The following is a 72,089-nucleotide window of genomic DNA, read 5'->3' as shown; positions in this document are numbered from 1 at the left end:
TTCAGACACGTGACGAGAGCCAGAAATCTCGTGACAGGAGCAAAATATCCCCCTAAAAACTAAAAATAACCTTCGGCTTTTATTTTATTTTTCGGGCTGTTGTTGTTGTTGTACGTAGTACGCCAGTACGTGTATATAAATAATATTTACAAACACGCAAACTAAAGAATATATCTAAGACGCTCTTATTTCTTATTCTGCCTTTTGGTATTATAATAATAACCGAAAAAAAGTTGCCACGTCGCCTTTTGGTCACCGCCAGGGCGTCCGAGCGGTGAACGCCCTGGCAAAAATGAGATAGGGCACGTAAGAGATGTGTGTCTACCTCCTCCGGGACTACACGCAGGTGGTGGTCCAGCACAGCCAGGAAATTTTAAAAAATTAAAAAGTGAAGCTGAACTTTCAAAGATGTTTTCCCTCCATTTTCTGATTTCAAAAAATCCAGCAGATGGTCCATGTCTTTACTGATGTCCCAATGAAGAAACACACACAAGTGACGTTTCTCCGAGGCTTTTCTTTCCGCCGATTCCGAAACAGTTTTACGACCGAGGACCCCCTTTTTAAGCTCAAGAGATTTATGGACTTTTTGGCTTCGTTTTTCTTTTTTTCCTTTTCTATTCTTCCAACATGGGCGACATTTTTGGGACATTTTCCTATTACCGAGCTTTTTTGGCGCAGTGTCTAGGAAATTGGAGCTTTAGCGTGCGGTTTACACAGTCGCAGCTCTAACACACTTTTCTTCCGCGCCTACACACAGTCACGACGGAGCCGAAGGAATGCAATGAGACTAGAGCAGCAGCGGCAGCAGTAAGTTGGCTTGGGATATGTTTTACCAGAGTAGTCGAGTTACTCTATACTTCATATTATATATATCTTTTGTGGTTGAGCCACTGAGGCGGAACTAAACAACACCGGAACTCCGGAACAAGAAGAACCGTTTTCTTTTTTTGGTTGTTGTTGTTGCATGTATGAATGTTGCGCTTGCGGCTCGTACGGTACTCGTACATATACGAAAACTATTGGTGCAACGACACTTGATTTGTCTTGTTGTTTGGTCTCTTTCCAATTTGCTGGATGCCGGACGTGTAGACGGACAAAACCGTCGAGTCGTATAGACTAAGAATACACGACCAACGAGGCATGTAAACGACACGTGCAAAGACATTCCCTTGATTTTTGTATATACGGCGCAAAAACGAAAAGAGACAATAGAATAGAATAGAATAGAATAGAATAGAATAGAATAGAAGAAGAAGAAGAAGAACCCGGACAACTGTCGAGAGAAAATCCAACCCCGGATCAACCCCCGTCATTTTCCGCTTCGCAACGATTGCCAAGCGGATTCTCGTGTCTTCATAGACCTTGTCCGAAACCATACGCATCGCATAGCATGTTGTACCGATCGGTATTTATCCGACCCACTTTGGCGCTCCGGCGTGGGCGAATTCTTCACAATAGTGTATAGCTGTAGCATGTAGCCCTGGTACATACAGGCCCTTGTGTGCTGGAAAAAGCAACAATGGAAATCCGTTGAGAAACGTCTCTTTTAAAAGAGAGATTTTTTCCAGGAGAAAATAATAATAAAAAGGAGAAGCTGTGAGCCGCACAGATCCTTCCGGCAGGATCAGAAAGCAATAGGCCAGGCAGAGGAATGAAGGCGGGACACACAAACTATCCGCAAAACCTCGGCCCAACAATGGGGTTTTTAGATATTTTAAATCTCTCGGCTTCTCTTGAATATCTATTAAAAATATACTCCAGAGAAGGTCCAGGAATAAAAGAAAATCTTCCTTTTCAATGGATTTCCACGTTCCGGTCCTACTGAGAATTCCGCAAGGTTTTTCTAACCTCTTTTGTGAAATAAAAAAGGGGGGCCCTTGGAAAATGGGAAAAGGTATCGGTAATCCTCCAAAACCTGTCGGATGAGAAGTTTCTCATAGACACCGAACCTGTGCTGTTCCAGGTGCCCTCCTAGAAACTCTTCTTCTTCTTCTTTTCAAGTCATCCTTTTAATTCCCGTAACTGATGCCAAAAACCGTTCCGCAACCAGAACCAATCAGCTTCTCTGAACTTTATGTATATCTCTCTGAGCTTCTCATCGCTTACGAAAAGAAATAAAATAAAATAAAAAAAAAAAAAATCCGACCGGATATGTCCCGATTTCTTCCGCATCAAGGTCTCTTTCTATATATTTCTTCGGGTCTCTTTTTTTTTCTTTTTAATTTTGTTTCTTTCCAGCCTGATTATCATTCGTATCATGGTTATCAAAATTATAATTATCATTATATATTTCTCGAGCTTTTTTTCTTCGGTTCCGTTGGATGCGGAGGAATTTGGCTCTCACAGTTAAAGGATAAAAAAGAAAATCTACAAGATATGTTTAGTTCCCCCCACCGAAAAAAAAAAAGAAGTGGGGAAATCGGCCGATTGATATAACGAGGCAAGCGCGGCTGATCAAAAATTCATAGTCGAGCGTATAAAAATGCCTGTGTTTTATATCGCTCGGATGCAAATTCTTGCCTTTTTCAACGCACACTAGACGCGCGTGGATATGAGCGCGAGCCGTTGGTAATGGCTTTCTCAGCACATGATTCTGATTGTCTTCTCATCGAAAACCCCATGTAAGGGGGGTGTTCGGGAACAAAACAAAAATTTCTGGAGGGGCCCACATCAGGCCCAGCCAAAAACCAACTGGTCGATCGCATCCAGGTGGGTGGGCAACATCGGAGAAAAAAAAAACATAAAAGATAATAGCCAAGATGGAAGGAGAGAACGTTTTCGGTTGAATAAAAGTCTAGTAATATTTAAGCACAACACCAAAAAATGGACAGACGGAACGGACTTTTTTGAATAGGTCAAACGGAAAAAGAAAAATCCGTTGACAGGTGGGGTTGGGGGATTTGATCGACTGTTTAGCAGAAAAACAAGCCGGGGCTTCTCTCTTTCATGGTTGGCAAACTCTACCGGGGAGAAAGAGAGAACATAAGAGAGTCCTTTGATGTTTAAGTAGATACAAAAAAAAAGATTTAAAGAAAAAAAAAGAATCATGATGCTATCTATCGGGTTAATGAAGAGAACATATCGTCATTATACGATTTACTCCCCCCCAACGCAGACAACAGCACGGGTGAGCGAGTTATCCATTCAACTCAATTTGATCAAATATATAGTAAATATAGAGGCGCATTATTGACACTAGAGTGGGCCCTGTTATCTCGCGGAGAAATTCCCCAATTTCCTACGAGTTTCAAACGTCGTCGTCGTCTGAGCAAATAAAAAGCGATAAGGAGATAAGTCGAAATAAACCGTATAATCAAAAGCAGGTGGGCGCGCGAAATATGTAAAAAGGTCGGCCAAAGGTTATCAGTTCTTATATACACACAATGACGCGGCTACATGTACACTGTGTGTGTTTACCCCGTTTCCCAAGAGATCAGCTTCAAACAAAACAGCTACAGGTCGAGGAAAATTTCTAATCAGACACACCAACCCACATTTTCTCGTATTTTTAATTCAATAACATGGCGGCGCTGGCGGCGGCGGCGGCGGCGGGACCTTTGGGTATATACGTACGTCGCCCGTCTGTATAGACATCGGCTGCCGTTCCGTCTATACTACGGACGGAATAATAATATATAAAGTTAGGCCGGCGCGCTACCTGTAGAAAATAAAGGAGAGAGACAGACAGACAGACACACGACGAAAATAGCGCCAAGATGGCGGGGGCACGTCATTTCCCCACTGTTTGGACAAACAACCGGCAGCAGCAGCCCCCTTGCCCACTCAAATAGCCGACTCTATTTCCAGCAGGAACCATGTGACTTCTTCTCTCCAATATAAATAGAGAGAAAAGAGAAAGACACCGGTGGATAATGGTTCAAAAATAAAAGACAATTGTCGTCAGTCTGATTCTTTTTTTTCCCCCGTCCGATAATTTCTTTCTAGCGTATCGAAAAGCTTTTAACAGAATCAAAAACGGAAACGAGCCCCCCTCTTCTCAATACGATAGACATTTAACGAAATGTTGCCAACTGCGTTATCGTCATGCTGTTAGACCTTGACGAAATCAAATATACCCAACAATATTATTTTTTTTCAAAATGGAAATGTGACGATGGGAAAGTTCAAAACTGCTCACAACTGGTGATGCCAAGCCGTCGAGATAATGAGGCTAAGCTTTCAGGCAGTTATAGACTGAAAAGGTCCCTCAAGCGACTCGAGCAAATAATAACATCAATACTTTTGATAAATAAAACGGAACATTTTTGTTTTGTTTTAATGATATTTTTTCCGCACTTTGATTAACCGAGTGACTTTGGATCGAATCCCGTCACGCTCTACAGAAAGTGAAACAACTTTTGTTAGATTAACTTCAGCCGGAAAACTTATTCTTTTTCGGGTGGAAAATTGAATCGATCGATTTCGTGTTTTCCCAGTTAGAAACATTGTACGACTGCTATAGGGGGGGGGGGGGGAATCAATTGGATTGGCGCGATAAGAAGAAGAAGAAACAACACCCACAACTAACGATGTAATCGTTGGCGATCGCGCGCGGCCCTGTCTCGTTTTTCACCGTGTGTGAGTGTGCCGGCGTGTGAAAATCAATCACTTTGGGCCCGCGTTCGGGAAATCGATCGATTTCCCCCCTTTCGGGACACCCAGTCATCAGTCCGCCCACTTTGACGGGCCGAAGAAAAAAGAAAAAAAAATTACGTCAGAGGTTTCGTATTACATTTTTCGTTCCTACTCCGCCCATTTTGATCTCATTTTCTAGCTAGCTCTTTTTTTTATTTTTTAAAATATTGGATATTGATTGATTGAATCACAGTGATGATATCTGCCAGTTTGCCGGCGCAAGTTTGGATTTTTAGAAAAAAAAAGGGTGGAAAACCTTTGAGCGTGTTCTTGAGTTTCAAGTTCGGAGCTATAGAATAAACGGCCCCAAACACACAACAACAACAACAACAACAGGAGGAATAACATTCAACGCTATGAAATGGCTTCCGGCAACGACGAGTTTAAAACCCCCCCAGAAGAGTGAGTGTGTCTATACAAAAAAATCTCCACGGCGGATTAACAAGTGCAGGTCCGTCGTATTTACATCACCAAAAGCGTCTGTTGGGTGTGGCCAATGAAAGAGACGAGGGGGGGGGGATATAGGTAAATTCGGCTTATTGAAGAAAAGTATATAGGACACACGAAGGGGCTATGAAAAAGGTCAAACAAACGAAGTTCAAATAGGACGGAGAAAATCGGGACCAACGGGTTGGAAAAAAGAACCGCAAGTTTGATGGGTTGAAACTTCATTGATTCCATAACGACGCCAAAATACCAAAAGGGTGTTACTGAGATGTGGTGACCCGGTGAACTTTGTGGAAAAATATTTTTTGTTTTCTTTCTCCTACCACTTGTTAATAAGTAGCTAACTAGCTTTCTTTCTTACTATTTTATCTAATGATTATTTTTTCTCCAAATACTTTTTGAGAAAATGGAAGAGAAATGAAAAATAAATGAAAAACTGGTTTCCATTTCGATATAACTTGAGGGGGGGGGGGAGAAGAATGAAAAGCCGCCGTGGGAAGTCGCTCAAGTCGAACCCTCATCCATCAACTTTCGAATTGGCTGCGGCGGAGCGCGGACCTTGCGGGAGGAAGACCGTTGAAATTGATGGCGATAGAGTCAACCGAAAAACCTCTCCTGTACAGAGTTCATCTGCTGGTAAACAAGGGAATATGTACAAGGTTGGGTTGCTGCCCTCATCCGCTGGCAAGTGGCAAACGAGACAAGACGAGAAAATACGGAAGACGTATTAGACTACGCCGGATCACTTCACGCAGTCTATAGTCTGTACACACACACACACACCACACACTCGCTGGCATAAAATGGAGACGGATCGGAATCGGCAGTGAGAGAGTCAAACACGGAGCCAAACAATCAAACGGAAGGGGAAAAACAAAAAACCAGAAGCCAACAAACAAGAAAAAGAGGAAACAGATTTTAATTTTTCTCTTGAGCTTATTAATTTTAAATTGAATTTAGATTTTTTTATTTTTAAGCCGACTGGTTTCAAGTCAAGTGTTCCGGCATGTTCTTTTGTTGTCTTGTCCGGCCATGACCGCCGGAATAAAAGCGACACACACACACTAGGGTGAGAGAAATATAAAGTGAATAAAAAATAAAAAAGTCGATGTCTTTCATGTCCAACCACCGCGGATGGCAGCAGATGCCGTGACGAAAGTCTTTTTTGTTCAGTGTTTCATCCTCTTCTATATATATTTATAGTTTCTATTGATTGTGAATGTCTCGTTCCATTGACAATCTTTTTCAAGTAAAAAAACGAACAAGTCGACAGCTCCACGCTCCAATAACTCTTCGGCAGTTTCAAACGGGCCCTCAGAGATAAAAGAAGAAAAAACTGAACCTTTTTTTTTCATTGCCATCGTGTTGGGGTTCCCAGAATGACTTTCACACAGGTGGGTTTTGTGTGTGTGTGTGTGTGTGTGTCTGCTGCGTTGTAGCAAAGTGGCCGGATTGCACGAGACACAACAGTCGGGTCTCTCCTCCCGGGGCTGAAAAGAGATGATTCATCCATCCAGCAGCAGCAGCAGCAGCCATCATCAAAAAAATTGTAATGACGTAACAGATGTGGCCATCCACACAAAAAAAAATCTGAAGAAATCCTCCTCTGCTTCTTCGTGTCCTTTTTTTCATCTTGTTACTCCGCATCGAGCGAGAGACGGACCAGGACGGACATTCACGACTGTCCCCACCAAAAAAGCCCGCGTCGACAGAGACAAAGTGTATCGATGACGGGAATACGTAATGACATCAACCCGCCCCATGAATTATTCATCCAGTCCCCCAATGTAGTATACGCAGTATAAAATGTGTATATACCGGTCTGCCTCGCCACCGAAGAGGAGTCTTGTATAGTATAAATAACCGAAAAGAGATAAGGAAAAGAAAATGGGAAATGATTTTAAAGTGACAGAGATGCGCATCCCCATGCTCGACGAGGAAAAAAGAAAAAAGAAAATAGATCGTTTAAAGAGTCGTCGGTCGGTCGGTCGGCTCCCGTCGACGACGACCCGACCCGAGATATATGCAAATGAGCTACGATGGATCATTGGGACAGGGATATAAGACGCGACCGGAATAGCTAAATATCTTCCAACTCGGGTCCGTCTCCACCATTGAAATCGAGGCCCGGGAAAAAAAAAGAAAAAGAAAAAACGGGACAGGTTTTTATGCGTTCATGATTCTCTCTGTTCGTGTCTCATCCCATTTACATATTCAATCAAAGCCTTGGCTATGTATTATTCCTATATATAGTATATATAGGTATATATACCTATATAGCGCCATACTAGGAAGGCGACACGAGAAAATAATAAAAGTCCCAACGTAAATAAATGTGTGACGTCAGTGTCGGGCAGCGATCGAGATAATACCGTTCGACGATCAGAGTTCTTTTCTCTCCGAGAAACTCACATTAACATCGAACGAAATTAGGCATTCAGTTCACAGGAATAGTAAAAAGTTGGAAAGATAAAAAATGAAGGATTTCAATCACGATTTGTTTCTCGCTCGATTGAAATTCAATTCACGGTCATTGGAAATGAAATTATTTCGGGTAAAGAAAAAAGAAGTCATCACTTGTTTACGGCGGTTTATAACAAGAAGAAACCCCGGGGGAATGAACAATAAAAAAAAAAACAAGTTCACCAGAAAATATTGAAAAAACCCACCCCCAAAGAAAACTCGTGATGAGTTTGTAAAAAATTTCAGTAGAAAAACCCAAATGCTAGGAAATTCAATAGTTGGTGTTGACGCAATATTAAGAGTTTTGACTTGCTGGATCGACCTGGCCGTTGGTTGCGTGTGTGTGTTTTTATTTTAATGGAAAAAATATGAAAGAATCGAGCCGAGACAAAAAAAAGCTAAAAAAGTGGGTGGATATCAAGAAAGGCGGAGTCAGCTTACCCAAGGTGATGGATCTCCTCGGATGGATGTCGTCCTGCCAACCGGCTCCAACTGGCGTCGTCCAACAACAGCTCACGGCCGCAATCAGGTAACAGAGAGGCAAGAAGCTCATCGACCGCCTATGGCAGGACCTTGTTGACGATGGCTGGCGCTGCTGCTGGCTCCTGGTGCATCTTCTTTCCATATGATGGGGTGGGGCCATTGTGTGTCGAAATGTTTTTCTTTGGGTTTTTAAAAAAGGAAGGATCGATCCTGGTTTCTTTCTCGTGAACGGCCAATTCAATGTCAAACGTAACAAGTGACGTCGATTATTTCGGTAGTTGTTTCACTGCACCATTGCCGCGATTGACCAAAGTGGAAGCCGATCCACGAAATTGAATCACATGAAACGAAGCAAGATAACAAACGAGCTGGCCGATGGAAATGTCCTTGGGTTCCTTAACCGGTTCGGTCCGAGTCTCGAGTTGGCTCCTGTCGGCGTCGACCCACTTGGCTCGCAGCAGAGAGAAGACCCTGCAATTTCCTGGAGGAGGAGCGGATGGGGATAAATAGCAAAAAAAGAAGAATCATGAGTTTTACCAGTATATTTAGCATGGCCGTACATGGTATTGCAATCAAGAGGCGTGTTCGGTAGGGGGGGACCCCAGAAGCTGAGGCGGGAGGGGCATTATCCAGTTCAAAATGGGTTAGATGCCGAGCTTTTTTACCCGCCGGCCTCTTTTCTCACTAACAAAATTGCTGCCGGACTGAACCCGTCAGAAAGAAACTAACATTCAACTTCGGCTTCCTATAGACCCCCACTCAGCATAGGCTATCTCCAGCAACTTTCTAACCCAACGGTAGTAGCTAGAGTGTATAGGATCCTTTCAATTTGCTTTTCCTTCTTCTTTCTACATCATTATTACATTTTAAACTCGACTTTTTTTCTGTGTGTAGCATTCTTCGATATGAAAACAAGATGCAAAAAAAAACATCTAGTGGCGTGAGACGATTTGACTGAGCAGCACAGACCACTGCGCTTACTATTTTTCCGCTTTCTCTCTCTCCAAGCTGTTATATAGACTCTCTATTTGAATTATTTTTGTTTCAACGCGCAAAACTAGTTTTTTTTTTCCTTTTTTTACTCTTGGCGGTCCTACTACGCCCTTTTCTCGGGATTGTCTCTCGTTACGCAGGTGTTGAATTGAAAAGAAAAAGCGAAAAGAACTCGTTATGATATATATACGTATACATGTATAAAAAAATTTCACAAAGTAAAAAATAAAAAGAGAGCAAAAAAATAAAATTCTATTCCATCATAATTTTTATGATTTTTTTGTTTTTTCCTGGTCAGATAAAAAAATACTGAAATTCGAGTTTTCAAGTGTCTGACCGACCGGACGACTCTCTTGAAGATGAGCCGGACAAGATAGATATATATAATCGTGACGGCTTTGATCTACTTCATCCTGGATGAGATGGAGACTCCGGATATTGGCTATTGCAGAAAAACCAACGGCTCTTCTATATTCGATCTCCCTCAGCAGAAAAATAAAAAAATTCTTTTAATCTATCCATCTCCATTTTCGTGCGAGCTTCTGGGGCGAGACAAGGGCCCTCTTCATCCTTGTGTGCGCAGGCAATCAAGTCCTATTTTCGAAACCGAGTCAAGAGCTTCTTCTTCTTCGTGACGTCAGTCTTCCTATTTATTATCCAACAGTCGGAATTGAATTTTTGTTTTGTTTTTTCCCCAAATTAAAAGAAAAAAGGGGATGCTGCAGTTGGAGGGGGTAGTGCTGGTAATGGCGTCGGCCCGATTCGTGTTAACACTATCATCAGTTTGGGGCCATTGTAATGACCTGCAGGGGTTCTATCTCTCTCTCTCCCGAATGTATAGACGTGTGTGTTCGTGTATGTATATACACTGGGCGCACCGTGAAACCATCTTTTCTCGAATTTCTGTATTTTTTGTGATTATTTCGGCCCCATCTCTCTTTTACGTTGATGATGCCGGTCGTTGTGTTGTTGTTGCCGTAATCATCATCTATTCAAATGCGCACGGCGCTCACCAAGTCCGTCATCATCATTACCGATACGGAACCCAGCCACAGTCTCTTTCCTCCCCCAGTTAAAGCAAGAGAGAGAGAAACATCCCAAAATGTTTTTCTTCTCTGAAACAGAGATAGAAATGAGGAGAAAATTTGACTGGGTTCTTCTTCGCTAACGGTGTTTGTAATGGCCGGGCCGCCGCCATGCCGACAGACGTGAAAATAAGAGAACGGACGAGAGAGATCACACAGGATATGGGTGGGTGGGTTGGTTGGCCAGGAGGTGGGGGGGGGGGGATAGGAAGGTGGGTTGAATATATACGCCGCACATCCTCCGTCAACGCCCCAATATCCAGGTCACCTGGGCCGATGCCAATATTCGTTCGTTTTTTTTTTATTCTAAGGCTTATTCAGATTATAGACGAGTGATTTTCTATACACCCCGATCGTAGTACCGATCCGGTTCCTGGTCCGTTCGGGGTCCCCGCCCTAATCAAACAACCTGAACTACAACAAGTCTGTGGCCTCCAGGTCGACCCAAAAGTCAATCCCACATTTTTACTGTTATTTGACTAAAAAAGTGAGGTCTAGAAAAAAATAAAAAATAAAATAAAAGTCGCATCCCTATAGACTTTTGAAATGAAATGAAAATAAAAATAAAATAAAAATAGCTGGAATTTTCGGAAGGCGAAGAAGAAAAGTAAGGCAATCTTGATACCACACAGAAATCTACCCGAAAAAATGTTTTCTACTTTTTGGAATTGTCAACCGAAAGATGTGGCGATTGAAATTTCCGGCCTTTGATCTTGTTACTAATTTTTGATTAGGACTACACACATTGACGTTGTCAAAAAAAATTTTGTTTTTCTGTCCAGTTCGCAGTTGTGTGTAAATCACGATTCCCGTTGGAATCTGTGGCTTTTTTTTTCAAAAGCGGAAGCGCGAAATATAAAAAAAAGAACAAAACGAACCCACACTCGACAAACATTGAAAAGAAGCGTCAGCGATTTTGGCGGGCAGAAAAGAACACACAATCATCACCGGGGCTATATAAGTTTTAACTATTTTGAGGGGGGGGGGGGTTACATTCTAAACCAACATGGCCGCGACTGACGAGACACGCCAAATTGAGGAAACGGTACGAAATTGCTGCTCTTGTTTGTGCCAAAATATCAAATCAAAAATAATTTCAACGCGCGATGGGTTATACCTTCTCAAAGTCGGGCGACGTCCGATGAATAATTATAATCCAGTGAATAATCAAAGAGAGTTGTACGATGTGAATCACACTGACCAGAGTATTGGCTAATACGAGCAAAATACACACGGCGTGAATATTAAAAAAAAAAATCAAAAGTCTTTTTTTGTATTTTTTTTCGGAAACTCAACGGAGCGACGAGCAGCACGAACCTGTTAGTACAAATGGTTAAACCGAACTGATCCCAAGCCACCCAAAACCGCTTCACCAGTTGTGTCCAGGGGACGCCGTTGCGCTTCGGCTTGGTATACTCTCCCAACTGTCTTATTGACGTTTGGCGCGTAGTATACTTTTACGTTTTTTTTTTACTACGGGCCTGGGTTTACTATGTAAACGTGCGTAGTGACTAGTGAGAGACCGGGGGTATACGTGTCTATCGTAGGGGACTAGAAGATAAGGGGGGAGTGTGCTGCTGCTGCTGGCAGCGCCGCCAAATGGAAGTTGAAGCCGGGGGGACCTTTGGAGCTTGATGGGGGTCTACTAGCTGTCTCCTCGGGTTGACCATCTTCTTCTTTTCTATTTTCTTTTTCTTTAAATTGTTTAAATCTATTTAATCCCCGCCGGGCGATGGCTTTTTTCTTTTTTAACCCGATGGAACTTACTACTAGGGAGAGAGACGGAAGATATACACACAGATGTATAAACAACGAGTCAAAAGAAGAAGAACCCAGCCAAGATTTGGGATTCTATTTTATTTCGAACAATCTTTCTTCTTCTTCTTCTTCTTGCCCTGGACATGTATACAACTAGGACTACTGCCAGAGAGACTTTGTTTTCCTATTCTTTTATTTGTCATTTGAATTGAACAAGAACGAAGATAGACGGTCAACATCAAACACCGGACCCAATGGGTGATGATGGGGTTTTTTCTCAAAAAGTCGTCGAGCTTATATGTAGTGATGAGGCCGTTAAAGTCTTCTACGTTTCAGCCAGAGCTATCGCATAATATATATATATATATAGGCTGAAATGTGTCTGTACACAAATGTCTTTTTCTTTTTTGTTCGGACATCCAGCTTTTTATTATTTTCCCCTTGTGATGGCTATCATCGGAGCGATCGTGAAAGTATATAAAAAAGACTCGATCCGAGCCATTTCGAAAGGTTTTTTATTCGCCGGACTGTGTGTACGAAATATATACATCCTGAGTAGAATACTGAATTCATTTGGCATTGGATTGGGTCAGATTATTGGGTTTGCCATTCGCTCGACTGCGCACACAGCGCTGGCAACACAAGTGGATTGTGCTGCTGCAGCTATAGAAACCAGTCGACTTGAGTAGTAGAGTAGTAGCGTTAAGTTTCACTCGCCAGCAGAGAGAAAACGATGGCAGTTAAAATATCAAACGGCAGATAGTCGATGTATAGCTTATAGAAGCGTTAGCGGATGGACGACGAAACGCATCAGGCATCGGTGTTTATAGTGCACTAGAGGAATAGTCGTTAGCGGATACTGCGTATATACGTATATATACCCACCGAGGGGATTTTCAGCGGAATCGGATGATTTCTTTTTCTCCCCTCCGGATTTTTGTATTTTATTTTTTTACCTTTCCAAGATTTTGGTCGAGAAACACCTGGCGGTAGCCAGAGGCGAAACGAGGCCAGGGCGCGCACTCCTCCATGTCTCCCCTTCTTCTTTGTTGTGTCCCAAGAAGAAGAAGAAGAAGAAGAAGAAGAAGAAGCAGAAAGAAGAAGAGGAGGAACGAACCCACTTGCCCCCGAGTCATCAAAGCGATCAGACAGGATAGACTGGGGGGAAAAGAAGAAGAAGAAGACTCCTACCGGGGTCAGGGAGGGTTTCTGGTGTATACGGCATCAGCAATAAGGTAAGGTAAAGATATGGTGAGAGAGGGGGGGAAGAAGAAGTAGAAGAAGAAGAAGAGGAGGAAAAAGAACCGAAACAAAAGAGCGACAATGAATCCAAACAACCGTTGGGAGAAATGAAACAAAAAAGGCAAAGACCAAAATTTTCCTTTTAAAAAACAAAAATCAAAAAAAGATATAGCGAGAAGGAAAGAAAAGAAAGAAAGAAGAATCGAAAAGAAAAAACAGGCTCACAAAGGAGCATCCAGGTGAGAGAGAATATCTTTTATAAGCGCAACGCACTAAAGTGTATATCCAGTCGAAACATAACATTGTCTTCAACTTCTTCCCTTTTCCCGATTGTTGTATAACTAAAAGCTATCCCCCCAAAAGAGATGGACCGTGCAGGTCGCTCGTCGTCGCTTGTCCTTATATATCCGTCCATCCGTCCGTCCGTCGTATCGATTCCGTGTTAGATGGCACGGAGAGTGAATAGGGGGGAAGAGAGAGAGAAAAGAGCCTTTTAAAAATTGGTTGATATCATAAAAGCAGATAGAAGAGTCGAAAAAAAAGGACCCGTTTTCTATTGTCCACTCCTGCTGGCTTTACTCCCTCTCCCACCAATCAAAATCTATCAAAATGATAACACGACACGCAACAACTCAAAATCAAGAAAACCCCTCAAAAACGAATTATTAATCCGGTTGTGCATGTATACACGCACGATGAACATTTGAAATGGTTAATGACTATATAGAAAAACCCCAAAACAAAAAAACAAAAAGAAAATCTAAAACAAAAACGAAAAAAAAAAATGAACGAAATGGAATCAAATCGAATAAACGAAGGCAAATGCATCAAAACAAGAAGTTGATGAGGGACTACTACTACTGCCAGGAGAGAAATCTGCTGGAATTGGCTTCGAGGGTTTTAATTTTTTTTTGTTTTCGGACTGTACACAGCGGAATAACCCCATAAAAAACCCAACCCCGTGCCTATAGATTACTACTATACAGCGTATAATGCGAGTAATGAATGAGCTCTCTGGCAACGAGTTAGAAAAGTGCACGCAGTCACCACACACATCCCGCGTGACTCGGCAGGACTTGGGAAAATTTAAATAAAAATAAATATACAAGGGGGGAACCTGTTCCCGCGCGAGAGAGATATATATACGAATTGTCTAATCTATACCTGAACTGCTGCTGCTGCTGTGTCTTTTCTTATAGTAGTGTAGTACTTTCAAGGTTTTTATTTTTTTGAAAAAAGATTATTCATCGGGCTGTCCGTGACGGGTTTTGCTGGAACTCGGAAATAAATAAAAGCAACAGCAGGAGCAGCAGCGCAGGTCTGATTTTTTGTTGCTTTTTTTCAGCTTTTTTTCTCATATGCATATGCTGTAGAGTTGGTTTTCGTCTGGGAAAATAACAAAAACAAATCTCGATGTGTAGCTAAAATATACCGCGCGCTGGAACCGGTCTCTCTCTCTCTCCGAAAACAGAAGGAATCAAATAATCAAATCCAAACCAATAACAAATGAAAAATGAAACAAAAAAAAAGACAATTTGATCGAAGACAAATATAGACAACGAGCGTGCATGAAACAGGAACGTGCATTCGTATACACGTATCGGGAATCATCAACAACAACAAGCGACAACAACAACCAGCAACATCAGAATTAGACTAGTCACTCGAGACTTGAGTGTAACTTGTGTAGCTGTTTGCTGATTGTGTAATTCAATTAAAGTTGGGGATTTCGCAAATATAAACCCCCCCCCCCCCCTAAAAGTTTTCATACGGGTCAAATGAAATAGAAATTTGAATAGATTTCGCTTGTTGCTAAGAAGAGCGCTGGAGTTTGATGGCGGACGCGGGGTTGGAATAATAATAAGTGTGCACAAAACCAACCAGCGGACGAAACAGCAGCAGCAGCGGTCACAAAAAGAGCCAAAAGAGAGATGGAACTATTGTTCACGCTCTCGTGTGTGTGTATGTGTATGTGTGCGTGTGACACACCCACGTAAAGGAAGAATCAAGATAAGAAATGTACAAGAGAAAGAGAGAGAGAGAAGAAGAAGAAGAAGGAAAAATATGCACAAAAGAGGGGAACTCACTTTCATTTGCATCTTTTTGAATGGGCCAGCAGTCGGGAGTGTCTATAGGCGGCCAGCAGTCGGGAGCAGCACACACACACACACACACCTGCACGTATAGAGATCTACCTGTAGCTTGCGTCCAAATTTGTTTCCTAGTCCTCCCGCTATGGTGCGGCGGACAAAAATTGTAAAAAAAAAAATACAAATAAATAAATAAAAAAAAACAAATTTACAAAGAATAGAAAAGGAAATCGATGATTATGACTGCGGATGGCGCTAACGGCGTTGAGATTTTCAAGGCAAACTGCAACACTATATATATTTGGGAATTTATTTCATTTCTTTCAATCTGAGCTCAAAATCGTTTTCTTTTGTTTTTTTTTTTGTTTTGTTTTTTTACTTTTCCTGGCCGTTTGTTTCGTTTTTTATCAATGACAATCGGCGGACGGTGACGTCACACGGCCACACAAAAACAAAAATAATTCGGCAATTTGTTTTTGGAAGCTCAAAGAGAAAAAGCCCATCGGATGTGCCGCTCCCAAACCGATCGCTCCTTCTAGTTCCTGCAGGTGTTTTTTTCGCTTTTCTTAAGTTTATTATATTGCGCTGCTTTAGGTTTGGTCGACGACCGTTGCAGCACCAGCACACACAACACTAAGAAAGACTTGCACCTTGAAAAACCAAACGACCATTTCATCTCTTTGGCCGTCTCTCTTCTTCCATTCAACCCAAAAAATATATTTTTATTTTAAAAAACAACAATAGAACGCGTAGAAATATATAGGCGCCTCTAGGTGGGTCGGTCCGAGAACTCGCCTTGTTTTTTTTGGTTTTTTTGTTTTCTTCCGACGATCCGGCAGCAGCAGCCGACGTGTATAAATAAATTTCGATTGGCGATCGACGTTCTCGGATGAAATTCTTTTTTTAAAAAAAGTCTATGCAAAACGTGAGGAGAGGATCCGACGAAAGAGTTAAGAATAAAAGGGGCCGACATAAAAAAAAACGGTGGGGAATATAGAATAAAACATTTCCACCTTAATGGCGATCAAAGTTAATTGGACGGTGGTGAATCAGCAATTCCGGCACGATCTCCACCATACACAGATGCTGCCTTTTCCATTCTGCACTGCCCTTTTTACTTTTTTACTTTTTTTTCAATCCGATTTAATGACAGGTCGGTTTTATTGTTTGTCTGTCACGAGTGACTCTGCATCTTGATGCCGGCCGCTTATTCACGCATCTGCATATACACAACACAGCCGGGATGGCCATCTCTTTCCAGTTCTATACTATATCCCGCTATTCACCCAAACATGTAGACTGTGTCGAATAACCCCATAGATAAGTTAAGATCTACCAGCAGTCGTGAGCCGATCACGCGTCTTATTTTCTATCCGTACACAAAAATATTATTTTTGGGGGGAGAGATTTGGGTGAAAAAAGGAAATAGTCATCCAAGTTGCGCCTTACATAACTATAATCTATATGGAACAATCTTCTTCTTTTTGAACTGTCAATTTATTGATAAAAGAAAAAGAAAAAAGAAGTTCTAGTTGAATTAAAGGTGCGTATAGGAATAAACAATTGATTGGAATAAAGTCATTTATTATATCTATAGTAGCGTTCCGCCGGTTCCGGCTTATTATTATTACAACGCCCGAATGTGTGTGTACGGTAGTTTATATATTACAACCGAATCGGTTTCTTTTTTCCTCGGGAACTTTTTTTTTTCTAATTTTTGACGGGGGGGACGGAGCCACACGGAGGGCCTCTGCTCTGCTGCTGCTCTCACAATGGGTCGTTATCTATAAAAGCATATCCGACAGCTAAGCGTTTGCGTGAGCGTGAAAGCGTGTTTTTTCTTATTATTCTTTTTTTTCCTTTTTCTTTTTTTCTTTCGCTAGGCGAACTAGAAAAAGAGAAGCTGCAATATCGAGAGCAGCCCGCACTCTGGCAATATTTATAGATATAGACAAAATGCAGTTGAGAGTTGCAGCGGGACCTTTTCTCCTGCTCGCTATATCTTACTTTCTCCTATACTGGATCTCTCACACACCGAATGACGTCACGCATTACATGTGTGTCTCTATACACTTCCTCTTTGTTTTTTTCTTGTACAGCAACAACAGAATTAGACCCAAAAAACAAAACACTCGCCCAAAAGAAAAGGCCATTAACCAACAGAGAGAGAGTGTAGTACCCTAGTCACTGGGGCGATATTAGAAAACAACAAAAAAAGTCGACTCTTAATGATTTGATGATACATTTCCGGGATCAACCCCGTAGGGTGATGTGAAGGAGAATAAGAGGAGGTCACCGTGAAAACACCAAGAGAAAGAAACACCGTGTGCATATACAGAATAGATCTAAAGCGACAGCTCTTTGGGTGTAGTTGTAGTATATGGCCAAGTGAGAACAACACCGGGAGCTACTACGTACATCCTCTACCCTCTACCGCCTTGTATATCTTGAGATACCCCGTCACCTGGGTGGAAGGAGAGGTGAAATGGGACGGGCAGAGACAAACGGTAACACGGCCAAAGAAACGCAACAGCAAAGGGAAAAGGTGAATCGTCAAAAAACATTTGTTTGTGCGGCGCGTTAAGACAACTCCCATGCCGCCCAAACTCTTCACCCCTCCGTCTCTTGCTGTACAAGTCCCGGACGCCATCAGTAGTAGCAGCCCCTTGGAAAAACAAAACAAAATAATATCCATCCAGTTGGGGGGGGGAAAAGAAAAATTCATCCGACCACAGCCACGCAGGTCGAAAGGTCTCGTCACCTCCTGAGAAAATCTCCCAAACTCTCTACCAGAGATCTTACGGCATATATATTCCTCCATACATCTTTTATACCGGTACATTTCCCGAGCGCGCTCCTTTATAGAGAAGATGTGAGAAAGAAAAAATATATAAAAAGCCCAGCGCACAAATGGAAAGATGTGCGCTCAGAGCCGGATGGGTGAAATATTTAAAAGGGACGACGGCTATAACTGTGCACAGGTATATAACAACAACTGACTCTCGGATGTCAAGTGGGTGTTATACTACTCACCGTAAAGCATCGTGTGTGTGTGTGTTGTACTTGAGATATAAAGGCGCGCGTAATGGCATCAAGCCAAGGGATATGAGTTTACAATCCATGGGAATCCAATCTTTTCCTTCTTCACCGCGCCATGCGGAAACGCTACAACTCTCCGACAATAACCAACGACAAAATAATATAAGAAAAAGAATCCGAGTAAAGTACCGGTAATCAGACACCAGCGCGGATGTATCACAATCTCTCTCAATATCCTCGTCCCAGCTGTGATGATCTACATGTTGTTGGCTGTTGTTCTTGTTGTTGTTGTTCGACCACCCCCTTTTCTCTCGTCTCGTTTTTCAAATGTTTTAAAACTTTATTTTTTTTTGAAATTTTATTTGTTCAATTCAAACACTCAAAAAGCGGAAACCAAAAGGGGGGATAGATTTTTCTTCCGGCGGAGGTTTGTGGTAACAGCCTGTTACTTCCTATAGAGCACCCCCCTCTCACCTTATATTTTAGGGTGGCATAGGGAGAGACTTTTGCCCGATTGCTTGGATAGGTGGTTACACTTAGCGCCCTATAGTCGAGCATGGGTCATGGACACAGCACACACGGGGTATAGAAAGACTTCCGGACACCAGATGGCTTATATCGAGGATGTGAAGAACTTTGAAAGATCATCACACCACCAGGTTTTTTACTATTGAGAATTACCAACCGTCGTCGTCGTCGGTCATTTCCAGACAGTTTGAATTTGCAGGCGTGACCCGGTGCATCTTTCGACCCCCCCTCACAGCCGCCATTTTGCCTTTCACGATTAGTAACGGCCTGCCCAGCGAAAACCTTTTCCATGCGTGTGTGTGCGGCTGCACATCACGGAGGATGTGGGAAAAAAAGGGAAATTGAAAAAACCGACAACTCTAATGCCCTCTCTATAATAGTATATACAGACACACTATACACTATTAATAGTGTTTACTACTTACACGGTTGGGTATTTTATTTTTTCTTTCTTTTCCTGTGGTCGAGGAACAAACGCACGCGCGCTGTTGTGTACAATCATATAACAGGGCGCCCAGCGGAAATGACAATTTTTTTCTTCAACTTCTTTACCTGAGAGGGAGGAAAAGGAAGATCTTGAAGCTTGTTTGTTTCTTTAAGCATCGCGCTCTCTTATGCAACACACATCAGCCGAGGTTTTGTTATGTATAGAAGTACAGTAGAAAACCGCAGGATGATCATCCGCCTATAGCTCTCTACCTCACGTATTATACAACCGTGGCGGAAATCAACCATAGATTTTAATGACACCATCATATATATATAGTATTATATATGTACGTTTTAACTACATATACACGTCATTTCTATCTAGTTGGACTCTGTGTAGGCCACGACTACTAGTTTTATATTCGTCATCTCAAATGACTTTTCGTTGATTTTCAACAGCACAATCCCCAAAAAATTTAAAAAAAGTAGCAAGCAGGATATATCTACTATAATATAAACCCTGGACAGGATTCATTAGATATCCGTTCGTAATAACACGCCGGCTATCCGATCCCCCGGTTCCTCCTCGACGGGAAGCAATAGAGTTAATTAAAATTTTTCAAACAAAATAAAAAAGCCAAAAAAAAAAAAAATTGTTAATCATAAATTCAATTGTTTAGATGTTGTGTCGTGATTGCATTTTTTTGTTTTTTTAGACTTATATTTGGCCGGTTCGGTTTAATCCAATAAGATAAGAGCGTACTGTATAGCGGACCCAGTCGGAGTTTTTGGGTTACACGGTGAATAATCTAATAAGGTTTCATCGTGAAGACGCGCGTGGCCCCGTACCCGTGCGGTCGTGCTTTGACGATGAACGGTTCTCTGCCAACAACAACAACAGCAACAACAACAACTACAAAAATGAAAGGGTATAGAAGCAAAAGTAGGAGGAGCCAAAAAGAAAAAACGAAAAGAAAAAAAAAGATGGTCGTGTCATAAATCATCGACACAATTGATTTAAAGATTTCAGGTTCACCAGTCGCTTGTATCTTATACTTATGTATTTTCCCATTTCATTTTATATATTTTTAACGCATTCAATAATATAAATTTTTAGTTATCGCTAGAATCTTTCTAATAAAAAAATAAAAGAGGCGTGACTTTATTTTTAAAAATTTTATTTTTCAACTTTTTCGCGAAAAAGATGAGAAAAAGCAGATAATCATTAGAATAAAAAATGAAGGAAACAAAAATAGATTCGCTTGTCACGGGGGAGGGAGCTAGAGATCAAGGCCGGAACGGCCGCTGTGTTTTTTTTCTTCAAACAAAAAACAGCGGGCTGGCCAGCAGACGAGAGCCGGCCGTGCGCGGCTAACATATTAATATACAAGCCATCCTGCCGTGGTACGTAGTAGTTAGCGAAAGGTACTGCATAAGTCAAGTTGTTTTCACGACAGGAAAATAAGAAAAGAAAAAAGAAAAAAAACAAGTAAAAGATGGGCGGAGTTGGCACTCTCGCGGGAAGGTTGACGGTAGACGCGCATAGATGATGACTGTTTACGATCGACAGCTCGAAAAAAGCTTCAAGGTTAGCGACAAACAGAGACAACTCTTTGTCGATTCATCGCCTATAAGGATAAGGAAGAAGAAGGAAAAGAAAAAGAAGAAAAAAAGAGAAAAAAATTCGCTGACGTGACAAAATGCAATCGTCGGTGTGCGACAGAGTCGAAAAAAACCATCAACCCCCCCGCCCGTTTTTCACAGCTTGGCCTTTTTGTTGACTGAAAAAAAGCAAAGTACCGAATCGTGAGGATATTCCGGCGCTCGGCTTTCCGCACCTTCGATTGTTCGACAGCAACGGCGGCGGCGGAGGCCATACACATCGTTATATCGAGAGAGTCTTCTTCTTCTTATTTTTTTCTTGACAGTGAGTCTCTTAACAGCGACAAGAACAGCCCCCAAAAAGGGGAGAAGCCAAAGGCCACCATTTTTTAAAAGCGTGATGCAAATATTATTAAATAGTTGAAAAATAAAAATAAAAGAATTGACTGGACACACCAAAAAATAAAAATGAAAATTCTTTTGACAGAAAGTGAGAGTGTACAATGGATTAATGGGCGAAAAAAAAAAATGAACGCAGCGAATAAAAGTCGATTGGTTCAATATTTGCAGACTTTGATTAAATTTATCGCCGTGTCAGACTGTCCTCGCCGATTTCGGTAGTCACGATTCTTTATGTCAACCTGGCGCGTACATAATAACGACGACCGGCGTGAATGAAGTAATTAAGACATTCCCACACCTTGACAGAGAAAAAGTGCACAGCTTTTTTTTCCCCTTCTTCTTCTTCTTCCCCCCTTTTGAGCCTTTCACCTCCACTGCGCTGGCTCTGCTCTTTGCATATTACATACAATTCCCATGCACTTTTAAAAAATCTTTTTAGATTCAGTCCGAAGTGGTGAGCGCAACAAACGTCGAAAAAGGGAAAGGGAGGAGGAAATGTCTAAACGCCCGACTCATCGTAGTACCTCATGACTTATCTTTCGCTAATTGAGCCCCGGGGTGGAGGTGAGTCTCGCTTATCATATAGGAGCGTTTCCAGTTCACACACAAAGAGAAAAAAGGAGGCGAAAAGGAAAATAAGAAGAAATGACATCTCAACTCTTATTCTAACTATAACCGCCAGAATATATCTGTACGAACGGACGACATGTATAAATTCAAACATATAAATATATAATACAGCACGAATGCATATTCATAAAGTCACCGTCTTATCCAACACACACCCATCAGCCTTGTATACATATAAATGTAGCCACCAAAATGGAGATGATGATGCAACGCGAGTTGAAAGACTCATCTCTGGATGAGAGAGAGAGAAAATAAAAAGAGATTTCACGTTTATGACGATGCACTTCAACAAGAAAAAAATATATATACAAAACTGCGCAGAGATGATATATCTCGCGCTAGCGCTGACGGTTCCGCTTTCCCAACGGCATTTGATGAGCTGGATCATCATCATATCCAGGCTGCATCTCATGCGAAATGGCCGCGTGATCGCTGCAGATTGCTATCGAGATGGCCGCGTTGATTTGTTCTATCGCCGCCTCCAACATTTGTGCATGGCTCTCTTATATATTATTCTTTTTTGAAAAAAAAAAATATTTTACATTTTTCTTCTATTATTCATGGTCTGGGAACAACCAACTAACAAAAAAGGAGACGGATGATATTCGTCACCGGGTCAGTGTGTCACGTGATCTTATCACCTGTCACCTTACATATACATGTATCCGCCCGTGTGTCGTCTCTCTCTCTCTCGGCATTAGGTTTGACACTTTTTTGTTTTATTTGCCGTATAGTTTTTTTTTATTTTATTATTACGCAAAAAAGATATTCCATCTCCACATTCTATCCGCAACATATATCTTGGGTCTATAACCACACTCACATAAGAAATATAAAAATACTATTTGTTCACGGTCTTTTTCCCAGAAACTTTCACTCTCTTCTATATAGCACTCTGTGGCATTTGAATTGATGCATGATTGAATGCCTGGCGATATCAGCTGTGCGTGAGTCTTGGTATTTTCTTAGGCTTATACACTATAGTCCGGCGAGCGCGGCTAGACTTATGCAAGAATGATATGTAGGCAACTTTTCCTGCCAAGTTGAGAGAGCAGACTTGAGAGTTGAGACTTACGTAAACATTACCCAATTCTAGGATAAGCCAGGACGCGTTTACAAAATGTTTTTTTTGTTTTTTTTCCTCCGACTGACCATCATCCCGCGCGTGACGTGAGTGAATCTACTCGTGTGGTACTATAACTAATGCTTTAATCACCACCTATCATGCCGGTCCGCTCGGGACCTGTCGGTTTCAATCAATTGATGTTGAGGCCTCTCATTAAAAACATTTTTTTTTCTTCTTCTTGAAATGAAAAAGCTTTTGGCCGCGCTATATTTGAGAAAATAAAAAGGGATCTTACGCAAGAGTTATAATGAGCTGCGAATGGGTGGGCCCCCTCCATTTTGTGGCGGGAGCACGTGTCGGATGTCGCAATCCATCAGAGCTCGGCGTCCATCACGGAAAAAGAACAAAAAAAAAACAACGAGGCTTCTTCGTGATACTCGTCAATCTACTACAGTCTATATTATAGTCTACAACTTGTATCCTGAATAGTTAAGTAGTTCTAAACATTGTATTACGCGTTATACTTCTAGGTTTTCCGCCCGGAGCGACTATATTGTATATACGTGCCGGGATATAGTTATTCACGATCAAGTCGTCGATCGATCGTTAGACTTAACTTTTATTTTTTGTTTTTTTGTTTTTTTTTCGAAACGAAATGATTATACACCAAAGTCAAAAGAAGAGTTGAACGAATCACATGCTAATGCATACGGGAAAGAGTTCGAGGAAGCAACTGATAAGATAATGATGGAAACAAGTGAACCAGCAAACTCCTGATAGCCAAAAGTCAGAAAATAAAGAAGAAAAGAAACTTTGAGCCTTTCCTGGATGATGTCGTTATATAGAAGTTAACATGGCGTGACGCATTCACTTTAGTGATGATGATATCCGGGATACGTCGTCGTTTGTTCTCGATAACAAGTTCAAATATGGAACGTTTGTAACTTGTAGCTCAGCAAGACAATAGGGAAAGTGAGAGAAAAATAAAACAGGAAGAAAATAAATAAAGTAGAGAAGGGACAACACCTAAATAACCTGCACGAAAAACGCGCTGTCTGGCGAGCTGTCCGCTTTTTCTTATTAGAACATTTATGAAAGTCGATGGCTTTTCGACGTGTGTTGTGTGTGTAGTGAGAGACGTAATCTCTTGTAGGTCATCGGTGGACATGGCCGTTTTCGTGTGAGGCACGTCGTTGAGTTGTTGGCTGGCCTAAAACGCGTTGTTATAGAACTTGCTGGCCAGCATAACTTGCTGCTGCTATTGGGGGCTCAAACGCAGTTATACAGCTGTAGTATATATAAGAAAACAACACACAACTTATAAGAACTTGATTGCTATCGCCCAACTGGATCGATAAACACGACGTCTATTTTTTCCGATGAAATTCTCCTCCCGTTTTCCCCGTGTGTATACAATACACGTAACCACCAGTTTCTTATCTATCATTATTTTATGATTTTGCTTGTTGTTTTTTTCTTTCTTTTTCTCTTTTTTTCTCTCTTGGATGGGGTTGTGATATTTATCTGATCATGTCCAGCATACACATACAAATATTCAATGTATAGACATTGGGTAAACGCAATTTTTCTTCACCGGCGTCCGTTCCGTTCCGTCATTTTCCCTTTTTTAATTCTCTTTTCAACCAAAAGGGAAAGTGTGCCGGGTGTTTGTTATTTTCCATTCTGGTTTTTCGGTGTAGTACTAGCCCTATGCGTCTGTGTGTGTATTTAGACGTGGGGTGAAAGGGGCCACGTGTTGCCACCAGCCGTCATCGTCGTCCCCACATGTGTGTTTTTACAAATTTTTCTTTCTTTTTTCTCCACCAGTTTCACGCACGAGAAAGCGATTCGAGAAAAAGTCTAAGCGAACCAAGGAAGCACATCAGCAGCTCTCCATTACGTAATGCAAAGCTCCTGCTGCTCGCAACTCGCGTCGGGCCAGCTACAACTTGTGCTGGTGTTTAGACTATTCTCCCTGCTGGGCGCGGTCCGCTTCGTGTCCGTCGTCTCGTGAAGTCTTCCAAGGCGCGAGAGAGTCCAGTCACATATACACACAAACAGCACACACACACACACACCCAGTAGTATATAGTTTGGTACATTTATAGTATATATCTATACCCTCCGCAGACTATGCATTTCGATTGTATAAGGAGCGAAATGTATAGTCAGGAGCCGCGATTCAAGGAGCTCTAATATATATATAGATATATAGTATAAGGAGTGTATAGTAGACTATATAGTGCGCGTGGGCAATAATCCTGGGCACACTTTACTCCATCACCGGTCCGGCAGAAGTCTATAGTCTAGGCGTGTGTGTATATACGACTCTCTTAAACATTTCCTCATTGGTTCGTGCGCAGGTGTAAATATTTATAGCCGGAGCGAAATCGGACTCGATATGTTTCCCGCGCCAGCAGTCCAGCACACAGTCCAGCTATACTAGCACACAAGCGAAAATGTATTTCGGGGTTCATAGGCCCCGGCGTTTTTTTGTTTGCGTGAGCCCAGCAACCCGGCCCCGCGCCCGCGCGCATCAATCGAGTTGGAAGTAGGAAAAAAAAGAAAAAGAGAAATGGATGGCCATTATGTATTACGTGTGTATATAGGAGCTCATCGGGAATGGTAACAATGGTGCCCATTTTAGGCAGAATAACCTTTCCGCCTGGCCGCTGGCAGCCCGGCCCCGGCCATCAGGCGCGCTCTCGTATAGACGTCAGCGCGCCAATTCGACAGATTACCCGGGACCCGCCTTTTTCTTTCTCTCTCATTCTCATTGCATCTTTTGATGTTTTATTATTTTTTATTTCCCCTTCCACGTAACACAAAATCTGCACGAAACTTTGTTAGACTGTGTGCCCATGTTTTAGATATATTTCTCCGACTGTGCTGTGCTGCTGCGCTCTCGAATTACCATAACAAGTGAACAATAACACGAATTTTGTTTTCTCCTTCTTCTTACAAACAGGGAAATGGTCTATTCGCTCCTTTTTTTTTGTGTGTTGTCGTCATAATGTGTTGCATACAGTCCCGATAGACAAGGGCGACGTGGCAACAAAAGAAAAATTCCACTGGGGGCGGACTGCTCGACATGAATTCAAACCGCGCGCGCAAATTGTATAGCACTTTTGTACTATCTACGCGCGGCGTATTTGATTTTTCCAAGGGCAAATCCGGTTCACCTTCGAGATCTAATAGCCTTTTCACCTTCGTTTTGGCAATATCATATCTCCCACGGTATAAAATAATAACCAGACTCGATTTCATATATTTTCATTGCGTGTTTTTCTTTTGGCTTAGATATCTCGAACAGACACGGGAAATTCTTTTCGACGTTGATGACATTCCTCAACAATCTCTCTTATTTTTTTTGTATTTGATTTTAGTTTATTTTTTTTCAAATCGAGCGCGCAATAAAATATTCGGTGAAACACACACTTGTCACTTTCACTTGTCGGATGAATAATGGTTTGTTGTCCTTCGGCCTTTTATATATAATTGGCTCATGTCAACGCGGGCCAATCACGAGAGATCCGATCTATCCGATACGCGCGCTCGCGAAAGGCACTGTTGAATGTGTATCGGAAACGGCACGCCCGATTTCATTCACGTGCGTGTAATATCGTTCTTGTATATTCTATACATCAAAATCTGAATTCTTGTTTTGACTCTGATCCATCAAAAACGCCTGGCATACAAAATCGCTCTCTATATGAATAATGTAACTGTACTATTCAACTTTTAGATATACATACCTGGCAGCTAAATATATACACACATCTGGTACGTACACAATACACAACATGTTGGCGTATAGTATATAAATTGCGTAAAAAAAAATAGTCCGCTTCAACTGCAACGGGGTCATTCATATCCATCCGGACGTGTTGTGTCGTGTTATTATTCCTCGTAAACAAATAAAACGAAATAAAAAATAAAATAAGAAGCTCGAACAGAGTGCTTCAGTTCAGCTGAAGAATATCTCTTGTATAGTAGTAGAGGAGATAGCGTTCGTCGTGATTTGCCTGGAGAAATTCAAAGATTTCGAGATGACAGCCCAAATGGCAGCCTGGGAGAAAGAGACCATAACCGGCTCTATCGAGCTCTGTATAGACAATTGCGATTTACCGTAGCCAATGTTGCGTGAAGAAACGTTAAAAAACAATGAACTTCTTTTTCTTTCTTTTTTCTTTTGTATTTCAAATAAGAAAATCAAGGTTGAGCGAGTACATAGACAACCCTCAGAGATAAAGAAAAATTCAAATGTTGAAAATCGACTTTGCATTTGCCACCGATGGCGCGTAAATTCAACTGGGGGCAAAACACAAAATGGGCGACTCCGCCTTCTGACATGCCCCATCGTCCCTACACACGTAACCAAATATCCCCCTGCCTCTGCTTCCAATATTCCTCGAGTTTCTTCTTACACAGCCCGGCTCGTATATTATAGACGTAGACGACCGCGCTACCCCTTCAACCAGACCGAAAAACCAACAATTGTTGCATTATAACATACCAAAAAGAAGGAAGAAATATTTTACAAAGTATCATTTCAAACAAGAAACCAACCAGAAAAAGCCGACATTTACGAATTCAGGGCCTCCAGCTTGGACTCTGTTGGTTGCCTAGGTCATCATATATACCTGGACGGGCAATGGACCAGCGGAGCTGGACAACACTAAGCAGCGGCGGGCGGTTAAATGAACTGACTTGCATGTTTCCTACAAACTGGTAAGAAGATAAGAAAAAGAGCTAGATAGTGAATAACAAAACAAAAACCGCTGGAAGAATAAATCAAACGCGCGGAGAAAAAATATATATACTGCTGGGCAGCAGTGGTGCTGGTATATTATATGTATATATACTATAATCTACATAATCGAAGGCAACATAAATTTCCTTTTCTAGGAAGAAGTAGACGATGCTGCTGTTATATACCCTTCGCGCGAATGCCATTGCAACATTCAAAAGCGCAAATGGCATTCAGGTGTCTTTGATGTGCTTTTTTCTTTCTTTCTTTCATTTTTCTGCCCAGCTGCGAGAGGCAAAAACCCGACCGGAAGATAAATAAAGCAAATGACCAAGGCCAACAAACTACGCCAGGCATTTTCCTTCCCTTTTGATGGCGTCCGTCAGCATAGCAGCAGCAGCCACGCAGAGAATAAAAGAATTAAGATAAATGACGATAAAATAAAGAAAGAAAAAAAAGAGCAGTAGTAGGAGTACCGGTAGTAGTAGTTGTTGGTAAAGTGATATAGGATCGGCGGAAAATGATTAGAGCTCCTGAAAAACTATTTGACGATTCTCGCATTTCGTTTGAGGTTCACAAATTTTCCGTCTCGAATATTATTCAGCATTTTTCTTTTTTTTACATATTGAAATACCTGATGGTGCCCCCTACTATATCTCTCGAATGTCCCCCCTGTTAACCTTCAAGAAATAGGAAGCGCAGAGACAAGATAAGAAGAAAAAAAAGACCAGGGGAATTCCAGGATTGCGCGCCCGGCATTCCGGACATTCAGAGTAGAACAGAATCTTTGAAGAAAAAACGGTTGAATGGTTTCTACAAGTTTATAAATTTTTATTTTATTTAAAAAAAAAAAAAAAAAGAGTTTCCAAAGATAACAATGTCCCGAAAACTGGGAATTAATACGACGGACCATTTCAGGCCTTTCATCGTCGTCTGGCCAGAGCTAAAAAAAAAGTCCATTGTTCAAACGAAGACAAATGGAACGCCAAAACCCGGGGGTCTTTGTACTGGTGTAGTAGTTAGTGTAGTAGTAGCGTTTCAATTTTTCAAAATGTAACTGTCTCTAATTTTCTTTATTATTTCTCTCCTTCGGCATTTTTTCGGGGTATATTTTTCTGTGTGTGCGCAGCTAGCTCTCATTCCGTCGTCCCTTTTTTTTCTTTCTTTCTTTTTATAACGAACAACAAATTAAAAAAATAACACACACGGCCGCTATACTACGCGGTCCGCGCGGTCCAGCCAGAGAGTTCTCTCGGACGAAATAAATAATCGCTCATGTGGAACCAGCTCATTATTATAACCCCCTGTCTCGAATTGGAACTTTGTTATTTTTGGGGTCTTTTCATATGTACATTATACATAGTCTCTAAAAAGCCCTACATAATGCGCATAAATAGCCACTGCGTGTATGTATATGTACGTACCTATATGGTCTCGTCATTCTTTTTATGGATGAGAGGGGGTAGAAAGAAGAAGAAGAAAAAAAGATAAGGGAGAAATGCTCATCTTTTATTTATACAAAAAGGATGAGGCTACATATAATACAGGAGAGGGTGGTGATTAAATAAGAAAGCGCGCAGTTATAACTCCTAACAAGCGCCACCGAGGATTATTTAACAGCAGCAGCGGACCTATATGGCCGGGCTGTGTAAGGGTATCCCCACTCTATTAGAATATAATAGAGCTAGAAGAAGTATACACCAAGGGGGTTGGAATATAACGTCTTGTATTTATATACCTATACCAACGGCGACCATATGTGGTGGTCAACCAGCAACGGGGGGAATCACGCCGACCCATTCGGTTGCGAGGGACGAGGGTGTGATTATTAAAATAGTGGGCGTACCATTTTTATTGTGTTACATCTAAGGAGACCCAGCGCACCGGAAAAAAGGTCATTAAAGACTGGACCCGAATCAAAGAAAGAGTCCCAAATGATAATGGGCACCGTGTGGACGATGGGCCGCTGTGTTGTCGTTGGTTATACGACCGAGGTGAACCGCAGCGTCATGCCGGCCCAGGGTGTGTACTGTGTGTGTTTAAAAATGGGAAGATAAAAATAAACCGAAAATAACTAAAAGCTTTTTTTCTTTTTCTTTTTTTCCCTTTTTGAATTCCGTGGATGTCCACCACGCACTGGCCATTTGCATGTCGCGGTGACTCTGGCCAAGGTTCAACACTCTTTGAGTGCTGGCCAGCGTCTGACAAGTGCATTTCCACGAAAGAAAAGAAGGAGGAAAAAATATACGACGCGCTCTAATGGGACCGTACCATTTTGACTGGTAGACCCTCCACACGGTTCTCGGTCATATTCATCTAGGCTCTTCCCACTTCACAGTCAGTTAAGAAGCGATTCGCTGCGTGCCTCTCGCCGGAGACGAATTTGAGCGGACTAACTAACAACCACAGCGGCGGCCACACAACACGTCAATAGCAAAAAAACAAGAAAACAAGAAAAACAACAGGATCCGACGCGGTACTTTCGCTCTTAACCAACATACTATCTAGTGCACCGTTATATTATAGATATGATAGAGATAAAAATTCCAGTGCGATGGTCTATACAGGGTCTATAAAATGTAATCAGGAGGGAGCGCCAGTGACACGTCGTTATAAACATTTGCTGATTGCAATACTAACCCTGCGCATTCTAGATAAGCGCGTCACCTCAATTTCTAAAAAAAACAACCAAAACTGGGCGACTCTACTCTCTCTCTCCCCGGTATTATTTTAGATTCTGTTTAGATTCTTCCTCGTCATATATATATGTATATCTTCATAAATAATAATAATCATTCGACCCTCTTTTATATTCTATAGAGAGAGAGAAAGTGAAAACAACAATTTCGGGGAGTGGATTCAGCGATGGAGAGAAAAAACAAAAGTGAAAACTGACCGAAAAAAAACTAAAAATAAAAATAATAAAAAAATGATCCAAGCGCAAAACCGCAATAGGAAAAAATACACACACCGCGCGCTCCTAGCATAGCCGAAATAACACTACGTTAAAGATTACAGACTAGAGATAGTACGAAAAGCAAAACCAAACAAAAGAAAAAGAAAAAGAAAAATGAAAATATCCTTACATATAAACAAGCGCCGCACTTCACCCGAGGGCGCAGGAAAGCGTTGCGGGAAAACGCATGTTAAATGCTAACGCGCGAGGGGCCTCGACCACGCCCCGGTGCGGTTGTATAACGAGAATGAAAAAATATAAGTTAAATAAAAAAACAAAAACAAGAACCCCCCAAAGAATATTGTCCGAATAAAAACAACACCATTTCGCGGGAGATTTTTTCCTTTTCAAAATGTACGTACCGTATAGACACACAGACACGCTGTCGCTGTCGCTTTTTTTCTTCCCATCAAGCATATTATACAAGCGGCTGATGGCTGTGTATTATTAACAAGGTTAAAAAGAGAAAAGAAACCAACTCACTTTGATATACTAATCATAGTCAATAGAAAATAGTCAATCGGGCGCTATTTTTTCTTTCGCTTGGGAGAAATTGACGAGGGAAAAGTATTCGTAATTATACAATGCAGCAGAGAAAAGAGCTGCGCTATAGGCGGCGGCAGCGGCACGCGCGCGCTCATTTTCAAATGCAGTCTCGTTGACTTCGTTATTATTATGTATATTTTCGTCTATATGTCCGTTTTTTTTCTTCTTTACCGGCACGCTAATCATTGGCTTTTGTGATACGCTTATTTAAAAAAAAAAAAAAAAAAAAAAAAATCGCCGTAACGAGAGAACGAATGACCGGCTCCGAATTTATTTTTTGTTTTCTCTCATCTATACTTTGTGTCTTGGGATATTTTTTTGAAATTCCTTATATTTTTTTTCAGGCTGTTATACTGCAGCAGAGATAAACGCGTGATCGAGCGGTATTACCACACAGTCTATCGTTGTTTTTTTAATAGCTCGGGGCTAGCGGATGGCAATATAATAAAAGAGAAGGTCAATCGAGCTGATGGACTTTCGCTTCATTCGTCTCTTTTTTCTTTTTTTTGATCGCACAAATTGGACGTCCAGCGGAGATGGAAAAGAAAAAAAGGACAACATTTCTTTTGTGTCGTTTCGTGTGTCGAACGGGTGAAAGTCTCACAGCAGAGTCTCTTTTTTTATATTTTTTAACGACCACCGCGCCCGTATCTGAAAACCTATGCCGGTATAAATTAAACTTAATAGCTGAAACAGGCAATCGCAATGCCACAAAGTCATCGTGTAGAACTCTGACAATATAACATCGTGGCCCAGCTAGCTGACACTAGTCTGATGTCGTTTAGTCTCCGAGCGTGAAAAAGTGCCACGCTGGGGGTTGCTCCTGAATTATTCAAACAGGTCACTCAATTCCCTGCGCATCTCATCACAAACTTCATCGCAATGTCAACAAGCGAAAAAAAAAAAAAAAAAAAATTTTTTGAAAACCGTTTAGATATCTTTTTGGGAGAGATGAGGCGTATAAACTATCGTCACTCCGCCGCTAGCGGCGTGTGCGCTGTAGCCGTTCATCCGTCACGGACGTTTAAGTCCTGGCGGCGCATTGCCGATTGATCGTCGTCGTCGCAATGATTCACAATCTCCCGTTAGATTATTATACACACACAGCGCACAGAGTTTATATACCATCCACGCCAGTTCGGCAGGGTTTTTGTGGGCACAGCGCAATTTTTTTTTTTTGGGGGGGGGGGGATATATCCACAGCATCGAAAGTTTTGTGTGTTTGCTGTTCTTGACCGGCGCTGTTATTGTTCGATCCCGCTGGAGGCGAGCACATATCACGGCCGCGCATCGAAGAGATCTCACCGTTTACGATTTCGGTGTTGGTTGTTCATCACTTATTTACATTTGACGATAGAACCAAGCCCGGCTCTTATCATTTTGTTTTGTCTTCTTCTTCTTCTTGGCCAGATGTCGGCCTCGACAAGAGTTTTTCATTCTCTTTTCATATAAAAATTCTTGCCCAGGGATTTTCAAGGCGAAAAAAAAAAGAGATGCGCTTTTGTGTTCAAGTTTTCCCATTTTGAATTGATTGGCTTCCTGCGCGCCAGCATATATATATATATCCGTCCGTCAGCTCTTTTGTTGTTGTTGTGTGTGCTGTTGTTACGGTTTTGTTGTTTTTCTTGTTGTCGTCGTGTTATGCGGGCGTCAATTTAATTTATGTCCCACACGCCAGACGATGTTGTTATACGACCGGCGTTTTTTTCTTTTGCTTTTTAAAATTTTTCTTTTTTGTTTGCTGGGCGCGATGGTTATCGCTCAAGTGGTGGTTGTATATTCCCGCTTTTGGATTCGGCCCGGCATCGCATTTAGGAACGGGCAGGGCCCCACTTCTCTATAGCTAGTTTTGCTTTTCAATCACGAAATAAATATTTGTTCAACGCATACGGCAGCCGTCCAGCAGGCGAAAAAGTCATTCTCGTTCGCCCGCCGGCCTCTATTTGAACAAGGGCCCATTCGTGCAAACCGAAATTAAATCCCCATAATAAAAACCAATAAAAATCGAAAGGAAAAGAAGAAGAAGAAGATGTTTCAAACACTATAGAGCGCCTCGAGGGTTTATTTATCGGTATTTATAAAAAAGAAAAAGAAAAACGCGAGTTAACACAATTCATTCAAATATATATTTCATCCCGTCACGTCGTCCTCATCGCAAAGAGTTTGGGTGTCTAATAAATATACAAGCGCCCAGCAGCCGAAAGCAGCCTAGAGAATTTAGCCTTTCGTGTGCATAAATCAATCCCGTAAATTGAGCGCCGATGGCGTCCAAAAAGCCCAAAAGAAAACAAGAAAACGGTGAATTGACTATAGTAGATGGTGGGATATACGGCGATCGAGCCGAGAGATTCAACAGCCGAGAGAGAATTTACAGTTTTGATAATCTACGCGCATAATCAAAACGATGGCGGGGGATTTTTTGTTTTTCCAGCCCATCGTGTCCGTTGGCTGGGAGAGCAGGGCAGACATATCGGTACATACGGCCGGACCCGTCGAGCTGGGCAACCCAGCCCAACAATCAAGTACCCATAAATATGCATCATTCGTCCAATTTGGCTAATGGTATTGGCCGATGTAATAGCGCTGGCCAACGTCCGAAGCCGTTTTTCATCATCTTACAAAAGGCCGTTGGAGACTCGGCCAAGGAGAAGAGATATAACCAAACCAAACGAAAGGGAACTCATCTACGGGCCAGCAATTTTCGTCTCGGCCAACATCATCAGGGCGGAGGCTGGTCTTTTCTTCAAAATCTGATGTACGGCAAACTGCACAACATTTCGCTGCCACCATTGTGCTGGCCACCAGCCATACACAAAAATCGCCAAGGTGTACACAGAAACTGTTACAAAATATCTATCCGAAAAGAAGAAAAAAGTCTTTCCAGCATCAGACCCAACCGCTATGATTTTATTTATGACTATTTCATTTTGATTCTTCTTCTTCTTCTTCCACGTTTTCCCAATATAGCTCCTATTGAAATTCTGCCGAGCGTGCATCTGTAAAAGCTTCAGCAGCATCACAAGCGACTGCTGCATTTAGACACACGAAACGTGTATCAACGTATGCGCAGCTGACTGGATTGGCGCGTAAATCTTCTGCCTCCGGTGCGCACCATCACACACACACAGCACAGATAGACAGACACACGACGGAATGGATGAATGAGCAGGTTCCCTTTTAGCTTTTTTTCCTCTATCAAAAAAAGAAGAAGAAGAAAACGGAGCCGCAGTGTCTACTATACTATACACACGTTGAGAGATCTTGTGTGTGTAGTATTATACCTGGGTTTTGGGCGAGGTTATCCTCACTCTCTCTCGCGTCCCGAAACCGGCCAAGGCGAAATTTGCATTACCGCGGGATGTGCGGCTGCCGCTGTGTGCCGCGGCCCCGCCGTCCCGAACCAGCAACCCACGATCGTCGTGGATTGCTGTTGTGTGTGTACCGTTTAGTTTTTTGTGTGGAAAAAAAGATTTCTCTTAACATTTTTTTATTTGACGCCATCAATCGTCCGGCTGCTGTGGGGCCGTTGCTTTTTGGTATAGCGCTGGGTGCTGCTGCTGGACCAGCAACAGGCGCATTTGCCGCTTATATGTGACTCACCTGCACCGGACAATAAATCCAGCGCGTCCTCTGTCACGCGGATCGCATCTCCCAACCAAAAAGTTAAAGAAAAAAAAAGGTCCAAAACGGAGGCTGCTGATCTCGGCTGATCTTGTCTTATTTCACGTCTGCCCAGCTCCCGGTGGAAGAAAACAACGGCTCAAAAGAGGAAGGGAAAAAGGGGGAAAAAATGTGATAATAAATTAATAATAATAAATAAAATAAGGAAGATATGAAAACCATGAGCGTTGATGCTGCTGTATATGGACGCTGTTACTTTTTACACGGCCAGGGCCTTTTACATCAACGGCGGCCCATTAGATTGTTCGGACGATGGATCAAAAGCTCCGCAAGTCGATTACGTCTATGCCCATTTGCCTCTCCTCTCTCTCTCTCTCTTTGGCGTTTGGCCTGTGTGTGTAATATTAGACACATTTCTCTCTCTTCTAGTGTTAAGGAGGAGGAGGATAGAAAATGAAGTGAGCGTTGGTGGCTGGTGCACCATATTTAATTGAAGGTGTAGCGATGCCTAATTACTACACCGCTGGGTGGGAGGTCGTCCCGAAGAAATTCGTTTTTTTCTCTCTCTCTCTCTCCTGCTAGATATAACTATTGTGTGTGTGCCTCCACATTCTTTTGCGACTGACTGACCTCGAGAGAGGGAGAGAAGCTCGCATACAAGGATCCGATGACGCGGGTATGTAATAACCCATACGGCCATACTTGTCTTGTCCTAGAAAGTCAGTCGCATGTATCGAAAATATTGATTCAATAAAAAAAAGGAGAAGAATAGAGAAGCAGCGCCTCTGTTATATATACTGATGCGATCCGGCTCCCGCAGCAGAATATAACAGACAACGCAGCACAATAAGACGCCGTGTAGTGCTGTGTCTACCTGAATAAATAGGAGAGGCTGCGCCGAGTTAGCTAGATATGAATGCCTTTTCATCTCTAGACAATTGCTGTTTTGTCTAAGATATATCTATGTAGGTTAAGACGACTGTATGGACAGCACAAGCCAGCGTTCTGTCCACACTCGGGCTTACAAAAGAAATCGAAAGAGAATAGGAGAGGCTACAACTTTTTATATTCAACCGGTGCTGCTGGAGAAGAGGACACAATGCGGCCGCCTGTGCGCGCATCACTTACACGCCGGGCTCTCTTTTCATTCTTCATTCTCCATGCCATTTTTCTTCTCTATTTCTTGTGTTATTCTTTTGACTTTTTCCTTTTTTGTTTTCTCACAATAAAACAAAGTTCACCGGCAGAAGCTATGCATCATCGGTAGAGAGACGCAACGCGGAGAGAGAGCGACAGCGCAACAAGTCTTCTCGAAAGAATAGATCTTAAAAATAAAAACAAGGTTCTCCTATGCAACTCTACAACTCTCGGTTCTCTTCTTGATTTTTCGGGGCTCATTATGACGTGGCGCGCGGGATATGGGTGGTGTGTGCGTGGTGTATATAAGAAGGTGGAGAGGGAGGGTTAATCATCTCTGACAAGTATTTAGCCAAGCCAGCGAAAGTTGTGTTGTTGTTTCTCTTCTTCTTTTTCTTCTTCTTTATTTTTCATCGTTCGCCAGAAAGGGCAAACGAGAGGAACATGGGAAAAAAGAAACAACACAAAACATAACACGTGTGATAAATGTCTACAGAGTCTGCGTCGTGAACCTAAAAGAAGAACAACAACAACAGCCCAAAAAAGAAAAATTTAAACAAATTTTTTTTTTTTTTTTTTCGGGGGTCTGAAATGTGTGCGCCGACCACCCAGGTGCGTAATAGGGAAAAAGAACTCTCGTGAAAGAGAAAGAGAAGAAGAGAGTCTATCTGTGTAGATCTTGCGGGACGACGACGACGACCGAAGAGATGAAGGGTTTTCTCTTTTTTTTTCTTCCCCTTTTGTTTTCTCTCTCTCTAGTCTTTATATGTATACACACACACATAGAGAGCTAGACTCCCCTCTTTCGACTCGTTCTATTCTTTCAAAGGCACATCAACGGATGAGAAGAACCACAGCCCGTCTTCTTGTTATGTAACGACTGTTTTTCTTTCTTTGTTTTTTAGCAAACAAGGTCTAAACAAACTCGACATTATATTTGGGAAGGAGCGCATAGATAGCTTATTCTTTCCTGCGGGGCTGTGTGTGACGTGAATTCTATTTGGTATGGAATAATACCACATTTAGATTTATACTGCTGGGCTGGCTCTGCTGCGTGATGGGCTTTTGTTGCGTGATGGTGTCACTCACCACTCACTCATCTCGTGTCGTCGAAAGTTTTGGCCATTCGGCAACCTCCGCACGTCTGCATTAGACTGTGTAGACAGCACAAAGGGGGCTGCTTCCATATTCTCTTGTTGGCTGTGATGATCTATGCCACCCTAACCGAAATTAATTTGAGATCCCCTCCTTGATGATTTAGCCATGCGGCAACGGCAGACCAGCAGCCTCTCCCTTTTCACTTCTCCCGCCTTTCTCCCTTTATTCACATGTCCTTATAATATCTCTTTGAGTGGTGAAAGTTGGTGGGGGCCAGGCGACTCTTGCGTCTATAATATGCGCCCACGTATGATGTCGTCTGTGTCCCCTTCATCAGCCGAAATAGTAGACGGCCCGGCCACCGCAAACATTCCGTCTAATAATAATGTACAGCGCAGGCGGCCAAGAGACCCAGCAAGACAGTAATATAATAGAGAAAGAGAAAATGACCAAGGATGAAGTCTCTGGCCGGCACGAAAAAACATTAGCGACGTCATGCATGGCGAAAAGCAAAGAACATTATCTCTCTCTGCTGGCTGACTGGCTGGCTTCATTTGCATAGACGCAGCACTGATTACGACATGGAAATCGATGTGAGTCTATACCGCACCGACAAATATTATGTACACACACACACACACACACATACGTATATGTATATATATATACCGCCGGTATATAATTCACTATTCATATATACATGTGGAGAGAGTCTCTGGGAGACTCAAGAGTCTATGAGTGTTGAGAAATTTGTTCCGATGGAAATTATTATTTTTTTTACCCCCACTGTCGGCCTCTGTTTTGTGCATAATATGTATAGCGCTGGCCGTGGCCGGCCCCGGCTTTAAACGAAATCAAGCGCTTGGAGCTCTAGCTAGGTGGCCCTATAGCGCGCGCGATATTACGAATCGCTTATAATATGAATCACCGCGCGCCGAAGAAAATGATGCATGCGAATTTGGCATTCAGAATAGATAAATAGATATGGAAGTCGGCTCTTTTTTTTCTTCTTCTTTTTTTTTCGTAATCGATTAGACCAACTCGAGTCGCCTCCGGGGGCTGGCGAATTCCATTCACTTGTCAGCGGCAGCAGCAAGCGCGAGCGGCCCACACAACCGAAACGCTCAAAACAATAATAAAACGAATATAGCCGGGCCGCGGAGGAAAAAGTTGCAACACAAGAACGAACATAACCCACTCGGACACACACACAGAAATACAACAACAACAACAACAACAACAAGAAAAAAAAAGACAAACTAATAATCATATAGTGAAAAAGATTGAAAAGGCATTGGCTTCGTTCTTCATTAGCATGGTAATATAACTCACTCTTGTAAATAGGTCAACTTCTTTTGCGCGAAAGAGACCGCCGGGCGGCCTTCGAAAGAAAAACAAAAAAAAAGAAACAAAACAGATTTCCTTCAATCGTCCCGACGCGTATATACATATATACTTCATTTCTCAGGGTGGGCAGGTTTTTCTTTTTCTTCCTCGGCACTGCTGCCATCTCCTCCATCAATTTGAGACGCTAGTTAGCTCTCCATCGTCAACGTCTCCCAGATATTGAGGCTCGCCTATAAGCCTGACGATTATTTATTTCCCATCCGTCCAGCATGTGAAAACAGAAATTTTTGCGTCTCTCCTAAATTTGATAACCGAACCGTTGCCCGCCCTACATCGAATCTTTTTATTTTTCGGTTAGTATACAGAAACATTTTTTTCGGATAAATCTCAAATGCACAGCTGCCACATACATATAATGGAGCTCATTGCTGAATGCGCAATCCGGGCGCCGCAGCAATCAAAGACGTTTTATATTGGAACTCTAGCTGCGCGTACGGTATATATATATTTATTATTGCTTGAAATTACAATCATCGACTCTCGGCCATTATATAAAGAAGAGAGAGAGCAGAAAATAGAAATCGGTTGCCGGATCCTCTTATATACGTATACATGCGAAGCATTTAGCATATTATATCGCCTTTTTGAAAGAAAAAAAAAGATAAAAATTCCGGATGATATGGGCGCCGAGCGGAGCTGCTGGTGTAATTGAAGTGGGCGAATATGCGAGACAAACTTTCGCCATGAAAAATGTTGAATAGGATCATTTTCGAGGTTTTTTGTTTCTTTTATAGCGGGAAAAAAAGGGAGTCAAAATCTGTCGCAACGCGGCGATTCATGCGTCGGCGGACGCGTCTTTGAATGGGGCGGCAACTGTCGCGCGGGACGATTCAAAAAAACATCAAAGAGAAGGAGGAAGAAAGAGAAAAAAAAAAGCCAAATGTTAAGAAAAATAAGAAAAATTTGATGATCTCCGCCCTGCCGCTCTATCCTCATCAAGTGGATAACAAGGTTGGATAATTATTCATTCTCAAACAAGAGTGTTGTTTAAAAATCCTCATCGTGTGGCTCCGCTCAATGTTGGTTCATTACTACTAAATGCAGAAGATAGTTTGCGTCGGCCGTTAAAAAATGGAAACGGCAATCATCAAATAGAGCCACAGCAGCCAGCCACAGCTACAGCCACAGCCAGCCAGCCAGACGCATTTCTATACATAATATCCATTTGACGATATGAAGATCCACACCGCAGAAAAAAATACACACAGCGGCAGCAGCAACAGACGATATCTCTTTATAAATTCACCACAACTTTCTTTCTACATTGATGGTGAAGTACCACGCGCACTGGCCATCATCGAACCACCAAACGGAGATGAAAAAAAACCTTGAGGAACTTTTTTTTTGTAAACTTTTTGCTGCGTGAAAAAAAATATAAGAGAACCCCCCGTCATTATATTTTGTTACGAGATTCACACAAACAAGTATATATAATATATATATGAACGACTATAGAGCGGTGGTTGGGCACTCTAGCGAGAAACGGTCAATATTTCGAGCTCATCGTTTATGTATTAGATAACGTGCCGCCAGCAGCAGGTTGGATGAGTCCACCAGTCCAAACAGATAAAACATTTAGACGAAAAGCGAGAGCGGCGCTGCTCTCAAGAGTCAAAAGCTTGAAGACCTCTTCACGTCTAGTACACATTTATAAATATATATATAGCCTCTATTCTATTTCAAAAATTCACCTTACAGTGGATGTATTGCACTGAGGACGGGCTGTATTATGTATTATATTCTCATGCCGCGCTTGAGAAAAAAAAATGATGTTCGTGGAGTCGGGCACTTTAAAGTTTTTTAAAGAAGAAATGCGACAATTTGGACGAGGTGTGCGCGCGCTTTTGTGGAGGCGCTACAAGTTTAGCCGCCACTCGTCGGCATGAAAAAAAAACAAAAAACCTCGGTAATGGATTTCGATTCAGCCGTTGATCACTATAATTAAAAACCCAAGAGGAATACAACCGAGAGAGACTATACAACAGTCTATAGGATAAAAAAGAGTGAAAGTCTTTCGTGTGTTCTTTTTTTTTCTTTTCTTTTTTGGGCATTTTTGGCTCCTATTATTTAATCCAACGAGTGCTGTGTGTGTGTGTGTGCGAGAGCTATGGGGAACCGGCCGACATGACAAGAAAAGATGGCCGAACAAGATATATAGTAGCTTGTACACACGATAGCTTTAGCTGGCAAGAGAGAGAGAGATAAGAGTGTGTGAGGCAGAGAGAGAGATTAAAACCTGCGTGATGTGGCTGTAATAATCAAATACCTCCTCGGGTCGGGTCTCTCTCTCTTTTATCTATTATCTTTTTTATATATTTCTTATTTTTTTCTTCCTCGCTCGGCCCTCCATTTATATTGCCCTGCGTGCATGTGATTCGACATTATCCGCTTAATGTTGCTGCTCTATCGATTGTGTATAGCCCCCTTCGATTCATTTTGAGCAGCTCCGGACTAGAATATGCCCAACTGCATATTACAGTGTACAATACACTATAGGCATGGATAAATTGTTCAACTCTATTAATGGCAGCGCCGCAAACAATATCTATATACTATATCTACTGCTGGGCACGTTTCACCTTTTTTCATTTCATTTTATTTTCCACGTACATAGAATTCAAGCAGCAACGTGTGTGTGTGTGTGTCGGGCCCATCTTTACGTGTACACCGGCGCGTAAGAAGAACCGCACCGCCGGTGGAAAAAAAAAAGAAGAAGAAAAGCAGCCGGTATTATGTCGGCTGCCAATATGCTAATCATTTCACTTTATCTCTCCCAGCTCGCCGCCGCTGCTCCACCGTGTATTTGTTAAAGAGCATAGCTAGTGCATCTATGTAGCTATACGGTCGATCGATTGTGTGATACTCTCGTCATCATCAGACTCTCTCTCTCTTACCACACATGTTATATACGACTGGTACCTCCCACCGACGTTGTTCTTAATGACTGATATGCGGCCGAAATGGACGGACGCGGTCCATTCATCTTTGGATATTTGTTCGCTTTTATTGGCTGCGCCCTTCGCATAGTTATATATTGGCAACTTTCTATTTCTTTTCGATGGCTGGCTGGCTGGCGTAGAGAGAGAGAGAAGACTCGTCATAATTGAGTTCTTCATTGACAGGGCCCCGCGTGTAATGGATGACTTGATAAATCAACTCGCCCCGTTTCGCCCCATTGCCGATAGAGTTCGACCGATCATGCCGGCCCCTATCGTACACCGTCTATATTTACTATACACCCGAATGCACCGTGAATAATTCTGAAATGATCGAAGAAGAAGAAGAAGACAGTAAAATGCATATACAGACAAGACGCATATATATATTACTGCTGCGTAAATGTTGTGTGCGGAGATAAAAGAAATGGGTAAAGGCCTCTCTTTCCGAAACCGAAAAAAAGGTCAGTAACAAATTTGAATAGATAGTGCGTTCGGTTTATGCAATTTTCACAATGTTTGTTCTGTGTGTTCTTTTCTTCTTCTACGGGCCAAAAAGAAAATACAAATGAAATCGGCCAGGTATAATTTGGCATGTACAAATCGTGTCGCCTGCGTGCTGGGCTCACCTGAACGTGTGTGTCTGTGTTAGACGCTGTGTACAACAACACGAATGGCAAGTGTGTGTGTGCACAAGTGCAGTCGGTGACGCGCGGGAGTTGAGTGCCTGATTGCTTCGTACCTAGTAACCGGTAAAATTATGTTTAATAAAATCCACCGGCTGCTGCTGTCTCTACTGTGTCTATCCCCCAGAGCAACCAACCTGCTGTGGCTGATGTAAATGTCAGCGAACGCGAATATGTCAGCCGTGTCAGTTTCTATGACAGACAAGCGCTTGACAAGCGCTTGATATCAGTCCTCCTTAAAAAAAAAGCCAGCAAAAAAGAAAATGATGAATTAAAACAAGAAACAAAATAATAATGAAATGCACCATAGTCTTTTTTTTTTTTTTTAATTTATTTTTTAAATAATTTATCCATTCCGGTCTGATGATGATGACGCTCGTCGGCTGCCATGCGAGCGTGCCACGTCTGCTGTCACGGTGAACGCAATGAACGTCTCCATTTCACGACAAAATATCGAAAGGCTTTGGTTATGCGCTATCCTACACTCGATATCGGCGCGGAGAATCTTCACAGGAGAGTCAACCCGATTATTCCACAGCGTCGGGATATTCTTCGTTCGACCGCGCTGCTGAAAAAGACATTCAAGGGGAATAAAAAAAAGGCCCCCAAAAAACCACAGCTGCTGCTGCTGCTGCTGCTGTTATATTGTCTGAATATAATAATAAAAAAACAAACAAGCTCTCCTCTTTCTTTGATGGTGACATTCTCTGCTGGTGACATTTCCCGCGCTACACTGGACTTTGGAACTCCATAAGCCAGTGTCTTTTTTGGGGGCCTGTTAGAACTCCTCTTCCCCACAAAGGCTTGTTGGTTTCGTCTACTTTTATTTGGTTTGCTAATGAGGAGAAGACGCTCTCTCTCTCTTGGGTTTGCGCGGTCTCTTCAAATGCGCAGGTGTGTAATCACTCTAGCGAGCTGTTGTTGTTGTTGTTGTAGAGTTGTTGGTGTTTCCCCCCTTGCGGCCGGCGGGGATCTATATGAAAACATCGGCAAACGCGCGTCCATTATTCACCCTGAGCGCGCACTTAGTCGCTCGTCCGTTCGGCACAGCTGCGAATCGGACGCGGATCCTCCTCCTTCCCAGGGAGAAATATATACACGTTGCCAGAGCTCTAAGTGTTGTAAATTACCGGCGAGCCTTCTTCTCTATCGAGATGAACGGCATTTAAAAAAAAAAGAGGGGAACAAAGCCAAATTAAAGGTATTAAACCAACAAACAAACACGAAAAAGAAGTTAAGAAAATCTCTTGTTGTTATTTGGCTGTGTGTGTTTTTCAACCAGAGTTATGGCTATGGTCCAAGTGTGTCGTTTGTACACCTTTTACCATTTTACCTTGTGTCTCTCTCTCTAGAGTATCGTTCTCTCTCTCTTTTCCCCCGATTGTACTTTTGGCTGGAGCAAAAAGACACCACAGAGAGTTACAAGAAAAGAAAATGGAAAACTGTCCAGCCTTGACGACACACACAAACCTGAAATTGAGAGAATATATTGTATTACCCGCGCGCTATAGCAGCAGCACAGTCAGCACAGTGTCAGTTCTTATGGTTCTATGCCGGGCCGATTACTTAACGGGAGGTGAGAGCTAATGATTGCTCACGGAGACAATCTCATTTCGACCAGTTCCCACTCGAGTGAAAAAAAAAGTAGACAGAGAGAGTTCGCCCTTTACCATAAACAACGACAGCCTTTTCCATGTTCCTCTATACGTTTGACTACTTTCGATATCCCGAGCCATTACCTTGAGTTGCGCTAAATTGCCCAGCACAAATATATAAATTTCCAATAGACCAAACAGAAAAAAAAAGAAAATGTCCAAAAAGTCGCAAAAAAAAAATGGCGATCGTGTCGCCTGTTAATGGAGACTATACCCACCTCGTATATGGTCAACATCTTCTTTGAGAACAAGTAAACGACGACCACCAATCAAGTCCTGGTGGTCCCCACGATTTCTTATTTTTTTTTGTTTCTGTTCTGGGGCCGCCAAACCCCCCCGCACATTCGCCTTATTTATCTGTCGGATTGGGCCAAGAACAATCGGAGTTGTAATAAGCGAAAAGCTTACACAACCAATGGATGGCAGAATTCGAACATTTAAAAAAAGGGCCTTGCACAGTTTATTAGTTCGCATTAGTCAACCCTTTTAGAAAGAAAAAAAAAGCCTTTCGCTTCGGCTTTGGTGGCCAGGGGATTTTGTCCTGGGCTATGATTCGATCTACTCTCCTACTATGGTTAGCCTTTATGGAAGTGAATCGGATTTGGAAAAGATATATATACATGTTGTAGCCTCCTAATGTATTTCTCCTCTTTTTTATTTTTATTTTTATTGCGACGGCAGGATGCGCTACGGGAGGACGACGATGGCATTTGTTTCTTTCATTGGATAAAAATGCGGAAAAGGGCTCGTGGAGTTTTTTTTCTTTTTTTCGGGGGGGGGGGGGGGGAGGCAAAGAATTGGGCGTATTCCTTTCATTTCTTATAGATTTTTATTTGGAGTGGGGGAGGTGGCTCGGTTTCCTGATGAATTATTTCACTTACTCACCTGAAAATAAAAAATCAAAATAAAGCCAAAAGGAAACGAGAGGAAAAAAAAGAGGCTCGACAAAAAGGATATGTTGTAGAGAGGATTTGGAACAATTCAAACGGAAAAAGGTCAAAGAAAATAAAGGCAGAAAGGTCCCCCCACCCCCTCCACACAATACACAGGTGAGGATACACCTATAGGCTAGTGCTAAGGGGGGTTGTAGATTGTATTGTCTATAGTATATACATTGTACATTGGTGTTTTTCTTCACGAGTTCAGCACTAAACTAAACTAAAAAAAATAAAATAAAATAAAATAAGGGATAGACGGACAGACAGGCCGGCAGGGGGGAGATACTACTCTGAAACGGAAAAAGTGTGGGCCCAGTGCCAAAGTTGGTAGAGGGCGGAGCACACCAATGCGCGGGGGGCTGTGTTGAGCTGGCGCGCTCTATACGAATAGCATAGCCTAGGCTCTCTCGCTGTTGTGTCTATTGATGCTGGTGCTGCTGGTGGTTTGATATTTATGACCAAGCAATGTGTCAAAAGGTGTGGGCGAAGGGTCGCGCCTTCTTTTTCCTCCTCGACACAACTCGCACAAGAACAAGACAAAAAAAAAAATAAAATAAAAAAAAATATAAAAAACTACAATAAGCCGAGGGAGGAAACCTGAAATCCTTTTAGACAGTGAACCAGAAAAGCTACTCGCTTGTCGACAGTTTAAAACATCCCCAAACTTTCTCCCCTCCATTTATATTTTTTTTTAAAGAACTATCCAACCCCCTTCACAATAACCATCAAAACTCTTTTTCCTTTTGTTGTTTCCTACGGCTAATTAAACATCAGGTAGCCAGCAGACAAAAAAAAAATGGGATTCCAAAAGAAACACCATTCGAAGAAAAGGGCCTCTTTCCTGTTTCATTGGAATTAACTCGACGGAGAGAGAAGAAGAGAGCGAGAGAGGTTCAAAGTTAATGAGTCTTGCGGCTGCGGGGGTCAAGGATATGTTTGACTAGTTGAAATAAGAAGTCAATAGGCGACACACAGACACACAAAAAAACCCAAAACCAAAAAATAAAATAAAATAAGAGATAATGGTTTTTTCGGGAAAATAAATAAAATAAAACTCTGCGGGTACGTCCTCGATTCTCTTACGCGTCTTTCGTGTTTTTTACCACTTTGATTCACGGGTTACCGAGTCCACAAGGTGATGTGTGCGTGGGGTTACATGTACCCAGCAGCACAAGCCTATAAGCCCCGGTGTCAACGTCTACGTGCGAATGAAAATCGTGAAATGTTAGACACTATTATGCATATAATTCTTATCTATAGAGAGACTCTCTCGGTGAGGCGGGTATCTAAGAAATATCCCAGCGTGAAAGATGGCGACATTGATGATCGCGCCAGCCGATTCATCAGAGGGGGGAAAAAAAACGGACGGCCATTTCACCTTATGACCCATCCTTCATAACACTTCTTCGCCTCTCTCTCTCTCTCCCGTTCGGAAAAAAAACGGTTGACAATGTCAAAACGTGTCTTGACATCAGATTTTGGCCGAACCAGCGGTAGACACTATACAATATCGTTGCCTACTTTTTTTTTCGTTGTTGACGCCGAGGAGTTCGAATTTATACCGTGTCGTATTTTCCCCTGGCCACACGACAGGTTACACACACAGGTACACACACCATTCACGCAGTATATGTTGACGACGAAATGTCGTGACCGTGAGTTGCTCCATCCTTGTTCACCTGTTCCGTTCTCCATCTCCCCCATCGAAGAAGGTGAGACTGTTGTTATGCGAAGGGAAAAGTTATACTAGAAAAGTCCCGGCCAGTGCTGTTGTATGCAACAACCCACCCAGGTAATATCTAGACGCGGGAAAGCGACATTGGAAAAATGCATCGAGATGGCGCGAAGTTGTTAAAGAAAGAAAAAGGGAAAGGCAAAAAAAGAAAAAAAAGAAGAGAAAAACTTTCGCGGATGTTTATTACCAAACGACTCGATTGGCCTCTCAATCGTTTGCAATTTTGAACCGCAGTGAGTCGCGCGGTGCCATATTATTACCACATCGCCAAGATTCACCAATATACCGGCCAAAAAAGATGATACGCTCACCACACCGTGGATGGATGCAGCAGCGGATGCTGAATTTGGGTTATATGCTCATCCCAAGGTTCTTTCTTAGATTTTGTTACTCTCCAATATTATATAGACACGATAGGCGATCTCGTCTTTGGCTATGTATTTATTTTTTTTCTTTCTTATTTTTCCAAAAGTCGTTCGATGTTTTTTTAGAGACCGTAAAAGAAAGAAGCGGTCAGTTTCAGACGTCACCGCAATAAATTTGCATAGCGAGCGTGCGAATCGATGAGGCGCTTATTAACGGCAATCAATCAAAATGAAATGCCATTGAAACGTCGGATATTATGGCGGCGGACCTTCAATCGGATGGCGTTTGGAAATACGTAATAGTACGGGTGTATTCCAGCATTTCTCATAGATATAAGACAAAGTACAAGTAAAAACATGTGTAAACTATGTAGACCTTAACAAAAAATAATAAAAAAAAAAATAAAATTAATAAAATTGTTTCGACCGTATATAGTCGTCGGTATGGCTGGCTAAGGAGAGATATCCAAGATCGAAAACTCACCTTCACACAGATATTCGTTCATCCTCTTCGGCCGCTCGCGGTATATATATCTTTTTTGTTTACGCATTTTTGCACACACGTATAGGACACACACACAAGCACAAACAGGCATCCTGGAATTTAGTGTATACTCTCTACGCCTCATAACTTTCCCAGTTCCATCCCTCCCACCCCTTTTTTTTCACTTGCGTCTGAGTTTTTAATGACCCGCTATAAAAAGAACAGCACACTTCATCCATCAACTTCATCATAATTTTACGTTTTCTTTTAATTTTTTTTTAAATAAATTTTTCCGAGGTTTTTTGTATATCGTGTGTCGGGAGGGAGAGAGAGAGAAAAGAACGACTCCCGCATTTTGTCGCTTATGCAAACCGTCCCCTCTAGGCAAATTTTTCCCCCGGCAGAATACACCAATGCTCATGATATTGTATACATACATTGTTAAATAAAAAAAAAAGAACGAAGAAGAAAAAATGGAAAAGACAAGAAATAATCAACATAAAAGAAACGACGACACGCAGGTGCACGACACTCTTATATTTCCAGATTTCGCTTCTATTTTATCATCGTGTGTCACCTGTCTGGCAACCGCACATACCGCAAGTAATACTACTACGTGCTGCTGTGTCTGTGTCTTCTCTGCTCCGCCGGAATATAACCATACGAGTCCGTCAGAAAAGTTAAATCCCCTAACGAGCTCGAAGAAATTATTCATGAAAAATGGATCGACTTCATTAGCAAAAGAAAACGTACGAGTTTGATCTCCGTGGGGTTTTTTGGCTCTTGTTTTGTCTTGGTTTTGTTTCTTTTCTTTTCTTTTTTTTTCTGATATATTTCCCCCCGCTTTGAGGCGTATATCGTTCATTACAATCTCATTACAAAAAAGAAAAGAAGTCGAGAGTCGAGTTTAAGGAGAGTTGGAGCGCGCGTGTGGCGCTCGCCTCAGAGAGAACTGCGCCAAGGCTCTCGGGGCCTTTTTTTTCTTCTCCGCGGGTTTCCTCCTCAGCAGCAGCAGCAGCTCTCTTAAGCCCAGCTCCCAAAACGGGGCTGTGATGTCTATAGAGACGGCAGGGTCGCTCTCGGCCGGCTTCAACCGAGAGATCTATCTGGCGTTGAGCCTGTGGGTTAGTTGTGGGGCCCTCATAAAACTTAATGTATTCACACACGTATAGGAGATTCGGCACCACACACAGGCAAAGCAGACAGCGGACAAACAGCAGATCGACTTTCAAAGATAAGAGGGGGCAAACGAGCGCGCTCGGCCCGCCGTCGTCGATGTTGCGGTCATTGCTTGGTGGGATATAATACGAACGTATACATCGCGCGCGCCACAACCTAACGAATAATAACGATACCGAGAATAGAACTCGAATAGTAACGAAATAATATAGAAAATAAATCAAAAGGGAAATGAAACAAAGAACAATAAGAGCAAATAGATAAAAGAAAGAAACAGACTAACAAGGAGAGTTCGAAATTCGAAATGCATAACGGCACCATCACGTCAACAGACAGATCGACACAATTATACAGAAAAGGTGAAATAACAACAACAACAACAACAAGAGAGAGAGAGAGAGTAAGAGGTGAGACAAGAGAGAAATTGTTGCAATGAATCAACGGCCCCAGTGATTTGACGAAATTTGCAAAAGGGACAAACAAGAGAGGCACAGTCTCAGGGTCTCCGCCATTCTTATTCATAGTTTTTTTTACCAGCTCTCCTTTTATATCGAATTGGTACGAAAAAAAAGGGAGAGTCACTGAGAGCTGCGTCAGCTAAAAAAAGTCACAGACTTCCTGCCGTTTCTCTAAGCTCTCAATCTCTATATATTTCTCCTTTTTTTTTAAAAAAAAAGAAAGAAAAAGAACAAAATTACATCCACTATTTTTTTGGGGGTCTTATTCTCTGCACTTTGTTGTTCCAGCTTCAATCACTTCACCTTTCCTCTTCGTTCTATTATTGTTGCTCTTATTGTTGCGGTTGTTTTGTTTTGTTGTTTTCTGGGCTGCTGTGGCGCTCGTTTTCTTTCAAGGTGAAAACAGTTTCACGTCGAGTTTGTCGTTCAGTCCCCGAGGCCATCCGTGCAATTTTCTTCGCGTAATGGAATCTCAATAGAATAATCAAAACATTTCAAAAAGTGGAAGAAGAAATAAGAAGAAGAAGAAGAAAAAAAGGAAAGTGCACAAGGTAAAAAGTTGACAAGATCAACAGCTCCAAGATGAGCCCTACACACGAAGCTATGAAATATTAAAAAAACCATCCAGTTTGTTGAGTTTTCGGGTTGTTGTGTGTGTGTGCCTTTCTTCACTTAACCGCGTAACTTGGGCCGAGTGATGGCCGTGGAACGCTCAGGAAAAACCTATTTCACGCTGCCGGTCGACGACGCAATCTCTTTCGCCCCTTTTTTTTCCTCCTCCGTATAGGACGCGCGTGATCAGATATCGTCTTTTTACGGAGAACTCGCTATTATTTCTATCTCTTTTTCTTGTTTTGTTTTTTTGTTTTTTTATTTTTCTTTTTCGAGTTTTTACGAGTGAGATTTTTTGGGGTTTTCTTTTTTTTACGGCGGCACGCCGACTCTCGACTCGCTCAAGTCGTTACGATTCTCCTCCTCCCACCTCCACCAACAAATATACGTAAAGGCATTTTTTTTTTCTTTTTTTAATGAAGAAGAAGATAGGAATAGGGCTCGTTGGATGGACCCATCAGTTGGTAACACTTTGTTGCGGTGCGGTATCGGCTGATAAATCACGGCGATTGATCCGCGGTCGGTGAGGTGCCAACGGAGTGCTGCATAGAGTCCCGACTGCTGACTGCGGGCAGTGAAAACTATTTTCACACACGCACAATGTCTAAAGGCAGGTCTCGTCCAAATGAACTCAACAAATTTCAACACATAAAATTTAAATAGAAGAGAAAAGACGAGAAATATATATAAGTGGGAAAGTGAGTATAGATATACAGATAGAAGGATATATAGAAAGAGCGCCGATGGGAAACGGGATAAAAGATAAGAGGGAAAAGAAAGAAAAAAAGCTTTTGATTTTTTTTCCCGAAGCAGCAGTAGTTCAGAAACATCAAAGCTAAGAAAGAAAAACAAAAATTACGCTGGGCCACCCCTTAGTAATAATAATGGCGGCAGAGTCGATGGCCATATATGCAAATGAGATGACCAAGAAAAAGGACCCTCCAGGTCTCTCTCGTCCGACAGCTTTTTTTCCCCGTTGTTTTTGTTTAGTTTTCCTTTTTTTTTCTTCCAACCTTTGGTTTCGTCATTTGAACGCTTCAGTGCGGTGCCCAACTTGTGTACCACACCTGGTGCAGCAAGGAGAGGTGGTTCATTAGAACTACTTGGAAGATTGTTTGCGACGATTAGGAAACCCAACAGACGGCAAGCGATAGCTAGTGACAGCAACAAGTGGACAATGAAAAGCAACTCGTGCCCTGCGATTTCTTACATATTGACGAAAAAAGCGAACCATTCGTCATCATTCTCTGTCCGCCTCCATCGGAATAAGTGGATGAACCGGAGGCGAAATTATTTATTTGATGTAATAACGGACTGTTGGATGGATGCTTTGGCAAGCTGCTGGCGAGAGGCCCCCAAACGAAAACATCATCTCTCCGCTGTGGCACGTACTAGATATTATATGAGCCACTATACTACACACAACCTCCCGCGGACCTGATTAAATAAAAACGTCGTTGAAATTAAATCACCTTCCCTCGAGTGTTTTTCGTTCGACTGGATTCATTCGACATGTCATTAACATAACTGCCCTTCAGCCAGCTAAGTTTCAAGTTTATCTTCAATCAAGTTTATGTACTGCCGTCTACTGCTGCTGCTGTTGCTGGCGGATACTGTTGCTGTTTGGCTGTCGCTGTTGCACATCTAGATGTGCCGCTCGGCGCTTGGCGTTATGGTCCCGAGCGGTAGTTGCAGCAGCACGTCCATGGAAAGCGCGCTCCTCTCATCTCTTCAAGGTTGAGATATAACATTCCCTTTTAGTTGAGCTTTATACATCAAGCCAAGCCAAGCGTCTATTCCATGCAAGTGGAATTTTATGCGTTACCCAACAATCCGTTTTTATTGTTTTTTTCTCCGCGATGTTTTTTTTTCAGGAAATTTTTTTTTTTCGCCAAAAGTAGCCTACTAATCTTTTCCTATATATGTTAAATCAATCGAGAAATTTGTTTGGCGTGGAATTGAATTGCAGCGTTTCCTCCCGCATCTTTTTATGGTCACGAACAACAGTAAAACATCAGATATGTATAGTGTATCCAATGCGAAGTTTTCAATTTGTCGTATTCCAAGAAATTGATATCTGGACTGCGTGCATTAGTCAGTTTTCTATTGGAAAAATGTAAATGAGTTATGCGGAAATCGAGTGATGCATTATCGCAGTTGGTAGCATGCATGCATTTTTTTTGCTCTCGTTCCTTTGTCATTGCCGTAAACCAGTGATATTGCCTCATTCTCCATCTAGCGATGGGTAGCATAACTATGGCATTTGTAGTCTGTTTTGAAAAAAACATACTCTCCCCGCGTCCAGCCGTCCGCTCGTAAATTTTACAACAATAAGACATTGACTTGTGTTTTCTATTACATTTATTTATTGGAAACTGTGTAACGAAAGCAATCTATCTGTGCAAAATAGTGTTTCTTTGAAATGGCGCAAGCTTCGTCCGACGATTTCGTCGCATCTTCTATAACGTCACACTTCCCTTAAGTCTAAATTGTTGCAATAATTAATTAAATTAGTTGTAAACAATTTAGTAATTAAATCGTGAATTCATTCTAAAGCGGTATAAGTGTGAGAGTAACAATCCAAGCATTTCCGTCAAAACTTACAATATCCTATCAGAAGGTTATCGCTGATTTTCGTCTAGTATAACTTAAATAAGATAAAAAATATAAATTTAATTTAATAAATCTATTCAAAAAACGAAGCAAATTGTATTTCTTATTTTTCCTTTTATATTCCTCGTATATACATTACTGTACAAAAAACTGCTAGGTACTACTGCTGATTTTAATCGAAGGTAAACTATTTTTATACGACAGGAAATCAACCGAAAGGTTTTGAGATACTTGTCCTTCTGCTCGTTTGCTACCATTTAAACTTTTTTTGTTTTTATTAAAAGAAGTTGCTCTTCAGTAGGTAGAATTCAACCTTTACGACCCGAGAAGACATTAACAATTAATAACTAAACATGCACAAATATTTGTGAAGATTCGAATTCAATCTTTCCATATTTTTTTCAACTTCATTCGTTTTGGTGAAGGAGACGGAAATAGTGGGATGTCCTTGCAGAATTAACTACATTTAATCTTTAATCACACCCAAAGTTTGTTGATTGCTATGCATCCGAAAGCAAAGATTCTTAGTCCATTAGACGACGTAGTAACGCGCGAGTAATCGAGAATAGCCGCCAGACGACACTGGACATCTGCCACGTAGAAATTATGAGAAGCGCACAACAAACGAATACTATAGCAGCCATTGAGCGGTACAAACACAAAATTTTAAAATTATTTTTGGTTTCATTTGAAAATGTGTTAGTATACGACTATACGTATCGACTCGATCTGGTCTATCGGAGGTCTATCGAATCCATCTGTTAAGGTATAAGCGGGTATAAGAAATAAGACCATATTGTAACTGTTTCCGACACGCATGGACCTATCGATCCTTTATCCCTACCGTTTCTCCCTTCCGCTCGCTGAACTTTCCTTTATCCCCTCCCCTGACCCCACCAATCTATAATTGCAGATCTCCGATCACCGTGTCCTCTGCTGAGTCAGCATTGACTCTCCCATATAACTCACCCCAACTTTTGCCCATACATACTCTTATGACCTGATGTCAAAATCTTTTGGGGGTACCTTTTACACATGTTTTGTATGACCGTGACCAATCTGAACATATCTCTAAATTATTCAGCGAAACTAACTGTTATATAAAACCTATGCCACCAGCTTGAAAACCGAGACAGTCAGCATCAGTCAGCAGCAGACAGTAGTGGCAGTCAGTCAAGTCAACCAGAAAGTCTTAAACAAGTAAGTACTTAATAGAATCAATGTTTGTAGGTATTCTCTATAAATATCTGACAACCAAAATAGGGGGGAAATTTGTGAGTACCACTGCAATATTTATTTACGGGTTGGCGAGTCAAGTGTCCCTAAATTCCCGGACCTCTATTTTTTTAAAAATTATTCCGGAGAAATAAAATAACACTTTTTTAATCTGCTATGCAATCTAGATTTGCCTGCGTAACGCAGATTTGTGAATTTCCCTTAAAGTTAGTAGCAGTTAGTACTTAGTAGCCTAGATTTAAATTTTTTTTTAAATTCTAAAGCTTTGGGGCGGGTCTTTTGCATCGCTTTACAAAAAAAAAGAGAAAAATAAATATATTTTTATTTTCTAGAGTTTGTTTGACTTAAGTTACTGAATTCGAAAGTCGAAACCACGCAAAATCTAGAAGGAATAGGGTACACGCACGGAAAATAAAGATTTTTTCTTTTTAACTAAGCTAGGGTAATTTTTTACGGGGATAATTTTTTCGAGAGGTTTGTTACCTCGAAAAATTTATTTCGCGAGATATTTAAGTTTAAAGTTATATTAGGCTCCACTTCCCAAATTTGGCTGTTCAGCCATCTTTGGTAGGAGGAGCCTAATTAAAGCCCCAAAAAATGCAGACGAACAGCTGTTGAGTCAGTTTTAGCTGTTCCTTTAATAAAAAGAAAAAATCTTTATTTTCCGTGCGTGTACCCTATCAATGTTCCATTTCGACCCAGCTTAGTCCTAATTCCCTCACCCTTTCTGCGGAATCTACCCAAGCTTTTGATATAGGGCTCTTTCGGATCTGTTTTCTTTTGCCGTTTTATCTGGCAACGCAGCATGGATGTTGGAAATGGAACTCTTGTTGGCGGTGTCGACCGTTCAACTTCCAAGATTGAGATAAGAGATGACACCTTTGTTGTTGCTAGTTCGTCCTTATATTTCACACTGCCGTATAATACAGCATTTTGGTATTTCAATAGTTGGTTTAGGGTTGAGTAGGGTAGGGAACAATAGATTGAATGGGAAGAGAGGGTAAAATTGGGGCCCTCTGTTGAGGTCCCTACAAATTACACAGAATTAACAATAGCAATAATGTCGATCACTGTTGGGATGCAATAAATTCCCAACACACTCCCCAGTAGAGCCCGTTCAATTGGCTCGACATCCTGATCGACTTGATATCCGTTGGATTGGAGATCTGAAAATGCGGTTGAAGATGGATGGCCTGGATTAAGAGGAGCTGTTTCGTTGACTGGCTACGGATTCAGTTAATTGTCCATTCCATTTGATTCCGATTGAGAGTTGGCTGACTCTTTGGAAGTTTGCCACCAGGATCCCATACCGATTGGTGTGTGTTGGAATCTTCTTCAATGTCCTTTAACACAAGAATATTTTTTAGTAGATGTGAAACGATTTTGTTTGGTACCTGGGTTAACGAATAAGAGAACAGCAACTGGTTGATGAGATGTTCTTCTATACTTGGTAACCTTGAGATGCGTTTAGGAGCTGGTTTTACTGGCTCCAAGCGCTTCCGTTTCATTGAGTTTTGTTGATTGGCCAATTCCGGAAGAATTGCTGCTTGACTGCACGGCGATCTGAACTTCGGAATGATTTCTTGGTTGCTTTCTACGTTTGTTGAATTGACAAATGCAGCGGCTTCTTGAGGATTTTCTTTCGAAGCTTCCTGGATTTCTGGCGACGATGATAAATTTCCAGAAGAAGAGAAGTTGGTTTGTTTAAGTTGACTCGGAAAAGAGTTAAGTGTTTCCAGCGATGCAGCTGGCCTTCCCGAGGGGAAAAAAAGAAAGGTAGGAATATCCTTTTCTTTGGAGCCGGCTGGCGGAATCCTAATAATTGAATCTTTAGTTTTTAGACAATTGAATGTGTCAGGAACTTCTGCTTGATAAGTAGGAGTTTCTTGATGACTAAGAGAGTGAGGAGCTTCTGCCGGATTGGCTGGAGCTTTTTGAAGATTGAGAGTACCAGGAGCTTCTGCCGGAGTAGCTGGAGCTTCTAGAATAATGAGAGGACGAGGAGCTTCTGCCGGAGTAGCTGGAGCTTCTTGAATAATGAGTGTGCAAGCAGTTTTTTCGTTGCTAGAGGAGCTCAAGAGATTTTTGGACTCCACTGCATCTACACCATCTAAGTTTGCAAATTTGAGGTTAGTTGCTTTCAGCTCGTCTTCAAACCTTTTTTCGTCTTTGTTTCCACTGGATTTGACCGGAATATCTGAGATTGATAGCCCTTTTTTTGGTCGTTGTTGGAGACTGGCTGTTCCAGGCTCCTTTTCCATCGGGACTTCTTTTGACTGGGCTGATTTGACGTTTTGGTCGCTGTAGCAACTTTTCGCGTTCGATGATGGGATTTTTTCTGCTCCTTCCAGATTTGCTGAGTTTTCTAACTTTGAAACAAAGGAATTATTTTCTTTTATTTCGTTCCTTTCAAACCTTTTTTTGTCGGGATATCCGTCTGGCCCATCCGGAGAATCCGAGAGTGAGTCTCCTTTTTTCGGTGGGTGAGGGAGACTGGCCGTTCCAGTCTCTTTTTCTTCCGTCTGGATATTTTCTTTTGACTGGTATGAAGGGGTGTTTTGAAAACTACAGCTTGTTGTCGTAAGCGACGACACTTCTAGTGGAGTTGGGTTTGGCACTAATACTGCTGCAAATTGAGATGTTGAGAGGGTTTTGAGAATTGACTCTATTACTGGATTTGTTTGAGAAGCTGGCTCCTGAGAAGCTGTTGGTGATAAGTTGACATCTCCTGGAGCGACGGGCACTGAAAAGGCTGTTGAGATGGCTGCGATCACCTGACTGATTATGTCCCGATTGAGTTGTGCTTGGGTTGCTGCCTGGTTTGCTGCCTGGGTTGCTGCCTGATGTTGGAGAATTTGGAGCATTCTTTCTCTGTCCTTCTCCCATTCTTCGTCATCTGCTTCCTTTTCGAGTTTGTCTAACCATTCTCTTCGTTTTTTCTTTAAGATGTGAATTTTGGCGACAATAACATCGTCCATTGTTTGGTACATGGTGTCGATGTCTGCATTGATCTCTTCTTGGTCTTCGCCTTCTTTGTACATTTCAGCCTGGACCCTTTTTGAGAATATCTCATAAGTTTTGTAGAATCCATCTAGCTTTTTTTCTAATTTTTCGACTTCGATAAACGCTTCCAACGTCATTTCTGTTGATTTGTACGTTTCGACGAGGTTAATGATACGGGTGATATGCTTTTTAATTAAAGTTCTTGCGTAATTTGGAGCCATTGTGAGTTGGAGGTGGCTCCTAAGGAGCTGCTGAGAGTACGAAAAGAAGATAATTAGTTTAAATTAATGTTTTGATTAAGTTGATTAGCCTTTTTGTTTGTTGTTCTGCTCGGTCTTCGGAGATTCGTGGTGCCGAATTAAATTCTGCTGTCTTTTCCACTTTCTTTGAATTCCTTTATGTGAAGATATCTGCAAAAACTGAATGATTTTGGAGCTAGGGTAATTTTCTAGCTCCTTACAATCCCACAAACGGCATAATAACAATTTTTAGGAAAGAGAATTTAAAGAGTTTTTGCCGCAAGACGGCGGTTTCTAATTCCCAATTTTGTGCTCAGAGGGCGCTTTGTGCCTTCTCAGAAAAAGAGAAAGATTTCCCTTTAAGCAAACAAAAAATGCAAGAGCGTAAGAGCGCGAGATTTGTTTCGAAATGGCGGAAGGCCTTTGTAAATAGAGAGAGAGAAAAAAAATTCAAGTTTTAATCACCCTAAGGCGCACACGAGGCGAACGCGTTGAAAGGGTAGAGAATTTTCCCGCGTTTTTTCCAGTTTAAAGGGGAAACCGGCCTAGCCCCCCAAAAAAGAGAATATTTTTCTGTCGTATTTAGAGAGATCGTTGTGCCTTCTGAGACAGAGAGAGATTTACCCAAATGATTGAATAACAAACAATGCAAATTAATTCAAAAAATGAGAGAGATTTGTTTTCGGGAAATGGTCTAAGGCCATAGCAAAGAGAGCGATAATTTATTTAAGTCTTTTCACCCTGGGGCTCACACGAGGCGAACTCATTGAAGGGTTAGAGAAGTTCCCGCGTTTTCCCAATCTAAGAGGTAGGGAAGCAAGCCCCCCCAAAAAAAAATTCTTGAAAGGAAAGAGATTCCCGCGTTATCCCATTTTTAAAGAACGGGCAGTGAACCCAATCAGCTGAGATTCGTTTTTACAATGCCGGGAGGCGTATCAAGAGATAGAGAGGGAATTTAACCTAAGGCTCACACGAGGTGAACACGTTAAAGAGGTAGGGAAGTTCCCAAGTTTGCCCAATCTTAGATATTGGAAAGCAATATCCCCCCAAAAAAAAAAAATTTGTTGAAAGGGAAGAGAGAATAATCAACTTAGGCGATGATAATTTACGTGACAAAAAAAGAAATCCCCCTTCAAAAATGATTTAGGAATCCTATTTTAATTTTAAGAAACTTTGAGGAAATATTTTAGCTTTAATTCAAGAGAGAGAAGAAAAATAATTTACTGTTTAGAGGGATCTATTTGCTTACTAGACCCCTGAGAACAAGTTAAACTCAGAGAGAGAGAAAAAGATTCTAATAAATGACTGACCTGCCATAATTAAACACAATTTTCTTTGATAAATGGCGGCAATGATTAAGCAAAAGGAGATAACGAGAGAAAGATTTGAGTGTGATAGAGCGAAACTAACTTAACACTGGTTGGAGAAAACTCCGGTTCGAAGGACCATGTTGGAAATGGAACTCTTGTTGGCGGTGTCGACCGTTCAACTTCCAAGATTGAGATAAGAGATGACACCTTTGTTGTTGCTAGTTCGTCCTTATATTTCACACTGCCGTATAATACAGCATTTTGGTATTTCAATAGTTGGTTTAGGGTTGAGTAGGGTAGGGAACAATAGATTGAATGGGAAGAGAGGGTAAAATTGGGGCCCTCTGTTGAGGTCCCTACAAATTACACAGAATTAACAATAGCAATAATGTCGATCACTGTTGGGATGCAATAAATTCCCAACAATGGATGTGTTCCTTTTTAGCGCGAGAACGGGGAGAAGAGGGAGAATGGGACGAATGACAGGGTTCACCCCCTAAATTCCGCTACGAGCACCCCAAGCAAGGGGGGTGTTTAGTGATCTTTACTAAGCTTTAAAAGTTGGAGTTGATGAACCAAGCCCCGCATAGTATCCCAAGATGCAAAATAATGTTTTACTCTTTGAAAACATAAATTTACGTTTTTGGTCTGACTTTCCATTGTTTAAAAAAAACAAGAAATAAAAATTGTGTATTAATGCAATTTTTAGATAATGTAACTAAATAATAATAAAATTATTTACATGCCATAATTGTTGAACAATTAGAAAAAATAAATATAATCACTGTCCTGCAACCTTCATTAAATTAAATTGACATCATCCCTGACCCTGATGTTTTCAGTTGATTTTTGCCAGTTTTCAATGTAAAAAAACTGCAAACAATTACTTTCGCAGGGATGTCAGTTTTATTATATGGAGGTTGCATTACAGTTTTTATATTTAAAAAACATTTCATTGCATGTAAATAATGTTTATTATTTAGTTACATAAAACATCATCACATAAAACGAAATTTAAAATTTTTCATAAAATGTAGTTTCTTGAATTTTGATCAATTTTTTCACAAACGATGGTGAAGATTAATAACCCTTTTGGTTAAATTTCTTTCCAAAGAAGAAAAAAGCATTAGGCTTATTTTGTAACTTGGTATTCTGTTGTGCTTTTATTCCTTAACTTTTATATCTTAATAAAGTTCACTAAGTATAATTTGAGAAAATCACTAATAAGAAATATGACTCAAAATGTGCTATCTTGATCATAAAACAATTAGCAATTCTTAGCAAAAGTTGTTCTTATAACAAAAAAAAACAACCGTAAAACTACGGAAGTAAATTTCTTAATAGTTCATTCCTATCTTAAACTCTTAGTACGTCCGGCTTTTAAGGACCACTGCAGTATTTTGCTTAATTTAAGCTCTTTTCACCAGTCGAGGATATGCCACAGTTTAGGTGTCATAGAAATTAGCTTTTTAAAGTAATTTTACCCTTCCACATAAAATGTTTCCTAGTCCATTAGTTTGGTCTTCCAGAGGAATATAATTATGTTGCTGTTGGAGCGCATCCCAATATTACAAACTATCCATGTACGTCCGGCCTTTAAGGACCTCTGCAGTATTTTTGCTTAATTTAAGCTTCTTTCACCAGTTGAGGACATGACACCGATAAGGTGTCATCGAAATTAGCATTTAGTATTAAGCCAAAAATACCCTACACCATTGAGAGGGTTTTTATTCAATAGTTTGCTTTCGAAGTTTAAGAAAGGAAATATCTTTGTTTTATGTAGTGATAGACTTTGGTGCTCACATGGAGTTGGTGGCGCTTTGGCCTTTCATTGCTACCATTTTCATATAGAGGGTTGTGTAGCGAACACGTTGAAGCTCTAATATGTTTATTAGGAGAACTGCACTACACGTTTACATACACACAGTGTTCACAAGATGAGTGGCGAAGCGTGAGAATAGATAGAGAGGAAGAATAGAAAGGGAGAATAGAGAGGGAGAATAGAGAGGGAGAGTAGCTGCTATCCAATAGCAAGTAGAGGAGACCACGGAGTGGTCGACGACCGGCGGCTGGCTGCTGACGGACTGTTGGCTGGACTCTGCTTCCGGTGGCTGCTGGTGACTGCTCTGCGGTTGTTGCTGCTGCTACTGTCGATGCTACTACTACTGGCGAGGATGTCGTGGCTGCTGGGTTATATACCAGCAGCGTAGCCGGTGTAATTTGGAGATGTCTCTAAATTACACGGTGATTGAGGGAAATTGGATCAGGGGAAAAGGTACCCCGAAAGGTTTGACAGGAGGGTAATAAGAATACGTATGGGCAATAATGAGGTGAGTGATGGGTCTGACTCGGCAGAGTCAGAGATATTTAATTGTAGATTGATTAGCTGATGTGGAAGCTGAGTTGCGGAAAAGGGAAAGCGATGTGGGAAAGGATCAATAGTTTAAAATACATTACAAGTACGTTTGAAGGTGTTGCTCTCCGAGGTTTCTATTGCTTAGAATAGCTTTCGAAAAGGGACATTCAAGCGTAGATGAGTACTTTTTAAAACGGTTTCTTTAGACTTTTTTAGTTTTAGTAGTATTTGCACAATATTTGTTTTTTACAACCTTTCTAGTCCTTTGATGATGGGGTGAGAATTTAGCGTCACCGGATCTGTATTGGAGAGCTGCTCAAAGTGTCAGCATTTCCAGTAGGGTATAAAGTGGTGATGTCGTTTGATGCAAGGATCATCTTTATCCAAGACTTTTTCGACGAAATGTGGTCGAAATAAATGGGTATACTTGTTCCATATCGTGTGCATGAAAGGTGGGGACTTCGTGGGAGAGGTTTCTAAATTCTTTAGGTTTTAAAATAGAAACTGCGTCGACGCCTTATTGGTAGGCATCCATGTTCTAGAATGAGATGTCCTAGAATTGGTGAAGGCGTAAGTTTATCCTTTAACGTGTTTTAAAGGTTTCTGAGTTTGAAATCAAATCTTTTAAATTCAAATCTTTTAAATATAAATTTTCATTACATTCGCAAGTCCAATGCGTCAATATTCTTTGGTACTGGGTACTCCCTTTTTGGTTCTGAAGATTCGGCCTTGTCCCGAGGTAAAACTTTTGTTTTAGCTCTATATTTTTTGTTGTATCGTGGAGTTGAATAAATTAAGGAAGTGGGGGTTATACTGTTGTCATACTGTTGAAAAGCTAAAAGTTTTTTTTTTCACTTGGTCTACATTGAAGGGTTGTAAATTCTGGGTATAACGTTAAGTGGGTTGGTTTCCGAGAGACGTACCTATTACTGAATAGGTCTCGGAGAGATATATTATTCCAGTTTGTGGTAAGTCATAATAGTCATAATATTTTCGTTACCGGGCGTTTGAGACCAAGATATAAGTAAAAGAGGTTAAGAAAGGGCTCACAAAAAGAAAGGAGAACGTTTTTAGGCGTGCAGGAGAATTATAAACGTAGTTACGGGGAAGAAACAGTTTGAAGAAAAATGGAAGGGATGGGATAAATTAGGATGTGAAACTTAGGAGTTTTAGTTCAGTTTAAATTGAGAATCCTAGAATTTTTTTCTTCCTGCTGTTTCCTTTTCCACCTCTGTTGTGGTGGCTACACATGTTGGATAGTCAGCATTTACTGATGGTACTCTATTTTCATAACCTGGGAGTAGTTCGCCTTTGAGTCCTAATTCGAATGCATTTTTCAAGATGTCATTTCTTATGAGAGTCATATCTTCGTTTGTGCTATGAAAAAGTTTTTCGTTGCAGGCTTTAGCAAATAATTTCTCTAAACGTGCGCGGAAATCTCTTAATCGTTCGTTAGCTTTTTGTTTGATTTCAGATAGTTCGTTCTTGGAAATTTGGTTCTCAGAAGGGTCCATAAATTATTTTATGATTAAATCTTTCCATTCATTGTATTCTGTGACGGATTCTGGGTTGTCTGGATCGTCCAAGTTTTCTTGGAATAACAGGGCTGATTCTTTGAATCGTTCGGGAAAGTAACGTTTCATCTGTTCTTTGGACCAATTTCCGCCTTTGGCGACTCGTTTGGCCTGTTTAAACCAATCGATGACGGGATATATATGCCATCTAAACGTCCGCTGAAATGGGGGATTTTTTCACGTAGAGTGATAGCAACTATTCTTTAAGGACATTCATTTTTATTTTTCTCTACTGTAAAGGTCTTTTCTCATGATTGTTTACTTTCTTGGGTTTGGTTTGGCTAGTAAATTTTACAGTTTGGATGGATGTGAGTTTTTCGTAAGTTGTTGATATTTCTTTATCGATGAGAGAAAGCATGCCTTAGTTTTTTTTGAGTGGTTGAAATAAAGTTGAGTCAGTGTGGAGATTACAAGATGATTCGAGCTGCGTTGGGCGGTATAATGAGGTTGTGTCTAGGTGTCGGGCTGAGTTGGGCGGTGGAGCGTAGTAGTGGTAGGGTCGTGGATCGAGCTGAGGTTGGGCTCCAGATGTAAGAGTGGGAGAAACGTCTTCTGTATGAACTGTATTGACACCGATACACAAGCAAGAGGGAGAGTAGAGGGGGAGAACTGAGAGGGAGGATAGAGACGAAGAGTGGAGAGGGAGAACGGCGGCTAGTGGCGAAGACCGGAAGCGAACGGAGGAGACCACGGAGCGGTCGACAACTGGCGGCTGATTGCTGGCTGCGGCTGGTAGCGACTATGACTGGGTTTTGTCTCGACTCTCGAGGATGTTGTCCTTGTAGGGGCTTTTATACTAGTTGCGTAGCCGGTGTAATTTGGAGATAGCTCCAAATTACACGGTGATTGGACAAGGAAAAGGGCACCCCGAAATGTTTGACAGGAGGGCAATAAGAATACATATAGGTGATAATAAGATGAGAGATGGATCTGACTCGGCAGAGTCAGGGTTGTTCTATATATCTAATTATAGATTGTTTGATTGGTGAGGGAAGCTGAGGTTGCGGAAAAAAGGTAAAAGCAATGTCAGGGGAAAAGATCAATACGTTACATCAGGTAAAGAAAAGAAAATACGAAAATGTCCTACAATTGATAAAAGAGTATTGCCTTCTGTGGTCAGTTTAGCAATATAAAAAATTAATTCATAAACATATTATGGTTTCAAAGAAGTGAAGATGACATCTAATATAACACTTAATTCAGCATGTAGAGAGTATTTCAGAGAGCGTTCACTTGTATTGACACTGAGCACATACACACACTTACACAAGCACTTCACTGACAGGAAGAGAGGAGAGGGAGAATAGAGGGAGAGTAGCAGGAGAGAATAGCGAGGGAGAATAGAGAGAGAGAGTAGCAAGGTAGAATAGAGAGGGAGAGTAGCTGCTGTTGAACAGCAGGAGGAGGAGACCACGGGTCGACGATCGGCGGCTCGGCTGACTGACGGACTGTCGGCTGTTGCTGCTGCTGTTGTCTCTGCTGCTGCTGATGCTACCGGCTACGGACTGCTACTGACTTGCGAGGATGCCGTGGCTGCTGGGTTAAATACTAGCGTGTAACCGATGTAATTTGGAGATGCCTCCAAATTACATGGTCATTGGCGGGAAATTGGATGAAGGGAAATAAGGTACCCCGAAAGATTTGACAGTAAGGCAATAGGAATATGTATGGGTAATAATGAGGTGAGTGATGGGGTCTGACTCGGCAGAGTCAGGATTGTTCCAGATGTCTAGTTATAGATAGGTAGGGGAAGCTGAGGTTGCGGAAAAGGGAAAGCGATGTGGGAGGAGAAGATCAATAGTTGAAAATACATTACACAGCACCTGTGTCTAATAATGCAAAAGTGAGCTAACATTTCCCATTGAAATGTGAAGCTTAATAGAATTAAAGTTGTGCTTATCATCTTATCATCTAAGAATATTATCGGTTGATTATGGCGTTTGGTTATGAATGGGTTGATTATGAATTCATTTTGAAAATGACTTTTTTTTCATTCTCATTTTTCTCGTTTGATGTTTAATCATGCTTCACTAAGCAGTTTCAAAGTTGTGTGCAGAAGTAGATGCGGTTTTAGATTGGTGTCTGATTTAATGATTATATCGTCTAAATAAACAATGATTAATTCTTTCCATTCTTTATATCCAGTAATAGAAATATGGTTTTCGATATCTCCTGAAAGTTTTTGAAAGGGCAAAGCTTATTCTGTAAAACGATCACACAAATATCTTTTTTTGTCTTAGTAGGTTTTTAGTAGTTTTAGTAGTTATTTTTTTAGTCTAATTTCAGCTTTAGCGAATCGTTTAGCTTGTTGGAACCAATCAGTAATGGAGATATGTCACCAAGGAATCCACTAAAATTCTTACTTCCAATCTTGAGAGGAATGGCTACAATTAATTTTTATTCCATTTTCGAAAAGCAAAGGTTTCATTCAGCAGTTCTATTATTCTTATTGGGTTACCGTTACAATTCTCGTATCTAGTGGGGTTTTGCGTTGATCATTGCTAATTCCTGACACAAGCTATACTGTATCTCCCTTTAAACAAAACTTAATCTCTTGCTTTGTGCAACCCAAATTAAATGGTTTAAATAGAGATTAGGCAATGAATATATGCTTGTCGTTCAGATATGTTTACCCACACACTACAAACAAATTCTTAAACTTGTTAGCTTTTGTCAAATGAAAAAATCAAAATTTTTTATTTTTCACGTACTCTTCTAATATTTTTCCTCTTTTACCAATACCCGTATAATGATAAAATTAGAGAACTTCTTTTGAACAGTAAAAAATCCCAAAAGGATCTTTAAACCAAACGATTCCACACAGTAAATTAAAAAAAATTAACATATCATTCCCAATATGAAACAAATTTAAACGTTTTTCTGAACCAATTCATTCAGCGCCATTTTTTTTATTCTAAGAAAATCTACAAAAAATTGCCCATTAATTAACAACCTACTCCAAACAACTTCCCTCCCCTCCGCTTGTCTCTTGCGAAATGTCAATCTGTATCCTCTACAAAACCACGTTAACTGGTTATCGTTGGAATTCGTCGGATCACCCCTCGTCTTCTCTAAGAGATTTCATTCTCAGACGGATTTGAAAAAAAACTAGGAAACGGCGAAATCAAAGGACGCTAGAAAAACTACGCATCGTCAGTCCAGATTCCTGCGGATTAGAAATATCTCCTGGCACGACCTGGCCTATGATACAACGGTGTGAAATTACGTATTTCTTTCGACTCCGCTGCCTCTTTCGAGGGAAAGTCTCAAAATGACATTACGCTAAGTGGCCCTGCACTTCAACTCGCATTGGTAGTTGTCGTCACCCCCTTCCGCCAATATGAGGTCGCTTGGGCCTCGGCTATCGAAGCCATGTTAAGCCGCTTCCTGTTGTCTGCAGAAGACAGTAATTCTGTTTCCTGAGGCGGGAACCAAATTTGTTGGAATCAGAGGTCTACAAAATGAATCAGCTGTATTTCTGCGCAAGCTGTTCGCCCTTCGCCACAATCCACACGATGCAACGAATTATGGAAGATGTTAGGAACGATAAAATGACCGTTGTTGTATGTGAGAGGAAATATGTTGACGATTACTTAAGCTCTGCTTCTACTGCAACTAAAGCCGTCCTGTAAGCAACTATCATGTAGGCTAGGTTGGCCGAGGCCGATGCTGCCGCCGATGCTGATAGAGCTAGGAGACCTCCTCAGATACTTTTGGATTCAAGATCGTCAAGTTATCCTAAATACGATACAACACTGATGAAGCTGGTCAGCTGACTAGCTGGAGTGTTTAAAGCTTTTGTTAATGTATTACCCATTATCGTGAAAGCGTTCAACAAGCTAGCACCGAAGAAAAAAATCTCGGAACCAAGATTGAAGTTATGGCGGCGTGCCGTGGATGGACTTGCCAGCAGATGCACACACCACACTTTAATGGGACAAACGTGTCGTTAGTCAAATTAACAAAACGAGCTCTTTATAATACAATTGAATTTGAGTGTAACAGTCTACGCTACCCCTTCGTGAAGCCTCTGGTACACACGGCCTGCTGAATACTAGTAGCTTCCTCTTCTCAGCTTCCTCACGCGAAATGACTTTCTCAACCGGTTGCCCACCACCTATGGAGATGATGGTATTAATATAGATGAATCTATAGAGGAACATTTTCCATTGCTTCTTTCTCCGTATGTTGCGAGATATGAAGACCTTGTTGTTGCAATTGCAGCAAAAGGAATTTTCATTATTTATGAATACGATTTTGTGTAAATAACTTGATTATAAATATTAGTGCATTCTAAAATTCTAATTATTGAATATTTTCCCCCTTTAGATTACTTGGCTTCAACTGCAAGAACGTACCCGATGTCTTGTTGAGTGAAAACACTTCGTTGTTGATCGTGAACGAACTTGAAGATTTCGAGGAAACACGTTATTCATGAATTTCGACTGCCAGTATCGCACGAACGAAGTGCTTGGGATAATATTGGCATCAGATGTAATTTGGACGTCCGAAACACCAGGGCATTGGTATTTACTCGCTGGACTTACTCGGTTTTTCGAGAAAATCATTCTTGAAAAAAAGGAAAAACGATTTGTGTTGGAACCACGTATAGCCCTCAACTATCACTATGGCTAATATTATCAAAGACGTTGTTTTAGACGAGTTTAGTCAAATTACAATCGAAGTAAGATTTTCTGTACAGTCTGTTACCGTTGTCGTAGTTGCTTGATAAATTTCTGTTTCGTGTCAATCACAGAAACTTAACTTCGGCCAAGCAAACAATAAAAAGAGGAAAAGGAGTTGGAAGAAGAGAACATGGAGGAAAACTCTTTTTTTGGAAATATCGAACACACAGAACCAAGGAATTTCAATACAGAAAATCTAGAGGACATATGTCTGCGCCAGATGCCCATACCAGAGGAGGTAGTTAATGGCCGCGGTCTCCTTCAATTCCAGTACAGCAAGTTTCATGTTTTCCGGCACGATGTGTCCAAACAGACGAGGGGCACCCGAATGAAGGGATTTTTTTACACATTGTTTTTTCATATTTGTCGTTGCGTTTTTCCTCCTCTCTTTCTCTACCCTTTCGAAAAAGAATATAAAAGATCACCACAGTTTTTTTATACACCAACACCCACCCAAACTATGGGCATCCGTCGTGTGTTATACTGCTGTTCTGTCGGCAGAGCGTCTTTCGTGACGATCCGGCATATTTCCTTCCGCTTCCGCACCGCTCACTCAACAAAAAATAATAATAAAAAGAGCGCTGGATGTATATGGACAAAATGGCCTTCCTCCCATGCATATATGTTGTCTCTTGCTGCTGCTGCTACTGCTACTACAGTCCCGGCTTGCCTTTTCTTTCTCTCGCCAGTTGGGTCGGACACCGTCAAAAATCGATGCTGTATGCAGAGACAAAACAAGGGATCGTTGTCATGCCAATGTGCAGCCGTGAGAGGTTACCTTCGATCAACCGATACCGCTTCTCCCTCGTTATCCTTTTGTTATCCGGATGTAGATCTGCACGAAGTGTGCACTGCATCTTTTCGATGATTTCTTTTTTAAGGAATGACAGGGACCATGCCGAGAGAGGCTTGTGACAACAACTGTTGTTGTTTCTTTGATGACCTTTTGACCTTGATGTTTTTCCCTCTTTGTTTTCCAAATGACACTGTTTTGATTCCTCTGATTGATGTAAAAACTTTGCATTAAAAAAATAACTATAACACCAAAAAGCGGGAAAAGGGAAACAAGAAATGAATAATAATAATAACAAACATAACAAAACTCAAAACTCTCCTCATATGGGATAGACATCTAGATATGCTATAGACCTCTTTTTTCTTTTTTTTTGTTTTGTGAGTCGTGAAATCCGCCCTACACACCGACTGGGGGCTATCTGTCTATTTAGTTTTGTTTCTTCGGTGGGGGGTTGCACTTGACTTGTGGTGGCTGTTGTTCCACTCCATTCATTCGGCAATCCGATTTCAATTTTTTTTGTGTGAAATGTAATCGGCGGCGGACAAGAAAGCAAAAGAATGCCGCGAAGAAGACGAAAAGGATGCCATCACAACAACCATGGACGTGTTTTTTTTGTAAAGAAGGACAGCACTCCTATAAGGACTGTAAAGTTCGAAAGACTTGGTTGGCTTCTGGAAACGAGATGTCCTTTCGGGATCATCTTGCAAGTGTCCGTGAGTAAAATGTATTTATGTGTTTTTTCAATTTACATGTCTACATTGGTGGCATATTTTGTGTGATCTTGTTTTCCCAAATTTAAAAATTATTTTTTAAAGTTCATTTAGAAAATTACTATTGTGTTTTCCATATTTAATTTTAATGGCTGTCTGTGATCACGACGCCGTGACCTACAGAACGTAAAGAAAAATCAGCAAAGACAACTTTTGTAGAGCTGGCAGTAAAGCCTTCAGTTGCCCAAGCATTTGTAAACAAGTGGAATGGAAAATGCCGACTTAACAACACCAATTTCGTGATGCTCACGTCTCACTTACCAACCATCCACAAGAAAACCAAGGAAGCTAAGGTATATTAATTTTAATTATTCATTTTAAAGGTAATTAAAATTACATTCACATCTACATTAGGACGAAATGATTGCTTATCGTGCTTCAAAAATGAATGGAAATTAATTTCGTTATCAACTATCAATCCAGAAAAAGTTTTATCCTTTTTTTCCCATCTGATTTTCTTTTATTTTCTTTTTTCACGAAGATTGTAACAGTTTTGGAAAATAAATGAATCTCTTCAAATTAAATTTGGCTTCCAGTTTATGTTTTCCTATTTAGTATTTTTTGCATAAGAAAATTTCTTTGAATAAAACCTCATGACATGAAAGTTTTTCTTTATTATGTCAAATAGTCTTCTGCCGTTGTGATTTCTTTTTGATGTTGGATTGCTTTCTTCTAAAGCTGTAGGGAAAAGTTTTACTCGTTCTGTTTCAGTGAATTTATATTTTGGTGAAAAATTGTTTCATTTCTCGGTGTTTGATAGCATTAACATGGAATTGGATGATTTAGAAACTTCTCCATTACTTTCTCAGGTAGTTTTCTCTAAACTTGTTTGGACAATGTTGATGTTGTTGTTTATAATCAACATTGAGTATGGTTTGCTCTCTTTTTATAAAACTTTTTACTTCTGTGAGACTATTGGTTGTGTTTTTTTCCGTGTAACGTACATTTTTACTTTGGAAAAAAGGAACAAAGAAGTAAGCTGAATACGTTACAGTTGTATGCAAGCATATTATCTTGGCATATTATCTTAGCCGTGACCTCTTCCACATGGTAGTCAACATAGGCTCAAATCGCGCGGAAGCAATTAATGTTTGTCTACTCGAGTGGGAAGAAGAACAAGGACGGTCAGCTCGGGATTTTTTCTTCCCATCCTGACACGATCAAATAATTAGACGACGCAGACGAGAGCCTATTTCCTCCCGCTAGAGCCAAAAATGTAGGAGCCGGCCCGTTTGCAACAACATTGTTTATCAAATCAAATTAAACTCCAAGACGGCAATATCATCCGTAGTCTTCAGCCTCTTGACTCTTCCCAATTGAAGTACATTGAATCGGCCATGAACAAGAACAGACAATTGATCCTGTCTGAAGGCAGTGAGAGTGTGATCTACGATGCAAAAATGAACACTAAATTGAATTAAAAGATACTTCGAATACGAAGACTCCAGTCAAGGAACAACCCTCACCTTCTCCTGGTTCATCAAGAAAACGCAAGAGGAAATTTTCGAAGCGTCTTTCTTTCTCTAGTGAAGTCGATGACTAGAAAGACGACGATACTGTGGATTCAAGTGGGTGAAATGAGTGGATTTCAGGCTCCTCTTCTCAAAATACGTTTTATTCAATTAATATTGGTGTTTTTCCTATTCTTCTTTCAATTTTATTCTTTATTGCATTCATTTTTTTTGTATTTTTTTTCTCTTCTTTATTTAAGTCTTCTCTTGTGTTTGCCTGTCTTCTATATTTTTTTTCTTCATAACTTTTCTCAGTAGCCTACAGCTCCATCCGTCTAATTCCTGTTTCCACCTCCCTCTCTCCCCTAACACGTTGCAGCGTTATTATAGAGTCGAGCTGCTGACTCTGCCAAATGCACAAGTAGATGAAGATTGAATCACCCGGAAATTAGGCAGCAGCAACTATATAGGAAGAAAAAAGTACTCATGGCAAACTCTAGTTGACATTTTTCATTTTGCAAGATGGAAGAAGCCGTAAATATCCCCTTCAAGAAATGGAAGTTTCTCATGGAGGACAAATGGATCAAAGTAAATATTGGACCGTGTTTTAATGGGACGTATCTGTTATAAAGTCACATTAAGTTATATTGTTTCTTGATTGCCCATCTTTGATGGAACATTTCCATCAAACAACCCATCAATCAAACACGAAGTCACACGCACAACGCGATGTAATAAATATATCCCAACCAAAATTTTCAAGATTATTCTATGGCAACATTAATTTTTAATTTGTTCCGTCAATTTTCTTGTCTGACAAAAAGATCACTTAATACCCATCATCCTGACATTAAACACATTCAGCAAGAAAGATGCCAATAAGTTTCTCAACAACATAAACTTCAAAGATTCCACCAAATCCTACTTTTCAAGAAGACATAGTACATCTGAATAACTAAAGATTTTACGGTGAAGTATATATCTGGGAAACTACTTCCTATTCATATTTAAAACTTGTTTTAATGAAAATATTGGAATTAGTATCCATACAAAATTTTTATCAAACAAAACAACTTGTTGAAAACCGCACAAAATTCCTTTTGCCACCCTTGCTGAAGACTACCCACGATATGGATGAATTGGATAGAATATTTTCATTCTGCTAATAAGATAGTGGGTTTCCTTTAGTCTGGCAACGCTGCAATTCAGAAAAAAATGCCTGTGGCGTGTCTAATAAAGTAAAAAAAGCTAGGACGGCTAAGTTATAATCACGTGCTTAACGGAGGGTATAGCATAGAAAGATCACTTAACCTCTAATTTTTGTTCATTCTGGTGGGAAAGTTGAAATAAAAAGAGGAAGAGAAGAAGAGAATAGAAAAGCGCAAAATAAATCCAAAAAGGGGGAAAGGTGTGCCCCTAGTGGCACACGATGGCCTGTGGATATCCACCCATGGTCTTAGTTTGAGCAAAACAAGCAAACTGATTTGACTAGTCGGGAGACAGTTCACACGGCCTTAAATTTATGGGGAGGCCTGTTTAATAATGTGACAGATCGTCGTAGGTCAAATTTCTTAAAACAGACAAGTTCTTCATTCACTACTCTCCTCTCAGAACCTGACAAATTTGACGAGGAGTAATCGACCTCTCTTTTTGGCTCACTTTTTATTCAAGAGATGGTTAACAGCAAATGACGAAGCAGCCCTGAATTCTATTGGCCGCATGAGCGGGCCCTCAAATTGATCTAGCAGTGGTAGATCTTCCCGTGGTGGCCAGCACGTTAACTACGTGAGCAATGGCAGCACGTCCTTCCAGAGCCGTCAGCCGGGTTCATCCATCACTTTCCAGAGGGGAGCAAATTCATCGAGAGGCTTCAACAATCAATTCAACAATCGCGGAAGGTATGATCTCGTGTCTTTTAACTCATTAAAGATAAAGAAAAATAGCGAGCCTATTGTAGTCGGTAGGTTAAGACGTTTTTCACAGCGTTGGGGCCAATTTACTAAGGACCCATGTATCCTTGATGTGGCTTCTGGTGGTTTGAAACTAACTGGACTTAACTGAGAGACCTGTACAAGTAATTCAACCGAGTAATATGTCATTCGGGGAATCTTAGACAATTTTTGAGCAACAAGAAGGTAGCTAACTTACTAAAAAAAGGGACGGTATCGTAAGTGGAGAATCTAGTGCTTATTAGTAGTCTCTTTGTCATTCCAAAAAAGTCCGGCGGGTTTATGCCAATCATTAATTTAAAGGGATTAAATCAGTACGTCACCCATCGTCATTTTAAGATGGAAGGACTTTCCTTTTTGAAACATCTTGTCCAACCAGGTGGCTGGCTGGCAAAAATATATTTAAAAGATGCCTATTTTACGGTGCCGATGCACCTTTTGGACCAAAAATTGTTGCAATTTAGATGGCTGGGAAAGATTTATCAATTTAACTTTCTGCCCTTTGGACTTTCATCGGCCCAGTGGGTCTTTACTAAATTGCTTAAACCTTTCGTTGCCTTTTTTCGGGAAAGAGTGATAACACTAGTGATCTACTTAGACGACATCCTAATACTAGGGTCATCCAAGGAACAGTTGACTGAGGACGTCGGCC

General features: G+C 41.2%; 1 protein-coding gene and 2 long non-coding RNA genes across 5 annotated transcripts in view; 1 reads left to right on the top strand and 2 right to left on the bottom strand.

The window, feature by feature from the left end:
* LOC124203231 (semaphorin-1A-like) overlaps positions 1 to 11,500 on the bottom strand; it is a 22,171-nt gene extending 10,671 nt beyond the window's left edge. The window contains exons 1-2 of one of the 3 annotated variants that reach the window (XM_046599934.1): positions 11,224 to 11,500; positions 7,987 to 8,509 (exon numbers count right to left, since the gene is read on the bottom strand). In XM_046599934.1, the coding sequence (XP_046455890.1) occupies positions 7,987 to 8,188 (202 nt within the window). In that variant the 5' untranslated portion in view covers positions 8,189 to 8,509; positions 11,224 to 11,500. The remainder of the gene's footprint in view (positions 1 to 7,986; positions 8,510 to 11,223) is intronic. The other 2 variants (XM_046599935.1, XM_046599936.1) reach the window with 2 other exon arrangements.
* A 30,209-nt stretch (positions 11,501 to 41,709) lies between these two features.
* On the bottom strand, positions 41,710 to 44,465 carry LOC124202623. Its single transcript, XR_006878274.1, has 2 exons — positions 42,167 to 44,465; positions 41,710 to 42,085 (listed from the first exon to the last, which is right to left on the bottom strand). It is a non-coding gene; the product is annotated as an uncharacterized LOC124202623 (long non-coding RNA).
* An 8,359-nt stretch (positions 44,466 to 52,824) lies between these two features.
* On the top strand, positions 52,825 to 68,512 carry LOC124202425. Its single transcript, XR_006878089.1, has 5 exons — positions 52,825 to 53,268; positions 66,116 to 66,470; positions 66,543 to 67,980; positions 68,161 to 68,330; positions 68,392 to 68,512. It is a non-coding gene; the product is annotated as an uncharacterized LOC124202425 (long non-coding RNA).
* Positions 68,513 to 72,089: the final 3,577 nt, after the last annotated feature.

Source organism: Daphnia pulex, chromosome 9 (assembly GCF_021134715.1).
Source record: "Daphnia pulex isolate KAP4 chromosome 9, ASM2113471v1".
Taxonomy (NCBI): domain Eukaryota; kingdom Metazoa; phylum Arthropoda; class Branchiopoda; order Diplostraca; family Daphniidae; genus Daphnia; species Daphnia pulex.
This window is presented reverse-complemented; position numbering and strand designations above follow the sequence as displayed.